The sequence below is a fragment of the Coenobita brevimanus genome, chromosome 31 (assembly GCF_032717465.1).
Source record: "Coenobita brevimanus isolate Jiangsu-jjx chromosome 31, ASM3271746v2, whole genome shotgun sequence".
In the NCBI taxonomy this organism is placed as follows: Eukaryota; Metazoa; Arthropoda; class Malacostraca; order Decapoda; family Coenobitidae; genus Coenobita; species Coenobita brevimanus.
The window spans coordinates 8,592,770-8,664,858 of NC_136984.1; positions in this window are offsets into that span (position 1 = coordinate 8,592,770).

Here is a 72,089-nt window from a genome sequence, read left to right on the forward strand (position 1 = left end):
AAATTCAGTTTCCCAAACTGAGCAATTGATCAATGGAATGCACTACCGGATGAAATAGTGTGTGCCAAAACAATTCACAAATTTAAGGATATGTACGATAAATATGGTTTAAGACACGGGACAGTACGAGCTTGACTCATTCCTGTAAAGATACAATTAAGTAAGAACAATTAGGTAAGAACACACACACACACACACACAGTTTAATATATCACCCTCCATTCGGCAAAAGCGACCATGCAGTACTAAATTGCAACTTCAGGATGGCATATGACATAGCTAACAGCAATGAAAGCTACAAAAAGAGTCTAAACTAGAAAAAGGGAAATTATCATGAACTAAAGAAGTGCTTCTTAGAAATTGATTGTGAAAAGGAGCTTAGAGGACAAGATTTAAACGCTGTATATAAAAAATTCTAAATTTTATGAAATAGGAGTCCAGAAGTACATCCCACAGCACAAAGAAGCAGAAAAGAAAAGAAACAAATGGTTAAATACAGAATGTAATAAATCAAAAGAAAGAAGAGATTTGTTGTGGAATAGATACAGAAGACACAATAGTGAAAGGGCATATAATAATTACAAACAGGCATGAAACAATTATACAAGAATAAGGAGGGAAGCCCAAAAACAGTTTGAGGAGGATATCATAAATAGAAGTAGTGATCAACCGAAGCTATTTTACAGCTACATCAGAAGCAAAACCAAAGTAAAAGATAAAATACAATCCATTACGGAGGAGGGAATCACCTATACACAAGAGAAGGATGTTTGTGAAGCACTAAATAAGAATTTCCAATCAGTTTTTACAGAAGAAAAAATTTTTGAGAAGGACTATGTGGAACATGCATGGCAACACATACTACTGGATTTACAAATATCAGAAAAAGTAATACAGGAGGAGTTAAGTAAATTAGACAGAGGAAAAGCAAATGGTCCTGATGAAATTTCATGTTGGGTGCTACGAGAATGTGCAAAGAAGTTAAGTAAACCATTATATTTAATTTTCAAGAAATCCTTGAGTCAAAGTAAACTACCTGATATTTGGAAGAAAGCAAACATTGTCCCCTTATTCAAGAAAGGGAATAGACAAAATCCACTCAACTACCGACCAGTATCACTGACCAGTGTTGTAAGGAAGGTATTAGAAAAGCTTACAAGAAAAGCTTGAGTAAATCATCTAGAAAAACAGAATATGATAACAGAAAGACAGTTTGGTTTCAGAAAAGGAAAATCATGTTTTACTAATCTGTTGAGCTACTATGACAGAGTAACACACACATTACAGGAAAGAGAAGGATGGGTGGACAGTATCTATTTAGATTTCAATAATGCATTTGACACAGTGCCACACCAAAGACTTTTATGGAGACTGTACCATTAAGGAGGAATTCGAGGCAAACTGTATTGTTGGATGCAAGATTTTCTCATAAGAAGAGAAATGAGAACAGTACTAATGGGGAAATTACTCATCATGGAAAGAAGGGACTAGTGGAGTACCACGGGCTCAGTGCTGGCACCAATCATGTTTTTAGTGTATATAAATGATATAGACAGTAACACTGGAAATGAAAGGTATCTAAATATGTTTGCAGATGATGCAAAAATACAAAGGAGAATTACTAACACAGAATCTTGTACAGAGCTACAAGAAGAATTAAATAAAATTCATGAATGGAGTAATACATGGCAAATGGAATTCAATGTGGACAAGTGTCATGTAATCAAGTGTGGTAAAAGTGGAGAAACACCTGATTTGGATTATACGTTACGAAATAAAACTCTACACACATCAGAAAGAGAGAAGGACCTAGGTGTGATTATCAATAACAGACTATATCCGGCGGACCACATCAGTGAGAAGGTACGGAACATGTACATGTATACACTGCTTGCAAATATGAGAATAGCATTCACATACATAAATGAAGACATGCTAAGAAAGATAATAACATCATTCATCAGACCAACCCTGGAGTATGCATCAGTAGTCTGGAGTCCTTATCTTAAAAAACACATAGACAAGATTGAAAAATTTCAAAGGTCCGCTACAAGATGGGTACCAAGCTTAAGGGATCTAAGCTACGAAAAAAGACTAAATAAACTGAATATACCAACACTACAGGAGAGAAGGAAATGAGGTGACATGATTATGCTATATAAATGCATATCAGGGAAGGAGAAAATATACGTAAATGATTACTTACCCTATGGGGAAGCATCAGCAAGAGGACACTGCAAAAAAATGCATAAGAAGAGAGGTGATAAAGACGTAATGAAATTTAGTTTCCCAAATAGAGCAATTGATCAGTGGAATAACTACCGAATGAAATAGTGTATGCGAAAACAATTCACAATTTTAAGGATAAGTACGATAAATATGGTTTAAGACACGGGCCAGTACGAGCTTGACTCATTCGTGTAAGGATACAATTAGATAAGAACAATTAGGTAAGAACACACACACACACACACACACACACACACACACACGCACGCACGCACGCACCATCCCACCCACCCAGACACACACACACACACACACACAATACAAAGGAGAATTACTAACACAGACTCTTGTAAAGAGCTACATGAAGAATTAAATAAACTTCATGAATGGAGTAATACATGGCAAATGGAATTCAATGTGGACAAGTGTCATGTAATCAAGTTTGGTAAAAGTGTAAAGAGACCTGATTGGGATTATACGTTAGGAAATAAAACCCTACACACATCAGAAAGAGAGAAGGACCTAGGTGTGATTATCAATAACAGACTGTCTCCGGCTGACCACATCAGGGAGAAGGTACGGAACATATATACACTGCTTGCAAATATGAGAATAGCATTCACATACATAAATGAAGACATGCTAAGAAGGATAATAACATCATTCATTAGACGAACCCTGGAATATGTATCAGTAGTCTGGAGTCCTCATCTCAAAAAACACATAGGTAAGATTGAAAAAGTTCAAAGGACCGCTACAAGATGGATACCAAGTTTAAGGGACCTAAGATACGAAGAAAGACTAAATAAACTGAATCTGCCAACACTACAGGAGAGAAGGAAAAGAGGTGACATGATAATGCTATATAAGTGCATATCAAGGAAGAAGAAAATAGACATAAATGATTACTTAACATATGGAGAAGCATCAGCAAGAGGACACTGCAAAAAACTGCATAAGAAGAGAGGTGATAAAGACGTAAGGAAATTCAGTTTCCCAAACTGAGCAATTGATCAATGGAATGCACTACCGAATGAAATAGTGTGTGCCAAAACAACTCACAAATTTAAGGATATGTACGATAAATATGGTTTAAGACACGGGACAGTACGAGCTTGACTCATTCCTGTAAAGATACAATTAAGTAAGAACAATTAGGTAAGAACACACACACACACACACACACACACACACACACACACACACACACACACACACACACACAGTTTAATATATCACCCTCCATTCGGCAAAAGCGACCATGCAGTACTAAATTGCAACTCCAGGATGGCATATGACATAGCTAACAGCAATCAAAGCTACAAAAAGAGTCTAAACTAGAAAAAGGGAAATTATCATGAACTAAAGAAGTGCTTCTTGGAAATTGATTGTGAAAAGGAGCTTAGAGGACAAGATTTAAACGCTGTATATAAAAACTTCTGTGAATTTTATGAAATAGGAGTCCAGAAGTACATCCCACAGCACAAAGAAGCAGAAAAGAAAATAAACAAATGGTTAAATACAGAATGTAATAAATCAAAAGAAAGAAGAGATTTGTTGTGAAATAGATACAGAAGACACAATAGTGAAAGGGCATATAATAATTACAAACAGGCATGAAACAATTATACAAGAATAAGGAGGGAAGCCCAAAAACAGTTTGAGGAGGATATCATAAATAGAAGTAGTGATCAACCGAAGCTATTTTACAGCTACATCAGAAGCAAAACCAAAGTAAAAGATAAAATACAATCCATTACGGAGGAGGGAATCACCTATACACAAGAGAAGGATGTTTGTGAAGCACTAAATAATAATTTCCAATCAGTTTTTACAGAAGAAAAAATTTTTGAGAAGGACTATGTGGAACATGCATGGCAACACATACTACTGGATTTACAAATATCAGAAAAAGTAATACAGGAGGAGTTAAGTAAATTAGACAGAGGAAAAGCAAATGGTCCTGATGAAATTTCATGTTGGGTGCTACGAGAATGTGCAAAGAAGTTAAGTAAACCATTATATTTAATTTTCAAGAAATCCTTGAGTTAAACTAAACTACCTGATATTTGGAAGAAAGCAAACATTGTCCCCTTATTCAAGAAAGGGAATAGACAAAATCCACTCAACTACCGACCAGTATCACTGACCAGTGTTGTAAGGAAGGTATTAGAAAAGCTTACAAGAAAAGCTTGAGTAAATCATCTAGAAAAACAGAATATGATAACAGAAAGACAGTTTGGTTTCAGAAAAGGAAAATCATGTTTTACTAATCTGTTGAGCTACTATGACAGAGTAACACACACATTACAGGAAAGAGAAGGATGGGTGGACAGTATCTATTTAGATTTCAATAATGCATTTGACACAGTGCCACACCAAAGACTTTTATGGAGACTGTACCATTAAGGAGGAATTCGAGGCAAACTGTATTGTTGGATGCAAGATTTTCTCATAAGAAGAGAAATGAGAACAGTACTAATGGGGAAATTACTCATCATGGAAAGAAGGGACTAGTGGAGTACCACGGGCTCAGTGCTGGCACCAATCATGTTTTTAGTGTATATAAATGATATAGACAGTAACACTGGAAATGAAAGGTATCTAAATATGTTTGCAGATGATGCAAAAATACAAAGGAGAATTACTAACACAGAATCTTGTACAGAGCTACAAGAAGAATTAAATAAAATTCATGAATGGAGTAATACATGGCAAATGGAATTCAATGTGGACAAGTGTCATGTAATCAAGTGTGGTAAAAGTGGAGAAACACCTGATTTGGATTATACGTTACGAAATAAAACTCTACACACATCAGAAAGAGAGAAGGACCTAGGTGTGATTATCAATAACAGACTATATCCGGCGGACCACATCAGTGAGAAGGTACGGAACATGTACATGTATACACTGCTTGCAAATATGAGAATAGCATTCACATACATAAATGAAGACATGCTAAGAAAGATAATAACATCATTCATCAGACCAACCCTGGAGTATGCATCAGTAGTCTGGAGTCCTCATCTTAAAAAACACATAGACAAGATTGAAAAATTTCAAAGGTCCGCTACAAGATGGGTACCAAGCTTAAGGGATCTAAGCTACGAAAAAAGACTAAATAAACTGAATATACCAACACTACAGGAGAGAAGGAAATGAGGTGACATGATTATGCTATATAAATGCATATCAGGGAAGGAGAAAATATACGTAAATGATTACTTACCCTATGGGGAAGCATCAGCAAGAGGACACTGCTATAAAATGCATAAGAAGAGAGGTGATAAAGACGTAATGAAATTTAGTTTCCCAAATAGAGCAATTGATCAGTGGAATAACTACCGAATGAAATAGTGTATGCGAAAACAATTCACAATTTTAAGGATAAGTACGATAAATATGGTTTAAGACACGGGCCAGTACGAGCTTGACTCATTCGTGTAAGGATACAATTAGATAAGAACAATTAGGTAAGAACACACACACACACACACACACACACGCACGCACGCACGCACCATCCCACCCACCCAGACACACACACACACACACACACAATACAAAGGAGAATTACTAACACAGACTCTTGTAAAGAGCTACATGAAGAATTAAATAAACTTCATGAATGGAGTAATACATGGCAAATGGAATTCAATGTGGACAAGTGTCATGTAATCAAGTTTGGTAAAAGTGTAAAGAGACCTGATTGGGATTATACGTTAGGAAATAAAACCCTACACACATCAGAAAGAGAGAAGGACCTAGGTGTGATTATCAATAACAGACTGTCTCCGGCTGACCACATCAGGGAGAAGGTACGGAACATATATACACTGCTTGCAAATATGAGAATAGCATTCACATACATAAATGAAGACATGCTAAGAAGGATAATAACATCATTCATTAGACGAACCCTGGAATATGTATCAGTAGTCTGGAGTCCTCATCTCAAAAAACACATAGATAAGATTGAAAAAGTTCAAAGGACCGCTACAAGATGGATACCAAGCTTAAGGGACCTAAGATACGAAGAAAGACTAAATAAACTGAATCTGCCAACACTACAGGAGAGAAGGAAAAGAGGTGACATGATAATGCTATATAAGTGCATATCAAGGAAGAAGAAAATAGACATAAATGATTACTTAACATATGGAGAAGCATCAGCAAGAGGACACTGCAAAAAACTGCATAAGAAGAGAGGTGATAAAGACGTAAGGAAATTCAGTTTCCCAAACTGAGCAATTGATCAATGGAATGCACTACCGAATGAAATAGTGTGTGCCAAAACAATTCACAAATTTAAGGATATGTACGATAAATATGGTTTAAGACACGGGACAGTACGAGCTTGACTCATTCCTGTAAAGATACAATTAAGTAAGAACAATTAGGTAAGAACACACACACACACACACACACACACACACACACACACACACAGTTTAATATATCACCCTCCATTCGGCAAAAGCGACCATGCAGTACTAAATTGCAACTCCAGGATGGCATATGACATAGCTAACAGCAATCAAAGCTACAAAAAGAGTCTAAACTAGAAAAAGGGAAATTATCATGAACTAAAGAAGTGCTTCTTAGAAATTGATTGTGAAAAGGAGCTTAGAGGACAAGATTTAAACGCTGTATATAAAAAATTCTGTGAATTTTATGAAATAGGAGTCCAGAAGTACATCCCACAGCACAAAGAAGCAGAAAAGAAAATAAACAAATGGTTAAATACAGAATGTAATAAATCAAAAGAAAGAAGAGATTTGTTGTGGAATAGATACAGAAGACACAATAGTGAAAGGGCATATAATAATTACAAACAGGCATGAAACAATTATACAAGAATAAGGAGGGAAGCCCAAAAACAGTTTGAGGAGGATATCATAAATAGAAGTAGTGATCAACCGAAGCTATTTTACAGCTACATCAGAAGCAAAACCAAAGTAAAAGATAAAATACAATCCATTACGGAGGAGGGAATCACATATACACAAGAGAAGGATGTTTGTGAAGCACTAAATAAGAATTTCCAATCAGTTTTTACAGAAGAAAAAAATTTTGAGAAGGACTATGTGGAACATGCATGCCAACACATACTACTGGATTTACAAATATCAGAAAAAGTAATACAGGAGGAGTTAAGTAAATTAGACAGAGGAAAAGCAAATGGTCCTGATGAAATTTTATGTTGGGTGCTAGGAGAATGTGCAAAGGAGTTAAGTAAACCATTATTTTTAATTTTCAAGAAATCCTTGAGTCAAGGTAAACTACCTGATATTTGGAAGAAAGCAAACATTGTCCCTTTATTCAAGAAAGGGAATAGACAAAATCTACTCAACTACCGACCAGTATCACTGACCAGTGTTGTAAGCAAGGTATTAAGAAAAGCTTATAAGAAAAGCTTGGGTAAATCATCTAGAAGAACACAATATGATAATAGGAAGACAGTTTGGTTTCAGAAAAGGAAAATCATGTTACTAATCTGTTGAGCTACTATGGCAGAGTAACAGACACAATACAGGAAAGGGAAGGATGGGTGGACAGTATCTATTTAGATTTCAAAAAAGCAATTGACACAGTACCACACCAAAGACATTTACGGAAACTGTACCAGCAAGGAGGAATTCGAGGCAAACTGTATTGTTAGATGCAAGATTTTCTCATAAAAAGAGAAATGAGAACAGTACTAAGGGGAAATTACTCATCATGGAAAGAAGTGACTAGTGGAGTACCACAGGGCTCAGTGGTGGCACCAATCATGTTTTTAGTGTATATAAATGATATAGACAGTAACACTGGAAATGAAAGCTATCTAAATATGTTTGCAGATGATACAAAAATACAAAGGAGAATTACAAACCCAGTCTCTTGTAAAGAGCTACAAGAAGAATTAAATAAACTTCATGAATGGAGTAATACATGGCAAATGGAATTCAATGTGGACAAGTGTCATGTAATCAAGTGTGGTAAAATTGGAAAAAGTCCTGCTTGGGATTATACGTTAGGAAATAAAACCCTACACACATCAGAAAGAGAGAAGGACCTAGGTGTGATTATCAATAACAGACTATCTCCAGCTGACCACATCAGTGAGAAGGTACGGAACATGTACACACTGCTTGCCAATATGAGAATAACATTCACATACATAAATGAAGACATACTAAGAAGGATAATAACACCATTCACCAGACCAACCCTGAAATATGCATCAGTAGTCTGGAGGCCTCATCTAAAAAAAAACATAGACAAGATTGAAAAAGTTCAAAGGTCCACTACAAGATGGGTACCAAACTTAAGGGATCTAAGCTACGAAGAAAGACTAAATAAACTGAATCTACCAACACTACAGGAGAGAAGGGAAAGATGTGACATGATAATGCTATATAAATGCATATCAGAGAAGGAAAAAATAGACATAAATGATTACTTAACGTATGTGGAAGCATCAGTAAGAGGACACTGCAAAAAACTGCATAAGAAGAGAGGTGATAAGGACTTAAGGAAATTCAGTTTCCCAAACAGAGCAATTAATCAGTGGAATGCACTACCGAATGATATAGTGTGTGCCAAAACAATTCACAAATTTAAGGATATATACGATAAATATGGTTTAAGACACGGGACAGTACGAGCTTGACTCATTCCTGTAAAGATACAATTAGGTAAGAACACACTCACGCACGCACGGACGCACTCATGCACGCACGCACGCACGTACGCACACATGCAAGCACGCGCGCGTAAGCCCACTAGGGTTATGACTAGAAAAAAAAAAAAACTAATTAGCACAAAGGAATTTATGAGCATTTTTGCATATAATACAAATGTATTAGTCATTTTGCTTAATTCCATCAAAAGATCTCCCACACTGTCAAACTGTTTTGCAAAAAACACAAAAATCGTAAAACGTAGAATGCACACTACATAATTACAGTGTATTTATTACCACAAACTTCACATCTAAACATGTCCTTCTTTCACTTTTCACTCAACTCCTCCATCAATTTCATTGCCCTTTCAGCAATGATGTTGGTTCGTGGTTTGCTCAGAGCAGATCTTTCCTTGCTCCACTGGGTTTCAAGGCACTTCAGCGTGCTAGGACACTTGAGTTCTTTATCACTGGTCAGTAGGTTTTCATAGGACATCTCTTTGAATTTCTGATCAGAAAATCACGCCTCTTGCCATGCATAGGCAATAAAGCGTGCTGGTATCTCCAATGTGCCTCTCCAGTTTGGAAACAGGAAAAATGCGATTAGGGTGTAAATTGCCCTTGAATTCCAGTGGGTGCTATGTAATGATGGTACTTTCCTTCATTTAATTTCTGGAAATGCCCTTTGTTCCCTTTAGAATTGGAATGCTTTTGCACAATTCATACAGGAATTGGAAGTTATCTCTCCTTCCTGGATTTTCACCCATTTCCATTTTCTTACCTGCTTCAAAGGAACTTTGTAGTTCCGCATACTTTTCAGACAGTTCCTCATCAAACTCGTAACTCAAATTTGGCTTAATGGAGACCTTTGTCAAAAAGGAGTCCAAAACATGCCTTATGATGCTGTCCAGTGTATAATGTGACATCTAATAATGTGGTTTGTCGAAAGCCTTTTCAGTCAGTTTCTTCTGTGTGATAACCACAACACCATTCATATGTCCTATGTTTACAGCCGTTGCATCACAAATGATCATTTTAATACTTGACCAGAGATCATGTTCATCTAGGACTTTCTAAAGGCCATTGAAAATATCCTGAGCTGATCCACTACAACATTTTATGATTCCGAAACAATTTTCCTAGTTTTGCTTTGAAGGCAGACTACCCTTTACTCTCTATCGGATTTTTTTTTTTTTTTTCATCAAAATGGAAACAATAATTTTTCTCTTCTTGTAGTAGCGATTTGATTTTTTCCAGCTGTTTTTCTCTAGTCCTGACAACGCCACATCAAACACCAGATTTTGTAGGTGTGGAGACAGGGATGCCTTCGTTACCGAGAGTTGAGCTAACACTAGATACTCCATGGACTGACAACGAATAACCTGTCACAAATTTCGTTGCATGGTATGTTGAAGATGGCATCCTCCTTGTACTTGGGGTTTCTTCATTGTTACTGTTCTCTGTATCACTTGTGGAGACACTTGAGGCAGTATCTTCATTTCCAATCTCATATGAAGTACCAACTTGCTGTGTCCTCTGAGCAAAGTCACTCCCCATCAACTTTGGTTATGTCAAAAAGATTTTTCAGATCGTTTTGAAACACTTCTTTTGGTCTTTTTTGGTAGCTTTCATATTCACTGATTAGTTTGTTCAGCAGTGCTTTAATCACTTGTTGACTCAGTGCAGGAAAACTCAACTTTTGCCATAAATGGATTAGTTTGCCATATAATTAGCTGAATTCTGTTTTTCTTCAATTTATCCTTTTCTAATAACACATGGTACCTTCCCAATATATCACATTTTAAAGGCATTCTGACAGTCATTCAAAATTCCTCTCCTGGGTAGATTACGCCACTTTGTATAATTAGACTTTGGCAGATTTGCACCCCATTTCTTCACATTCTTCATGACAAAATCACTAGATTTGAAGTATGCCATGGTATTGCCATCTTAATAAACACTAGGTACCCTGCAAACACAAATATAGTAGAAATATATCTATCTTGGCTGAACAGCACAAATTGTAAGTACTGCACAAATTTAGCCCAATGGAAAATGTTTGTGTGGTAAGACTTTTTTTAAAGCAAATGCAAAACCAACATCATACTTTTGATTTATACATTAACCTACCATGTCCCAATAACGTATGGGTACGTTGCAACGTTTTGTCAGGCTCAGTCCCGACAACATACCCATAAGTTTTGCAATTTGAGGTCTGTCATATGCACATTTTTCAGGTTTCGGGGGTGATTTTTGGTAGTCATATATGGGAGACTTTCCTCTACCCGCTGCCAGGTGGTGACACTGCCTGAGCCCACGTGACCCCCCACCCCCCCGACGCCATTTTCTCGGCAATTTACCTGTTAGCAGTGACCTGGCCTGTAAAAACATGTCGCACCACGGTCTCTCCTACAACGAAATTCTAGGCGAAAGTGATTCCCAATGTGAAGGACAAAGATTATGTGGCACCAGAGGAAGAAATGAGCAGAAGTGGTGAGGAGGTAACGTTGCCTAGGAAGGTGCGGTATGTTGCTGTGTCTGGTGAGTGAAACAACGTTTATATCGCCTATATTATTGTGTGAAAACCAATATATTCTTGTATTACATATAAATTGGTACCAAATGAACAAATACCTACCTGTTCTGAGTGTTTTGCAATAGTTACTGCTACCATAGGAAATGTGACAGCTGCAGCACGACTCCAGAGAACACGGTACTAGGTGTTTTAAGGGTCACCTGTATAGCCCACTTCTAAGTCAGGTGAGCACTTTCTGAATTTTCGATGTTTCTCATAAAATGCGGAGGTTTGACCCCCCGCCCCCCAAATCCCAAACTGGTCAGGACTGGGGGAGGTCAGTGGTAAAAAATAGGTTGGGACGCTTCGAGTTAAAGTTCATCACCCAGCATAGCAGGGTTTTTAAAATTATGGAAAATTATTTTTTGTCATAATCATAATGTGCACACACACACACACACACACACACACACACACACACACACACACACACACACACACATACACATTTCACTGGGGTTATTACATGGTATTCTCAATGTACTGTACATACACATTTTCATTACCTTCATAGCTAACAGTACCTTTTAAAATCAGCATCTTTGTTTGTATTCATAGTCAGATTCAGTAAAATTATTTCGTTCATTAATACAGTAAGTTTGGTGTTTGATTTCCCTGAACCTGCTCATAAGTATCACAAGAGACAGACAGACAGACACCCTAACCCCAGCTACCATGTGCCCTCTTCTAGAACATGATATATCTCTGTCCCCTCGACAAAGAGGAGCCGGGAAAGCAAGGGCTTACAACACTGTAGAATGAGCCATCAATGGTGGAAAAAAGGAAAGTAAGATAAAAGGAAACCCCATGAGAAAAAAATACTTTAACTATGCTGGTATGATAAAACCGAGTGCAGTGTGAATCAAATTCACCATAAAAAAATGACAATATATACAAATAGATCACATCCTCTGGCCTTGCTTCAGTCTCTGACTGTTGTGCGTTCGTGTGCAGTTGAGACTTTACTAAGTGTTGTTATCAACGTCATTCAAGCTTATCTCTAATAATTTAAAAGACACATATTTATCATTGAAGATATCATTGTTTTAATTTGTATCTGCATAATCCGGTATCTTATAAATGTGGGTTTTGATTGGAATACAAAGTCAATTTGGTGCACGTTCAAACACAATGGGAATTGACCAATCATTGCCCGAGAGCATCGCGTAGTGTTACCAGTTCCATCAGTCCTCAGCTGGCAAAAATCAGTGCCTCAGACTCCCTGAAACTGACTAAAGTTAATTTTTATTTATGTACACTTACTCGTCTGGCGATAGCCTTTTTGCCAATGAATTTTTATTACAAGGCAAATCAAAATTTACATCATAGTTACTTTGAGAGATAATGACGATATTAGGCTGAAAATTGCACCAATAAAATGCTAGGGCTACTGCAATGCTCCACTTCTGGGTTATTAAGCAAAACTTAGGTGCTTTTGCCGAGGTATTGGGCCTTCATTGGAAAAGAAGTATTCTAAAAATGTCTCAGTTTTTTCCAATCTTGTGTACCTATTTCCTATTAACTTGGAAAATCATACATTATCTGGATTTTCTTCCACGTCACCTACGGGACCAGCTGTTGCACTCTGCTCCTTCTTCAGTTATCAGCTTGTACTGTAGGATGCATGCAGGTTTAGCGGTCTGTATTGCATTTATCAAAAAATGTCTCTTTTCTAGTTATTTTCCTTAATCTTTATCTTAATTTCAAAAGCAAACTCATACTCATGAGGCTATCCCGATACGTGGTAATTAAACATAGTTTTGCAGGTTTCAACCCAGTCTAGGGTAAGATGTCTCCTTCAGGAAGCAGTTTGTACTCCAGCATACTGTTTTCCAGCAGCTGTGACTTTCTGAAGACTGCGTCTATCTTTTTATCTTAATTATTTATTAGTTTTTTATAAGCAACAGGGATCTTGTCACGTGCAGTTCCCTAGGGTGACGTGATGACACTGCCATGGCAACACCCGCAAACTTGCCTTTAGTTCGGACGTTTAAACGCTTTAGCCCGCCCAAGCTATTATTCCCGCCTGCCCGCCCACAGTCAGGATGCACTCTTATGGGAAAATATTTAAGATTCTTTGTAACTACTTCCCCAGATTCTAAGTAAACTCCATGGTGAGGTGGACGACCAGACATACAAAGCAGTGCCTGGCTATCATTCTGAATGCTCTGAGCAGTTGGACGCCCATATACATGTAGAGTACTTCCCTTCAACACTGGCTGGTAAGTTAGTTCTCTCTTCTACTAATCTCCCTCCCCCCCCCTCTCTCTCTCTCTCTCTCTCTTTTAACAGTAATAAAAACAAAATCCGTCATTCAGGAGAATGGGTTCATTAATACCAAAGCTTAACACCCTCCTCATAAATTCTCATGCAGGGTTGTCTAAATATAGCCCATCCATTTCTCGCCTGCTCCGGGGATGGCTTAGCCAGCAATACCATGCAGTGCTTAGCCAGTATCATTTTCTATTTCCTATTGCACTTTTTGTGACATATATTACCTTTTTCTTACATTCATGAAGTGTATCATTTTTAATAATTTGATAGGAGGATGCCGTAGCACGGACCGAACAGGGTAGTACTCCCGAGGGGAATGGGAATGCTGGTGATTGGGAGAGCTGAAGCTCCTGTTTCACTAGCTATCTAACCATCCCCCTTTGCTGACCTTTTCAGTGTGACAGTAACATGGAGAGTAGACCAGCATACTCTCCCAAACATTTCCTCTAACTATCTATGCACTACACCACATGCACTTTTTATTTCACACAACGTATCCCACTACGTTATAGGGGTTGGCACCAGCAAGGGCATGCGGCCAGAAAACTTTGCCCCTGCTACCTAGTGGCGGACTTCTCGGGGAAGGCATGGCGGGGGTTCTGCCGGCATAGATCGTAGGTCTAGGGCGAAATGGGGCTCGGGCCTGTGCTAGAGGGTACAGGGCATTGCGGTTCCTAGGCTGCCGCTTCCGCCCAATAGAGAGGGGCCCGAACCTGTGAGTAGCGCCCCAGGAGGCTGACCTATCAGTGGGTGTATAATGGCGGGATAGTTGCAATGCCAAGGCGCGCTTGGAGGGTGTCCCTGCAGCTGTCCTGGCAGGGTGCCCTAAGGCCACTACCACAGCCACTGGTAAGCTGGTGGGCTAGGGGTCCCAGATCCATTGACTGGGTCTGGGACTGTGCAGTGAGTGTGACCTGTGCTATGTCTGTCCCCCTTTATTAATACTGAAGATGACAAAACAAAATAAGTTTCAAAGCAAGCCTGAGGACAGTAAATCACCCATGGGGATGAGGGTGGGTTCATGGAATATGGGAAGTTTGAGGGGAAGAGCGGGGGAAGTCGTTGAGGCATTCAGTAGGAGGTGGGTGGATGTGGCGTGTTTGCAGGAAGTCCGGTACAAGGGTGGATCAGCCAGAAAGATTGTTGGGAAGGACTGTTGCTATAAGTTGTTTTGGCAGGGGGGGGCAGACGGATATGGAGGTGTTGGTGTGATGGTTGCGGAGAAGTGGGTGGAATATGTTATGAATGTTTTGAGAGTAAGCGATAAGATATTGGTAGTGAAAATTCTGTTGGGTAGAAAGATAGCTGCGATTATATCGGCATATGCTCCACAGCAGGATTGGATGAAGCAAAGAAAGGTAGATTTTGGGATGATTTAATACGTGTAGTGGGTGGAATGCGGGATGATGAGATAGTGATTTTGGGAGGGGACTTAATTGGCCATGTAGGTGAAGCAGCACAAGGTTATGAGGGAGTGCATGGGGGATGTGCGTATGGTATAAGGAATGCAGAAGGGGAAAGGATACTCGAGTTTGGGGAGGCAACGGACATGATTGTGTGCAACACATATTTTAGGAAAAGAGACAGTAGGTTAATTATGTATGAGTCTGGGGGAAATAGCAGTCAAATAGATTATTTTCTGGTTAGAAGGGCCGATAGGAGGTTAGTGAGGGATGTTAAAGTTATAGGACGTGAGGAGTGTGTGCTGCAGCACAAACTATTGATTTGTGATATGGTGCTTAAAGAACAAGTGATGCAAAAGAGGACTTATGTACCTAGGAGGAAAATATGGAAGCTGAAAAACCAAGTAGTAAGGGATACCTTCTATAGCGAGTTGAGGAGAGTGGTGGCTGAACAAGGAGCTGTAGACAAAGGCGTTAATGAACAGTACAGAGCCCTCAAGAACAAATTCTTGAGAGTTACTGATCTAACATGCGGCTGGACAAGAGGACCACCAAGACATAAAGTAACCTGGTGGTGAGATGACGGTGTAGAAGCCGCAGTTAAGGAGAAAAGAAGGCTTTTCCGGGAATGGAAGAAGGGTGGTAGCAAAGAGGAATATTCGGCTGCCAAGCGTAGGGCTAGAAGAGAGGTATACAGGGCAAAGTCTGAGTCACAGAGACTATTACTTGATAACCTAAATCATGGGGAAAGGAAAAATATGATATTTTAGGGTGGCAGGTCAAGTGAAGAGGGATAATCGGGATATTATAGGTGAGCAGTGCGTGAAGAATGATGAAGGAAGGGTAGTGGTGAACAGTGAGAATATTAAAGATGCATGGAGAGAGCATTATAACCGGTTGTTGAATGAGGAGTTTCACTGGGACAGGGAAGGTTTGGAGCCAGCAGATCCAGTATCTGGCCCTTGGCCTTTGATTGATACTGCTACTGTGAGTGAGGCAATAGGCAGGATGAGGGTGGGGAAGGCAGCAGGTGTGTCTGGGTTTGACTGCCGAAATGCTGAAGGCTTCAGGCGATATAGGGGTGAGTTTAGTCACTGACCTGATAAATAGGATTATTTATAAGTGTGTTGTCCCTGATGATTGGCTGAAGAGTGTAATTGTAAATGTGTATAAAGGGAAGGGTGATGCCCTGGAAAGAGCAAATTATAGAGGTATAAAGCTTTTAGATCAGATAATGAAGGTAATGTTGAGAGTTTTAGAAGGTATGATTAGAGAAAGAGTGAATATTGATGAGATGCAGTTTGGGTTTATGCCAGGTAGGGGGACCACTGATGCTATATTCATTGTTCGACAGCTTCGGGAAAAATATATTGGTAGGAGAAGGGATCTTGATTTTGTTTTTGTTGATTTGGAAAAGGCCTTTGACAGAGTCCCTAGAGAGGTGGTGAAGTGGGCAATGAGAAAGCTTGGCTTGGAGGAGTTGCTGGTTAGGGTGGTTATTGCTATGTATGTGGGTGCTCACACCCAGGTAAGAGTGAATGGAGATTTGAGTGATGAGTTTTCCATGAATGTTGGTGTGCATCAGGGGTCAGTCTTGAGTCCCATGTTGTTTATCATGGTATTTGAAGCCTTTTCACGTGACATTAGAAATGGACTCCCGTGGGAGTTGTTGTATGCTGATGATTTGGTGTTGATTGCAGAGAACGAAAGGGAGGCAGAGGAAAGGTTTAGGAAGTGGAGAGATGGTATGGGGCACAAGGGTTTAAGGGTAAATAGAGATAAAACAAAAGTGATGATATCTAGGGTTGGTGGTGGTACTGTCAAAGACGAGGGAGAGTGGCCATGTGCATTTGCCACAAGGGCATGGGATGTAATTCCATCTTGTGCGGTGTGTGTGATAAATGGGTGCATAAGAGATGTAGTAGTATCAGAGGTAGACTGCGAGATAATGCTGATTTTATGTGTATGGCGTGCCTGGGTGAGCAGGTGGAGATTGTCAGATGTGAAAGGATTGAATTTGCTGGTGAATCTCTTGAGTGTGTGGAAGAGTTTTGTTATCTGGGAAACATGTTGTGTACTGGAGGTGGGGCTGGAGCTAGCTCTGTGGCTAGGGTGACAAGTGGTTGGAAGAAGTTCAGGGAGCTCTTGCCTCTCCTGACATTGAGAGGACTCTCTCTACGTGCTAAGGGGTCTTTGTATGCAGCATGTGTTAGGAGTGTAATGCTGTATGGTAGTGAGGCCTGGGCAGTGAAGGAGGAAGATATTCGCCGGCTCAGACGTACAGAAATGACAATGAATAGGTGGATGTGCAGTGCGTCCCTGCGTCCAAGGCCTGGAGGGGCTGGGTTTACGATGAAAGACTTGAGAGGTAGGATGGGACTGGAGTGTATTGGTGTTGTGATGAGGAGAGGTAGATTGAGATGGTTTGGACATGTGGAGAGGATGGGGCATGATAACTGGGTGAGGAAGGTGAGAAGTGGTAATATTGGGGATGGGGTTATGAAGGGTAGACCGAGAAAGACATGGGACAAGGTCATTAAGTGTGACCTCAGGGTTAAGGGACTGAACAAGGAGGCTGCAATGGATCGTGCAGCATGGACAGCCGCCATTAGGTGACCAAGGCCGACACATGCAAGCATGTTGGAGCCTTTAAAAACGAAAAGAAAATGAACGAAACGAGAGGAACCAAAGTCACTCTTCCCCTCACCAGCTAACTGAGCCGTCACCACAACACGAGGATTATGATACAATATGTGGATCACTCTGTGTAGCCCCAAGACGAGACATAACATATTAATGTTATTTATTTTTACTACTATTACTATTATTGAAATACTGACCGTGGCAACTGAGCACCACAGGGACAGAACGACACCCCCCAGGAGGCGGCCACAGAGGGGCTCTGAGGGCGCGCACATTGCCAAGGCAGTATGGACTTATGTTCCCGACTACCTTGCACCCTTATTCTCTGGAATGGACCCAGCGTGTCACAGACCGCATACATTACCCTCCCACTGCACTAGCCCTCGACAGGTTCGGGGCGGGGCTGAGGGGTCAGTCCCGAGCAGCACCCCTGTGATGGTCTCTAGCCGCACAAAAAAGAAGACGGCCTCTACCTGCTCAGAACTAGTGACGGCCTCTAGCTGCACACAAAACGTGACGGCCTCTAACCATACAAAATAGAGACGGCCTCTAGTCACTCAGGTGTTGCTCAACCCCCTCCCCCTCTCCTACAGAAACCAGTGACGGCTTCCAGCCACACTCAGGAAGAGTGAGGTACGCCCCCTCTCCTTCTGCAGCTGCCTCCGGGAGTCGGACACTGGTGACGGCCTCTAGCCGCACCACCAGGCAGGTGAAAGCCTCCGCCTGCACCTCACCTGCATGACACTCCCCCCACAGGACACCGATGACGGCCTTCAGCCGCACCTGTGGTCAGATGACAGCCTCTGCCCGCACCTCACTCATGGTCCTGGTAGGAAGTTGGGCTCCTGTGACAACATCCAGCCACACTGACAGGGAAGGGACGGCATCTAGCTGCCCTCCCTCTGTTGCCTACGGGACCTCGGTGATGACCTCCAGCCATGCCAGGAAGAGGCATCACCACCAAAGCCTCTCACCCCCTAAGACTTCCCCAGCAGAGGACGACCCTTGCTCAGCTCACACCTCCTGTAGCCAAATGGGACGTTCCTCCGCTCCTCTCCACCAAGGCAACCCCCAGGAGGAGCCTTCCTGCCTGGAAGAAATGTGGAGAGGTTCCCTGCTGTCTCCGGGTGTGTGTGCCATCCAGCTGGCACCCATGGGAGACAACCAGCTGATGGACTCCTATGGGAGGTGACGCCGCAGTCCGACCCTGACAGAGCCCGTAGGGAGGGAGACCGCAGACGCTGGATTCCCTGCAGTGCCCCCGCAATCCCGGGGTGTGACCTCCCCAGCCCTAGATGACGGTGACCTTCCCCCCAGGGTGGGCGCAGACATGCGTGCCTACTTGAGCTGTTTGGCTGGATCCCCTAGGGCCAGACTACCCCACCAGGCTCCACAAGTAGAAGGCCTCCCACCACGCCCGACCACAGCTCCCAGATGATGACGACACCTTTGAGGGTCATCCCGTGGCCTTTGAAAGAAGGACACCAGACGGGATCCCTCCAACATCTGGCCGACACCTGGGGACCACTAGGCTCCTGGAGCCTAGCCAGAGTCCCCCAGCCTGCCGAGTGTAAAAGTGACTGCCCAGACATATCGTGACTATAGTGCTCGTGATATATACAGTGTCGAACTAATGCTCTAGTGACTACATAGTGTGCCTCTGTGTGTACTGTGTTTTACTAGTGCTCTTACCACTGTGTAATATACGATGAGACACTTATATTCAGACTGATACTAAAGCCCAAGTAACAAACTGTGTGAGATCTAACACCACTTGCTGTGCAGTGTCCGTTCAGTGTCCTTATGACTGGATAGTATCCTGTGTGATTCCAACCACAAACAAGCCAGTCAGGACCCTCTAGTCTGTCTTGCACAGTTGTTGTAAATAGTGTATCATTGTACGAAGGTTGTAATTTAGTTAATACACGTGTAAGGTTGTTGTCCAGAGTTTTTATGTCCTGCTCTTCTCGTGGTGTATTCTAGCTCCGGTCTTGAAAGAGGACCCCGGCTTTATAGGTGGTGTTTCTATGGCGAGAAGGCGGCCTAAAAACACCTAGCATAACAATTATTATTATTTTTAATATTATTATTATCATGACCATTATTAGTAACAGAGTTTGTATTAGTATTAGTATTATCATTACCATTATTATTATTATTATTATGATGATGATGATGATGATGATGATGATGATTATTATTGCTAATGCCACTACTACTACTACTACTACTACTACTACTACTGGTACTGGTACTACTGCTACTACTATTACTGCTGCTGTTGCTCCTACAATTATTACTACTACTACTATTACTGCTGCTGCTGAAGCAACTACTACTATTACTATTACTAATACTGTTGTTTCAAATATTGATTTCCACCTATCAACATAGGTGGAGATATTTGTGTCAATTATTATTATTATTATTATTATTATTATTTAGTGGTAGGTGGGGGCGCTCACCATCAACTGACTCGATGTAGTGCTGCTTTGGGTGTCTGCCCTTTCCTCTCTTCCTTCCTCTTCTGTCTTCCTTTCATTCTTTCCCCTTCCTTCTGCCTATGGGTGACTTTACACTCCCTCCTCTGTCTTTCTTTCCTTCACTCTTTCCTCTTCCTTCTGCTTATGGGTGACTCTACACTGAGTGACAAGCCAAATGGTTTCCTGTACACCAGAAAACCATTTACTATGCTGGGTGGTAACCATATAACCAGATTAGGGCACCTGGTGGTTTAGTGGGTATTTAAGGCGCTCCAATCGGATTCAGCCTGTGTACGTTTATATCCAAAGGTGGTTGGGGTTTATTGCTCACAGAATGTCACTGAGGGATGAGTGAGGCTGGTCACATTCATCTTATATGTCAGGACCAACTTGCCTAGCCCTGGGCTCCTACGCTCCTCATGGGGCGGCATAGGATTGGATGATGGATGGACGGATTATTATTATTATTATTATTATTATTATTATTATTATTATTCCAGCAATTTTCGTCTCCGATTTTCTTCAAACTCGTTGAGGATGTGCAGAACTGAGGATATTTCACTAACTCCCTTTCAGTGACCTTCACCAACTTTTCATGGTAACAGGTACAAAAATGTCCAAAAATAACAATATTTCAGCCTCATTTTACTCCACAACTAATATAGTTACATGAACATGGAGGGAAATCTCGTGATATAATTCTTTTCTAAACATTCATATGGGAAAAATCTGAAGGTCATTCATTCTTGACATTACCGGTACGATATTTTGTACACCCCACTTTTCAATACTATAAAATTGATCTTCCTTACAGGAAAAAACAACATATAAATGACGCACTTCTTGGCCCTGGAAGTTTTGTCTGGTGTTGGACGGGGTCTGTATATTTTTGGTGGCAGTCTGACCAACGGTTTTTGAGGAATTACAAAAATAGAAACTCCATCAATTTTCCCATTGGTGGACATCAGTAACTGTCTCTGACAGTTAAAGTCTCCTAGTTATTATTATTATTATTATTATTATCATTAATTTTATCATTATTATTATTATTATTATTATTATTATTATTATTATAGCACTTTCCACTCTGATTTCCATCATACTTACTGCGGATGTATAACACCACGACACTGTTACAGTTCAAAGTTTATGTGACCTTGACTGACTTTTCAAAGTCACAGGTTCAAAAATGTCCAAAAATCAAGAATTTTCAACCTCAGTTCAAAATAATGAATTTTCAACCACAGTTTACTCCAGAACTACTATAGATAGATGACAATGGAAGGAAATCCCGTGATAGAATCATTTTCAAAACGTTTGTGTGAAAAAAAAAGGATGGACATTCATGCGTGACATTACGATACTTCAAACACCCCAGTATTCAATTGCTCTTCCATACAGGAAAGAACAAAATATAATAAGTCACTTCTTGTCCCTACAGGATTTGTCTGATTCTTGATTAGGTCTGTTTACTTTCTGAATACAGTTTGCTCAACGGTTTTTGAGTTATTACACACACACACACACACACACACACACACACACACACACACACACACACACACACACACACACACACAAAACATATATGCCTCTCAACTATATTCTCATAGGTGGAGATCACTAAATGTTTCTGATATTTGCAGTCTTCCGTATTATTATTACTATTCCATCATTTTTCGTCTCCGAATTTCATCATAATAATTGAGGGTTTACAACACTATGACTACATTACACTGACTCATTTTCAGTGACCTTCACTAAGTTTCAATATCACTGGTCCAAAAATTTCAATAATCATTAATTTTCAACCTAAATTTACTCCAAAAACTATTATAGCTACATGAACATGGAAAGAAAACCTGTGATAAAATTATTTTTTCAGACATTTCAGTGTAATAGGAAACGTACATGGTAGGATACTAATTCACAGAGTTAAGGCAATAACAGAGGAATTAGTTGGGGAAATACAGGGAAGATTTAGGAAGGGAAGAGGTTGTGTAGATCAGATATTCATTCTTAGGTCTTTAGTGATAAAGTTCCTAGAGAAGGGAAAAAAAGTTGTTGCGGTCATCATGGGTCTGGAGAAAGCATATGACAGGGTGGATAGACAAGGAATGTGAAAAATATTAATAATATATGGTGTAAATGGGAAGTTGTTGACTGCCGTGAAGAGTATGTATGAGGGGGCTAAGACTGCAACACATGTGGTTAGTGAGCTGAATGATTTATTCGGTCTGATGTTGGACTGAAACATGGATGTGTCACGTCTCCACGGTTGTTCAATCTGTATATGAATGGGGTTATAAAAGAGTTACAAGGTAGGTCAGTGGATGCTGGAGCGGCCCCAGTGAGAGAGGGTAGTGTTTGGGAACTTTCAATACTGTTGTTGACAGATGATAATGTATTGTTACATGAAGACAAAAGGGAACTGCAAGGCTTGGTGAATGAGTTTGGGAGAGTGTGTAACAAAGGGAATCTAAATGTTAACGTAGGGATGAGTAAAATTGCTGTTTTCTTGAGAAATGAAGTCAGTGAATGTACAGTACTATGAGGTTGGGTGATGAGGAAATGGAAAATGTGATTACATTTAAGTACTTGGGTATTGTGCCGAGTAAGGATTGGAGTTTTGAGGGTGAAGCACTTAAAAGTGTACAACAAGAAAGAAAGGTTGTTGGTTCTTTAAAAGCAGTGAAAAGAAAAATGGAAGTCAGCATGGAAGTTAAAAAAAAAAGTCGCAGCATGATAGTAATGTGATACCAACTCTAAAGTAGGGAAGAGAAGCTTGGACCTTTCGAAGGAAACAAGTCAAGAGTGAGAGCAGTGGAAATGAGTTATTTGAGAGGATCATGGTGGAGTTACATGGAGAGACAGGCTGGCAAATAAGGAAGTGAAAGAGAACTGTGTTGTGGATGTGGATGTGAAAGATAGCGTTAGGAGAAATACAATGTAGTGGTTTGCCCATGTGGAGAGGATGGAGAGCAAGAGACTAACGAGGAGAGTGTATGTGAGTGAGATGAAGGGGGGAGAGGGAAGGGGAGGCCAAGGATGAGATGATGGGATGGAGAGGAGAGGTTTATGAGAGAAGGGGGTGTGAACTGGGAGCAGCGCAGCGAAATAGCGGGAGACAAGGAGACATGGAGGCGATTTTTGTGGCTACCCCTTACGGGGTTAAAGCGTCTGGCGATAGAGAGAAAGACATACATTTGATCAGAAAGTAACTGAAGGTGATTCATGCGTGGCAATACGATATTTCAGACACCACAGTTTTAAACTTTTTGTTTTCAATTTATCTTCCCCCCAAAAAAAAAATAATGATGCACTTCTTGGCCTAGGACGTTTTGTTTCGTCCTGGATCAGATATGTATACTTTTTGGTGGCAGTTTGGCCATCGTTTTGTGAGTCATAAAAAATAATGTTCAGCAATATTTTCATAGATGGACAGCAGTAACTGTCTTTGGCAGTTACAGTCTTCTATTTGGCCTTGATCTATTACCTTTGGTGGAGATCCTTTATCCTTCAGTATTTTTAATATTACTGTTCTCCACCTATTATTATGGATGGATATAATTGTACCTGTCATAATTATATTATCATTATTATTCCATCACTTTTCTCCACCGATTTTCATCATACCTATTGAGGACGTATAGCACCATGGCCCTGTTACACTGACCTAGTTTCAGTGATATATTAATTGATTATAAAAAAAAAAAAAAAAACTAGCGGCGCAACTGCCAGGTCCATATACCACAGGACAAAGAGGTAAAAGACGCCATGAAAACTAAAAATTTTCATACTAGAATAAAGTTGATATCCCCATGTAGTAATAAAATACTTAAAATGACAACAGAATAATTCGTTATATAATAATTGCAATATAAAAGTAGTAGGAAGCTCGCCCCGTAAAATAAACTAAAAACATTAGTGAAATAGCCCTTGTCTCCTCTAAGTTTCGAGGACAGGCAGTATGCACTATTCCTCCCCCTCCAACCCTAATACCTGTGGAGGAATTTCTGACGTAGGTCCCCCAGACAGCATGTGACGGACAACGAGGGGAACAAGGCTATCGTCACAATACGGCTGAGTCCCACCACACATCAGGATCCCATAAGTAAGCCGTGAGTGCCCACTGTGAAGCTGGGCAACAGACACACCCAATTGCTGAGGCATGGAGGTGAGCACCCTTGGCACAACTAGTCTGTGAAAAAATTCCTTCAACTTTTTATGAGGAACAGCATCCCACTGTCTCTGGCAACATGCACGTATCGCATACTTCAAGGAAGGCGTCATATCGGAAGCAGGAAGGAAGTAATTGATAGGGCACCGTCGAGAAGATACAGCTTTATCTAATGTACCCGCCCTCTCATTGTCCCCCATAATAGCATACGTGGGAACCCAACAAAACTGGACATGCCTCTGTATCAGAAAAAAAAAAAAAAAAAAGGATCTTAGAGAATCACTAAAATCGTAAAAGAAACTTTCTCATGTGTTCAATCAGCAGAAGAGCTAAAACAACAGCAGTCAGATCCGCAATGAATATAGAGGATCTAGAGAAAGACTTCCTCTCTTTACAAAATTTAGGAAAACCATCCAAAACCCGACACCAGTATCTAACATCGAGCCATCTGTATAAACAAGAACGGTGTCTCTGTGAACGGATTAATGACCTAACAACAGCTGATAGAGAGCTAAAGAAGCGATAGAAGACTTGGTACATTCAATATCTCTGCACACTTGCATCTATGAAATGAACCATGGAGTGATCCTTGGGAGGTGGACAGGAGAGACAGGCACTGCAGACAGACCTATATCTCCCATAATCTGCCTGACTCTATAGCTAAAGGGATGTGGAGTGCGAGGATGCAAAACATAATACTGAAAAAATGACTTTTGTGACACGGAAACAGTGGTGAGTGAGTGTGGCATAGGTCTCACAAGGTTGCAGCACTGAATTATTAATGACTTGCACTGTAGATCTAGGGGAGGCACGCCAGCCTCGACCATAAAGTAGGAATAGGGTATGATTGGAAATCATCAGGTGCAAGACGCAAACCGGGATTATGCAGAGGATCGAGAATATGAAGTCGCAACACAGTAGCAGAGGAGTACACCTTGCAACTGTAGTCATGTTTAGATCCCACTAAGGCTTGATAAAGGTGTACAAGTGTTTTCTGATCGTCACCTCACGAGATCTAAGATAGTACCCTCAACACTCTCATTGCTGGCAAACAAGATACCCTTAGAAATTTCAAATGCAAAACTCATTTAAGTCGACAGTCAAATGTTAAGCCAAGAAACTTGTGCTGTAGCTGGGGCCCACTTAGAAATAAAATACGGTCTGGGTGAACCCCCCTTATTCTATGAAAATGCATTGCCATAGTCTTACTCGAAGAAAACCGGAAACCTCTCTGTTTCGCTCAGTTGGCGACCCTATCCAATGCTAGATGCATTCTCCTCTCAACTTCACACATCCAGGATCCAGCAAACCATATCGTTAGGTCATCCACATAGAGGGAAGAAGACATCCCCTTAGGAGGGAACCTATTATGCTGTTTATGGCAACAGCAATGAAGGAACACTGAGTACACTTCCCTGTGGAACACCCCCATCCTGAACTCGGAGGACAGAGAAGTGCCCACAGACTTGAAACTTGCCATCAGACAAGAATTTCCTACCCCCTGGGAGTAGGTTTTTTTTTCAAGAATACTCCCCCAGTATCCCTGCTTGTCGTAAAAGGCGACTAAAAGGGTTGGCGGAGGGTTAGTGCCCCTCCCCGGAAAACAACCAAAAAAACAAACAATAAGCCTCGGACAAGGACTGACCAAACGATGACGACCAAGGACCAGACAAAGGACATGGTTATCGGAACGTGGAATGTAAAGAGACCGAATGATAAGGTGAAAAAGAGAGATTGTCCAGGTGCTTGAGGGTGCGAAAGTGGATGTATGTGGAATAACTGAAACAAAATGGAGAGGAGAAAGTGTGAGAGAATGGGAGTATGGATGGGGTATATGTGCAGGAGTAGGTGAGAATGAGAGGGCAAAGGAAAGAGTATGTATAGTTGTGAGTAAAAGATGGAAGAAGAGCATAAGACAGTATGGATCAGTTGGGTCATGGATTGTGTGAGTAAAGTTGAAAGTTGGAATATAAATGTGGGCGATTGTGTGTGTGTATGCGCCAACGCAAGATCGTGCTAGAAGAGTGAGAGAAGAGTTCTGGACAAATGTAGAAGTGTGCATAGAAAAGTTTGGAAGGAATGAGAGAGTGTTTTTGAGCGGTGATATGAATGGTAAAGTTGGAACTGTGAAGGTGGATGGAATAGTTGGTGAGTGGGGTGTGCCTGCTGAGATAGATGAGAATGGGAGTGCGTTAGTGGACATTTGTGCTGGGAGGGGGTTGGTGATAGCCAATACCCTCTTCAGGCATAAAAAGATCCACAGGTATACATGGCGAGTGATGAGAAGGGTTGGTGGTGATCTGAATGAAAGGAAGGCAATGATTGATTATGTGTGTGGATGAAAGGATGCGAAGATGTGTAATGGATGCAAGAGCTCATAGAGGTTGGGGGAGTGGACTTTCTGACCACTACTTGGTGGTGGCCAGAATTAGAATTCAAGTAAGATGGAGGAATAGAAGAAGGGAAAGAAGAGAGGAAGGGGTAGTTGCAAGGAGAGTGGAGGGGTTAAAAGTGGATGAGAAAAAGGCAGAGTATAAGAGAGAAGTGGAGGAACGATTGAGCAAATATGAACTGGAGCAGATGGGAGACGTGGAAGGTGTGTGTAGGATATTTACAGAAGAAATATGTGCAGCATGTGATGTGGTGTGTGGAAGGAAGAGAAGATGGAGGGGGGTGCAAGGAACAGCGTGGTGGACTAAAGAGGTGAGACAGGCTGTGGCACAAAAGAAGAAAGCATACAATGAATGGATGACAAATAGGGACGTGGAAGAAGCTGACAGGCAGAAGAGAGTTATATGTAGAATGAAATAGAGAGGTGAAAAGATTAGTAAGAGAGAGTACGAAGAGAGTGGATGAGGAATTTGAGTGTAAAGTGGAGGGACTGTAAGAAAATGTTCTGGAAAGAGGTGAAAAAAGTAAGACAGGGTGGAAGTGAAGTTAGCAGGGGAGTGAATGATAAAAATGGTAGATTACTAGTGAAGGGAGAAAAAGTGAGCAGATGAAGAGAACACTTTAAGGAATTGTTGAACATAGAGGATGGAAGTAATGCGAGTATAAGTGGCTGGGGAATGGCTGGGAGAAGGAGGGAGGTGAGAAGACAGGAAGAAATCAGTAGGATAGAAGTTGTGGAAGCAATGAAGAAAGTTAAATCGGGGAAAGCCCCAGGAATTGATGGAATGTGTGGTGAAATAATGAAGCATGGGGGAGAGATAGTAGTAGAATGGATGTAGAAGATGTGCAGATTGGTCTGGGAGGAAGGTAGAGTCCCGGAGGATTGGAAGTCAGGTATAATTATTCCCTTGTACAAAGGAAAAGGGGAAAAAGAAGTGTGTGGCAATCATAGGGGTATTTGTCTTCTTAGTATAATAGGAAAAGTGTATGGTAGGATACTTATTGACAGAGTTAGAGAAAGAACAGAGAAATTAGTTGGAGAAGAACAGGGAGGCTTTAGGAAGGGAAGAGGTTGTGTAGATCAGATATTCATTCTTAGATCTTTAGTGGAAAAGTTTCTAGAGAAGGGAAAGAAGTTGTATGTGGCTTTCATGGTTTTGGAGAAAGCATATGACAGGGTGGATAGACAAGGAAAGTGTTAAGAATATATGGAGTAGATGGGAAGTTGTTGAATGCTGTGAAGAGTATGTACGATGGTGCGAAGGCTGCAGTGCGTGTGGATGGTGAACTAAGTGAATTTTCCTCTTTGAAAGTTGGTTTGAAACAGGGATGTGTCATGTCTCCATGGTTGTCCAATCTGTACATGGATGGGGTAATAAAAGAGGTACAAGGTAGGGTAGTGGATGTTGGAGTGGCCCTGGTGAGAGAGGATAGTGTTTGGAAACTCCCTGTACTGTTGTTTGCAGTGGCCCTGGTGAGAGAGGATAGTGTTTGGAAACTCCCTGTACTGTTGTTTGCAGATGATACTGTGTTGTTGAGTGAAGACGAAGGGGAGCTGCAAGGCTTGGTGGATGAGTTTGGGAGAGTGTGTAAGAAATGGAATCTAAAGGTGAATGTAGGGAAGAGTAAAGTGATGGTCTTTGAGAGAGGTGAGGTCAGTGAATGTACAGCGAGGTTGGATGGTGAGGAATTGGAAAATGTGAGTACGTTTAAGTACTTGGGTAGTGTGATGAGTAAGGATGGAGGTTTGGAGGGTGAAGTGCTTGAAAGGGTACAGCAGGGAAGAAAGGTTGCTGGTTCTTTGAAAGCAGTGATAAGAAACAGGGAAGTGAGCATGGAAGTGAAAAAGTTACTACATGACAGTATTGTGATACCAACTCTAACGTACGGAAGTGAAGCTTGGACTTTGTTGGAAGGACACAAGTCAAGAGTGAGAGCAGTGGAAATGAGTTATTTAAGAGGAGCCTGTGGAGTCATATGGAGAGACAGGCTGACGAATGAGTATATAAAGGAGCGTTGTGGTGTGGATGTGGATGTGATAGGAAGCGTTATGAGGAACACACTGAGGTGGTTTGGCCATGTGGAGAGGATGGAGGGTGAAAGATTGACGAAGAAAGTGTATGTGAGTGAGGTGGAGGGAGGAAGAGGGAGGGGAAGGCCGAGGATGAGATGGAGGGACGGGGTGGAGAGGTATATGAGAGAGGGGTGTGTGAGTTGGGAGCAGGGCAGTGAAATGGCGGGGGACAGGGCGACTTGGAGGCGATTTTGGCCACCCCAAGTGGGATTGAGGCATCTGGCAATAGATAGACAGAGAGATAGATAATCTCAGAATTGTAAAGCTGACTCAGAATGCCATGGTTCCGTGCCATAGGATATAATTTTTTCCAGATCAAATAACACAGCCCCAAGATGTTGTCGAGATGTAGACGCCTCACATACTGCTGACTCTAAGTCTGATAAGGTTGTCTTATGTACACACAACAAAAATACTATCGTTACACCTTCTGTGCGATATAAAATGACACTAGGAATGAAGGTTTTTGATAACAGCCTCCTCCATTGGTATCCCTGCGTGTGTTTGTTGCATATTTATTATAAGCTATATTCATTTCTTCTCCCATGCATATTTCTACCTCGTCCTATTTGGCAACTCACCCACTGTCAGGCTTACCAACCCTAGCGAAACAGCCAGGTTGTTCAGTATGAAACACATCGGACCCCCCTGTAATGATAGTTTTTTTGTTGTGCGTACATCGCATTGTACAAAACGCACTTTGTGATGGAGAGAAAAAAAAAACAATTTTTCCTTAGATGCCAAACGAGCATTACACTAACCATCTTCTCAAACAGTCTGCACACACAAGATGTCAAACAAATTGCAAATTGGGTGATAATGACAGTAGAATGATTACTACCTGGCTTAGGAAATGGGAGGTAGGTGGGGGCACCCATCATCCACCCACTTAATGTAGCAGTACTCTGTTTTAGGGTAGCTCAACATTGATTGGCAAGCCAAATGACTTCCTGTAAACCAAAAAATTCATTTACAACTCTGGGTGGTAACTTTATAACCAACCAACACGTGTTCCCTACGTGACAAGAAATGGGTTGGTTTAGGGTTAGTGACCAGCCCTGGAAAATAACTAAAAATACAACGAACTCGGACGTGGACAGATCAACAGGTGACTATTAAGGACCGAACAAAGGACATTGTACGGTTTGCAACATGGAATGTAAGGAGTGGGGATGATGAGATGAGAGAGTGAAAGAAGAGTTCTGGACAAATGTGAAAGTGTGGATGGAAAAGTTTGAAAGGAATGAAAGTGTGTTTTTGACTGGAAATATGAAAGGAAATATAGGGAATGTGAAGGTAGTTATAAAGTAGGGTGTACCTGCAGAAGTGGAAGAGAATGGCAGTACTCTGGTGGACGTTTGCACAAGGATAGGGTTGGTGAGAGCCAATTCCCTCTTTAGACACAAAATGATCCACACGTATACATGGCGAGTGATGAGATGAGTGAGTATTGAAATGAATGAATGGAAGAGAATGATTGGTTATATAAGTGAGGATGATAGAATGAGAAGGTATGTAATGGATGCAAGAACATACAGAGGTTGGGGGAGTTGACTTTCTGACCACCAAATGGTGGTGGTGACAATCAAGGTTCAAATGAAATATATGGGCAGGAGAAGGGAAGGACAGGAGGAAGTAGTCCACACATGGAGGGTAGAAAGGTTGCCAGAGGATGGAAAAAAAAGGCAGATTATAGGACAGAAGTGGAGGTACGATTGGATAAATATGATTTGGAGCAGATGGGGGACGTGGAAGGTAAGTTTCAGATATTCACAGAAGTTTGTGCAGAATGTGAGGTGGTATGCGAGTTGAAGGGAAGAAGAAAGGGGGTGCAAGGAATAGCATGGTGGAATGAGGTGAGACAGGCTGTGATTCAAAGGAAGAAAGCATGCGGTGATTGGATGAGAAACAGGGGCATGGAGGAAGTTGAGAGATGGATGATAGAGAGAGCAAGAAGAGAGTGGATGAGGAATTTGGAAAGAATTTTAGTGTAAAGTGGAGTGAATGTAAGAAAATGTTCTGGAAAGAGGTAAAGAGAGTTAGACAGGGTGATAAAGAAGTAAGTCGGGGACTGCAAGATCAAAATGGTAGATTGCTAGTGGAAGGGAGAAAAAATGAGCAGATGGAGAGAACACAGTAAGGAATCGTTGAATTTGAGAGAATGAATCCATTGCGAGTGAAAGTGGCTGAGGAATGGCCGGGAGAAAGAGAGAGGTGAGAAGAAAGGAAGAATTCAGTAGAATGGAAGTAGTGCAAGCAATGAGAGCAGTCAAAATGGGGAAAATCCTTGGAACTGATGGAGTGTGTGGTTAAATGCTGAATCATGGAGGAGAGATAATACTAGAATTGATATGAAAAATGTGCAAATTAGCCTGGGAGGAAGGTAGGGTCCAGGAGGGCTGGAAGTAAAGCATAATTATTACCTTGAACAATGGAAAGGGGGAAAGAGAAGTGTGTGGTAGCCAAGAGGCATTTGTCTTCTTAGTGTAATAGGAAAAGTATATGGTTTGATACTTATTGGCAGAGTTAGGGAAATAACAAGAATTAGTTGAAGAGGACAGGGAGGTTTTTCAAAAGGGAAGAGGTTGTGTAGATCAGATATTCATTCTAAGGTCTTTAGTGTTTCTTGAGAAGGGGAAGATGTATGAGACCTTCATGGATTTCGAGAAAACATATGACAGGATGGATAGACAATGAATGTGGAAAGTATTAAGAATACATGGAGTAAATGGAAAGTTGTTCAATGCCGTGAAGAGTATGTAAGAGGGTGTTAAGGCTGCAGTGCATGTGGAATATGAACTGAGTGATATTTTCTATTTGAATATTGAACTGAAACAGGGATGTGTCATGTCCCCATGGTTGTTCAATCTGTATATGGATGGGGTTATAAAGGAGATACAAAGTAGAGCAATGGGCGGTGGAGCGACCCTGTTGCGAGACGACAGTGTTTGGCGACTTCCAGCACTGTTGTTTGCAGATGATACTGTATTGTTACATGAAGACGAAAGGGAGCTGCAAGGCTTGATGAATGAGTCTGGGAGAACGTGCAGGGAACGGAATATATCGGTGCATGTATGGAAGAGTAAAGTTATGGTCTTCGAGAGTAATAAAGCCACTGAATGCACAGTGAGGCTGGATGAGGAGGAAATGGAAAATGTGAGTGTGTTTAAGTACATGGGTAGTGTGATGAGTAAGGATGGAAGTTTAGAGGGTGAAGTGCTTGAAAAGGAACAACAGGGAAGAAAGGGTGCTGGTTCTTTGAATGCAGTGATATGGAACAGGAGAGTGAGCATGGATGTATAAAAGGTCGCTGCATGACAGTATTGTAATACCAACTCTAACGTATGGAAGTGAAGCTTGGACGTTGTTAGAAGGACACAAATCAAGAGTGAGAGCAGCGGGAATGAGTTATTTGAGAGCAGCATGTGGAGTTACGTGGAGAGACACTGACAAATGAGGAAGTGAAACAGCATTGTGGTGTGGATGTAAAAGGAAGCGTTAGGAGAAATACACTGAGGTGGTTTGGCCATGCTGAGAGGACAGAGAGGAAGATATTAACGAGGAGTGTGTATGTGAGTAAAGTGGTTTTGAGAGTGAGGAGGAGGCCAAGGCTGAGATGGAGGGATCGTGTGGAGAAGTATACGAGAGAGGAGGGGTGTAAGCTTGAAGCAGGGCAGTGAAATGCATTATACAGGGTGACATGGAGGCATTTTGTTTGTGGCCACCCCTTCCGGGATTGAAGCATCCTGTAATAGATTATGATCATTACCAGGCTTAGGAAATGGGAGGACATAACTATCTTCTGCTGTAATTACTGGAGATTATACCTTCCTCCCATATCCTGTAATAAAGATCTCGTTAAAATAGAGAATCGTATAGTAAATACTGAATAAGGAATGTCATCAGGTCCAAAAGCAGAGTCACTACACTGCTAGGGAGCAGCACACAGTTCACATAGAATGAATAAAGCATTATAAGGTTCTCCTCCAGTAGATAAAAAAAGAAATACTTAACATTTCCTGTTGATGGCAAGAGAAGCTAAATGGCATGGTGGGATCTGATTTGCAAATATTATAAAAGTGAGTGCCAGGGTTGAAGCTGCCTCGGAGATGTTGGATACAGAAGACCCCCGGAAGAGAAGATGAATACTTGCCCGTTATTTTCCTCACCTTTTTCCAGATCAGTGGTATAAGAGCCGACGAGGAGACACATGAAACATAGGGTCTCCATGAGGTGCGACGTGAGTTTTTCAAAACCCAGCGATAACGGGTACGAACTTTCTTAAACAGAATTTAAAAAAATCTTTATTTTTTCCGTTATCTCCTACTTGCAGCATTGTATACACTTTTGGTCAAAGCACACACCTCATTCCAATTAGACACAGGTCTCCTACAAAACTTTGCAGACGTTCGAACCGGAAAAACTAACCTGATGTACAGTAGACATAAAATACTATTCTGCATCATCAACACTCTGAAACTCAGAAACTCTTTAGCTAATATTACAGTGCTCTGCGAACTGCCCAGTCAGTCCTACCCAAACACCAGCGAGGGACAAGGTCCACCGGGACAGATTTGCATGACTTAATCACATTTGGGTAATGATACCTAGCGTGCAAATCAGGCAAAGTCTGAAAAGTCCAATGAACTATCAGGGAAGACCAAAATAAGGTTGATACAAGAAAAAGAACCATTTTGTACGTAAAAACGCTTTGGCTTGCCAGTAGTCAGAAGAACCAAGTCCAAATTCTGAACTGAAAATGCCAGATCACCACGGGAATTACACAGAGTATCACATCACAAAGCATGATGCCCCATTAGGTCACCAAGGAGAACAAGTGGCCAAGTAAGGTGACGTATAAGGTGATCAAGATCGGCACGTGACACAAGTACAGAGGGTGATAAGTAATGGCAACAGATTATGTAAGTCCTTTCCAGGTGTAACTGACAGGCTCCAACCTGTAGGGGGGAATGTACATAAAAGGAAGTGAGTGGAATATCTGTGTGGCACAGAACAGCAAAGACACCTCGACAAACACAGTCTACAAGATGTGGTGAGTAGAAAGCTGTATATCCTCTAGGAGAAGGAAAAGTCCTGTCTACAACCATAGTTTCCTGAAGGCAGAAACAGGAGGGGTGAAACTCGGAAGGCGCAGCTGAAAGTCCTCCCAAATGGCTCTAACCTCTGCAGTTCAACTGCAGAGCAATGCTTCCCGGATCAGGCATAGGTGATTACATTAATCCCTTAGAGGTGCAGGACTGCACAGCCCATGACAAGTGAATGGGTTTTGACTGATGCTTAGGAAGACCCTTCAAAAAGGACTGCCCAGCACCAGGAACACATACATTGTACCGACCATTTGAAAGCAAACCTGGGGACGAAGATGCAGGAAGTTTTCTGAGCAGGAAAAATCAATTACTTGGAAGGCGGCTTACAGGTCGGCGTAGGACAAGTAGAACAGCCAGCACCGCCACCAGAAGCTCAGAAGTAGAGGCAGAGCTCACAGAACCAAAATCCTGTGATGGTGATAGCCTATGTGGTGGAACTGAAGCACCAATAATCCATGCAACTCCATCCCCAAGTGGGAGCCAGACCATTGGCAAAACACTAACTACACGGTGTACGTGACTAGGCTCCAGAGACTCCATGATAGCAGGAACAGAAAAGAGGTCCTCACAAGGATCTACAACAGAGACCTTCGGTGGACAATCCTCAGATTCAAAAGACTCTGAATAACCACAGTGATGCTTATCAGGTACAGATGGAAATTCAGGCACGCCGGACAAGACCGGACAAAGACATACATCAGCATGGACATCTACCACCACCACGGAAGTGGGCAAACCCTCTGCCACCAGTGTGGGGACAGAAACAGTCTGAGAATAGGGTGAGCAAACACCAGTCTCACATCCAGTTCTGGTCTCAATGACAGCATTCTGCAAATCACCAGACGGAAAAGTGAGCAAATGAACGTGTCAAGGCAATTTCCGAGACACTGAATCGTGCACAGGTGCTCCAGAAAGGACAGAAGCATACGTAACCTCAGGCTGAAAGACGTGAGTCTGGGCCCTCCTCTTCGTTTCAGGAAATTATTCCATCTCGTGCATATGGATGGTCAAAATCTCCTTCTCCAGACACTGGCAAGGATAGATTCGAGAAGATACAGCACTGAAGGTGCCCTGTACAGTCATCAGTATGGCTTAGTTCACCACATGAGTCACAGACACCAGGAAAACAAGCCTATAAACGGCGACAAAAGCTGCTAACGTGTCCATACCCCTGACAGTGGAAACACCACTTTGAGATTGGCATGTATCGCTTCACAGGAAGTGACAGCCAAGCAAGTTTCACAGAACCAGGCATAACCTGCCAAATATCAGGAGCAAGGTCGAAGTTGGGGTCAGAATACCAACAATTTCTTCTGCAGGCACTGAACAGTCCTCATACAAGAAGACAACAGTTCCTCCAACGGCTGTGCCTCAGAGTATCAAGGGAGGTCACGGGAGAAAGTGACACCCTTATGTTGGTTAAAGGTGGCATAAGGAATGAATGAAACATTTGCACCTGTGTCTTGGCTTGTAGTAATTCCTCAGCTAGTCACTAATATATCAGCTTATTGGAACCCCACAGCTGATCACCAATTTATATATCAGCTTCGACGTGACTGCACTGTTCCAAGCAAGGTTATCAAGATATAACGTTCTGCCTGGTCGAAGTCACTTCTGGCTGACACACTCCACCAAATGTCTTCACACACTGGAGATGGTGGGAATCAGTGTAGATCCTGTTGAAGGAATTATAGAGGTAGCGTGTGCAGGTGAACTGAAAACTGAGCAGATTTCTCTCTCTTTATTGGTCACAGAAAGATACAACTGTGACACAGAGAGAGCCCAGAGTATATATGTCCCTCTCGTTTGAATGATAAGTGCGTTCTGCCCTAGCTGGACGGCTTCCCCTCTGGGAGTGGCGCTGAGTTCAACATATTCAGAGGTGCTAAACCCTACAGACAACTGTGATTTATACATGAATAGAAGCGTCACAACTTTACCATGCACATTATACACATCAATAAAGTAGTATTGATTACATTAAAGTATACCAACAGGGTAAATATTTCCCCCAAGACTTTAAACATATATACAATTCATATTTATCTATTGCCTTCCATTTACCCTTGTTGTTTATGATAGAAAATGCTGGGCTTTGCAAATCTAGTGCTCATCTCATTCCGAAACCACACTTATAGTAAGATGGTGTTTGGTTGATTATCATCACACTATATTACACAAGCGTTAATTATGTTTCAACACCTTTGTATGTAATATGTAAAAATAGTGTGAGACAACAACTGATCATGGAAACGATGTCCGGCACCAGAACACTGCTCGGCCACACGTTTTTGACATCCCCATCGACATTGTTGTCCTAACTACAGTGTAGCCTAACCAATGTGTAGGCAAGTCCACTTGCGATCCGCGAGTACAGACCCGTGGTTTTAGTGGGTTTCCCATTTGGCCTCGATAGTAGCCACAGACACAAACACAGGACATGACCACTAAGTAGAAGACCAATGCCAGGACCAAAATAGGAAGGAGAAAGGTATGAAGGGAGATAGGACAGTACACATGGTTCTAAATCAGTCTTGTTCAGGTGGTTGAAGAACTGTATCTCTTTGAGCACACGAGACAGCCTGTTCATATTCAAGGTAGAAACATTGAATGACGGTAAAAAGGGTCGTAACTGGGACGAGAAGTTCACCGACAAGGCTAGATGGTGCTTGTTAGGTAGAACTGCTATCTCTTTACTGTGCAACTCACAATAATTGGGTGCAACATAGTAATCCTTTACCGTAAGGAACTGGTTTTGTGAGCCACGTGTGAGTGTTACGTTCTCTGTCTCAGAAATGAAAGTACTGTTCGCATGTACTATTGCGGCCAGGAGTTCTTAGCCACCCTCGTCCAGCCAACCCGTGTATGTGGCAGCGTCGCATTCACGAGCACAGAAGTTGCCTTCGATGCATTTCTGTCGAAAAATATTCCTTCAGCTTTGGGCTTGTACTAATGGATAAAGCAATAGTAATATTTACACTGAAGGTTTGACTCTGATATCACGAATATATCATACTGATTATTTAATAACTTGTTTCTCCTATAGAGCCAAGCAAGTGATAAATATGTATATTTGGTTCCACTCCATGACGTCCTGTAGGTTTGAACCAGCGAACACAGAGTGAACAAGTTCGAAACATTTATTTGTTAACAGGAGAGAGAGAGAGAGAGAGAGAGAGAGAGAGAGAGAGAGAGAGAGTAGCGGGTGCCTGTGAATTTTAGAGGAATGAGGTGGAGAAATGAGGTGCTCAGCACAGTTAAACAGGGATTTTTTCTTTCGTTTCGGTTGGCTTTCTATGCCTAAATGACTAAATGAAGGGAAATTATGAAATATAATAACTGGATGACGAAGTGGTAATAGGGTCTGGGTAATGGTTGTTTGGTGCAAGGTGTGCAGTGGTAAGCCTAATTCCAGGCAACGGTCGCTGTTAAAAGTTGGATATTTTAGGTCCCACTTATTTTAAATATTCCATGTATGTTTACAGTACGTGTATGCCCCTATGGACCTATTTTCACCCCATGAATATTTTTAGCAATGGACATTTTCACCACTCGGAGCACAATCTTCCATGGATCTATTTTCCTTAATGACCTTTTTTTTTTTTTTCAAAGACGCCTACTTTTCTACGTAACCTATTTTCCCACGAACTAATTTTCCCCATTGATGTATTTTCTCCCCACGGACCAATTTTTCCGTCGACCTTGAATCTCTCCATGGATACAGGTTTCCTACATGGTCGTATACCCATGCATGTATTTTTCATAAATGAACCTATTTTCCCCATAAACCTGTTATCCGACGTGGTTATATCACCCACTGATGCGTGCAGTTGAAACAGACCTCTTAACCAACAGACGTATTGCACGATGGACCTGTTGTAACCCACTGGATATATATATACCTACTTCAGCATAATTCCAGAATAATATTCCCTGTGGACCAATTTTCCGGACACTAAACTCTTCCCAACTCGGACATTAACTCATATCACCTAGTCCAAGTGGCCTGTTTTCCCACAATCCGTCCATCCACCAACACACCCACCCATCAACGCACATACCCACAACCTTACTCAATACAGAATGTCTCAAAAGTAGGACGACACAAACCCGTCTCTTGCCTTGTCCTACTAGTAGCCCCACCACCCACCCCACTTAAACAATGCACGAACCCCACTCCACCCCACTTAACCAGTCCAACAACCCTTTCCCTCCCTCTCGCCCACCCACTCCACCTAATCCGCCTGTGAAACAACCAGCATACACTAACCAATTCACCCACCCAGTCACCAACCGACCAACCCGCATACCATGCTCCACAAGTCAGATGACTTTCAATTCAACACACACACACACACACACACACACACACACACACAGGCGGGGTGGATTTCCTTACACGAAAGATGAGTCTCACCGCTTAACTCATTCTGTCGGCAGAAAATAGTACCGGGTACTCTTTACAGGGAGTTTGCCAGGCCGTAGATAAGGGGCTTCATTCCGGCTACATACACATGATTTTATGCGATACGAGTAAATAAGGTGCTCGAGCTAAATAGGGAATTTTTCCTTTGGCTGATGAAGGAGTTTAATCCCAGGATAACGTCTCGTCGGACATAATGAAAGATGGGTTTTATTCTGGGTAACGCCAGTTGACTTTGTCAAATTATTAGGCAGGCCCGTAACTTCTGTTAAATGCCTTATGTTCGCATTTTTTTCTCTGTCTGGTGGTTGGTACCTGGAGATTTTTGGCAAACTCATGAGTATTTTTCTCATTAACTGGATATCTCTCTCTGGACAGAGAGGCAAATTACTTTCTTAAGCACAGTTTTTTGTTAAACCAACAGCATTCATCTCCTAATTCATTACTTCAACGAAAGCAATCCTAAAAAAAAATTATCACAAAACAATGCAAGTTCTAGTGACTGATGGAAGAAATAATCACACTGTGGCCTGTTTTCAGTGGATCACAGAAATCCAGGGTTTCTCATCCCTTGCATTTCCCTGTGCCAGTCTGCCTCCACCTCATTATTCCAAAATTTACAGGCGCCCACCATACACGCTCTCTCTCTCTCTCTCTCTCTCTCTCTCTCTCTCTCTCTCTCTCTCTCTCTCTCTCTCTCTCTCTCTCTCTCTCTCTCTCTCTCTCTCTCTCTTCTGTTAACAAATGAATGTTTCGAACTTGTTCACTCTGTGTTCGCTGGTTCAAATCTATAGGAAGTCTTGGAGTGGAACCAAATATATATATTTGTCACTTGCTTGACTCTATACGAGAAACAAGTTATTAAATAATCATTATGATATATTCGTATTATCAGAGTCAAACCTTCAAAGTAAATAGTACTATTGCTTTATCCATTAGTACAAGCCCAAAGCTTAAGGGATATTTTTCGACAGAAATGCATCGAAGGCAACTTCTGTGCTCGTGAATGCGACGCTGCCACATTCACGGGTTGGCTGGACGAGGGTGGCTAAGAACTCCTGGCCGCAATAGTACATGAGCATGGAAAACTGACTTCCATTGAATGGGTTGGAAAGTGCAATGCTGCAGTGCAGAGGAAGTGTTTGTGTCCAACAAGGCCATCTTACACTTCTCCACCCCTGACGGAATGAAGACAAAATGGAAAGCAGGACATACATGGAGATCAAGAGATGAGGCTTTACACTTCACAAATTCATCCACAGTCGTTTCTGCTATATACCCTTTGTCATCCGATACATCTAGCACCTCTGGTCCCTCATTCAGAATGACAAGTGTATTGTTAGTAGTAGCAAAAAGGAAAGGAATGAACCGCCATGCATGGTATGTTACAGCATACCTCATAAGTACCAATATCAGGATGCCATCATGGGTCAACTGTGTCTCTAACAATGGGTGATAATATTCCAGTTGACTCAGACCAAAAAGTGAAGTAAATCCATCCTTCACCACAGCTATTTCAAGAGCATTGATTAAATTGTGATTAGGATGGAATAAAGCATTAACCCTATTCAAACTTGCATCAGTTAAGCTGTTCACTATATTGACTGCATGCGACTTCAAAGCAGTGGTTGACTCGTCGAGAGCATGTAAGTACTCAGGGATTAACACTAAGTTAGTCAGGGTTGGTAAGTTGGTTTGGACGTTGTTCACAACTCCTACGAGATGGTTGGTAGTCTTAATTATCTCGTTAGCTTTGTTAGTGAACTCACCTAACTGTTCATACATGTGTACGATTATCCTGTTATTTGCCTTAGCTGCCAATTCCAAATCATGCATCTGTCTAACTAATTGCACCACGTCCATGTCTAGCGCTGTACGAAAAAGCTTTTGAGACAGGATACCTAGGAGATCCACAAGTCCTCTCTTAGTACGTGCATGGACATGCTTAGAAAGATCAGAGTTTGCATTAGGTAAAGCGACATGTATTTTAGTAAGCCTGTCTGTGAGCCGATCTATATGTCCAGTGTGAAGCTCGGTTATACCATGCAAGGTTTGTACCAAAGCTTCATTATCTGAGGTCGTCAACTGTGGGTTCCGGTTGAATAATTTGCCAACTTCCAACAGTTGCGTCTGAGGTGAAGCAGTCCCTTAGAGACCTCTTTATCAGTATCTGGAGCTTGGAGATATCCTTCCATTGGATAGTAGATGCATACTGCATCCTCTGCTACCACTACCTCTCCAAGTGGGCTCTTCAGTGCTCCTGGCATTAACGCAGTCATATCCGTGTCCGACGTCATTCCATAGGTCCACTCCAAGCAATGCGAAAGGAGTACAAGCCACAGCCAGCATATATTCTGCAAGAGAAGATACTCCCTTAATCGCTCTTGCTGTGGGATCGTAGCTTGCTGCGATACTCTTGGTTAGGGACAGGTACGGACGACAACATAGACTGCGACGAAGACAGACGTGACACCACATCAGATGATTGGTTAGTTAGGCTTAGCTCTTGACTTACTGGTTTGATCCTGTCAGCATGTACTGTCTCCTGAGTTTCATTCTCATCATCCCTTATTCGATAAATATGTCCACGCATGTGTTCCCCAATGGTATAAGGTCCGTGGAACTTAGGTCTGAGCTTGGAAGTTCTCTCAGGGTTGTTGATAATAACCTTCTGGCCAATCTCCAACATACTTTCTTGACTACCTTTGTGTTGTTTCACCATCATCCCCTCTCTTGAGGCTTTTAATCTTTTTCGTACTTCACTATGTATGCATTGGAACTTGCAAGCTGGACTTTGGTGTAATTCTCTTGATTATACACTGGGGTAGGAGGTCCTGCCAGCAAATCATAGGGTAACACCTCTCCATAAAGGATGTAATGAGGAGATTTCCCCGTTGACGAATTTTCTGAGAAGCTGATGGTCTCAAGACTTCCAGTATCTTCCTGTTTGTCCTTTCCACCAGGCTAGTGCTCTTGGGACTGTAAGGCGTGATAAAGACTTGCCTTACCCCATACGTACGACAGATTTCCTCTAACAGTTGGTTACAAAATTCACTGTCATTATCACTGAGCAATACCTTGGGTGTAGAGTATGGACAAATCACTGAGGTTACAAAAGCATGCGCCACCTCCTCTGCAGTTTTCGTCTGTAAAGGTGCTAAAACAGTGAATCGCAAAAAATGGTCCACTGCCATCAATACATAACTTGAGCCTTGATGATTCCTTGGCAACGCTAAGAGATCAATGGAGACTGTATCCCCCAGTTTTTCCGGTAGGGGATATTCCAAAATGGGAGTTGGAGGTCCTATCGTTCCTCATATTTCCGCGCACTTGACACATTGACTAACATGGGAGTCTATGTCCTTCCTCATGGTCGGTTAATAGTATTTCTTTCTTGCCTCATGTATGCATCTGTTGCGTCCAGGATGACCCACTTGAGGTACGTCATGAACCAACTGTAACATGGCTTGCTGTAGCGTAGCAGGAACAACCAACTGATACACAGTGTCCTTCCCTGGGGGCTGTTTATACAAAAGGCCCCATTGAAGATGGAAGTGAGTCATCGGTACCGGGAGTTCAGGTAGGCATGACTCGTCACCAGACTCCAAGGCATAGATGACTTGAGACCACATCGTATCCTTAAGTTGTTCCACTTCCACCGTGTCCAGGGAATTCCCAGAAAGAGGGATATCCTCAGACATGGCAGTAGCAATGTTTCCTCTCAGCATGTCGGCAATGACATTTTCTCAGCCTGGTAAATATCTGACCTCTGGGTCAAACTCCATTACCTTGCTGAACCAACATGCGGCCTTAATGTGCAAGTTTTTCCTCTTAAAAACAAGTTGTGTATGGGTGCATGATCAGTTAAGACAATTATCCATTACCCAAAGATGATATCCTGGAAATGTCCTAACGCCCACACGACTGCTAATGTCTCCAAATGCGTCGCCGAAAATTTTTTTTCTAGAGGTCTTAGTGCCCTACTGGCATAGGCAATGGTATGCATTTTGCCTTCCTCATCCTTTTGCTGTAATACCGCTCCCAGTCCCAAACCTGAGGCGTCCGTGCACAGGTAGAAAGGTTAGTATAATCAGGAAACGCTAACACGGGTGCCTCTGTCATGGCGTTCTTGAGGTCACTGAAGCTTTTCTCCTCCGATGGTCCCCATTGCCATGCAGCATCCTTCCAAAGTAGCGTCGTCAATGGTGATGCTATAGCAGCATAATTGTGGACAAAGCTCCTGTAGATACCAGTGAGCCCTAGGAATGAGCGAATGTCATCTTTGGACTTGGGTGTAGGGAATTTTACCATGGCTGTAACCTTATCTGGCAGAGCCTTGATGCCATCGCCATCAACTAAGTGCCCTAGAAATCTAACATTTGCCTTTAGAAAATCGCACTTCGATAGCTTGATTTTCAGACCCATGGATCTTAAGGTTTTCATCACTCGTTTTAACTTACTAAAATGAGAGTCCATGTCTTTTCTCACAATCATTAAGTCATCTAGATACGCCAGGACTTCCTGGTCAGTCATGTCACCAAACAACTGATTTATCATCCTCTGAAATGTCAAAGGAGCATTACTCAGTCCAAAACCCATGAGTGCTAAAGGCAGTAATGTGACACGACTCTTCGGTCAGCTCCACCTGCCAATACCCTGACGTTAGATCCAGGCAGGTGAACACAGTATTTCCTTTACCCAAAGACTGCAGTAAGTCTCTGAGATGCAGAATCGGGTAACGATCCAGTATGGTTACCTTGTTCACTTGCTGAAAATCTACAACAGGTCTCACACCACCGTCCTTTTTAGGCGCTGGAAAGAATGGTGCATTCCAAGGTGAGGAAGAAGGTTGAATGACTTCATCATGAAGCATCTTCTCAACTTCCTCTTCCACTGCTTTCCTTTGGCTGTGTGGTAGACGGTATGCGGGCACTATGTCGGGTTGATACCAGGGCACAACCCAATATGATGCTTCACCTTGTCCGTCCTACCCAGCGATTCTCCTGGAAGTGCCACTACATCAGAGAATTCTTTAAGAGATCCTAGCAACCTCGTTTTATGGGCAACATTATCTGCTACCTTCACGTATTGTTCTTGCAGCTTTCCTCTCCCAAGAAGTGTAGGTTCCGACTGAGTTGTTGTTTGTGATGTGACTACGGGAGAGATCACTGGTACATCGTTGACTTCCTTTACAGGGGCATCATAGGACATCAATTCACCTATATAACAACCATCTCTGAGCTTAACTGCACCACCACCCATATTTGTGATGAAGAGGGGCGTCTTCTGGTCTGGTCCGACACTACTCAGGGTGAACTCCAGCAACAATGCCTTGTGTTTTACGGTCCCTGGTAAACATGCCACATTAGTTCCGTCCAGCACATCAGGTACTCGGACAGGAATTTTGCAGACAGTTCGACTGGGTAAGTGGTGATTCCCACTCACTATAGCCCTGACCTGCTTCCAATCCATACCCTCTGTTTCATGTGCATCCAGGGACTCCCTTGACACTTCACTTGTCGGGGTCACAACTGGTTGAATGGCTCCTGAATGGATGCCAGTTCCAGCTTGTGTTGCTGAGGGATTAAGGCCTACGAACTCCTTTCCATTAAAGGAAATAGAATGTCTCTGAGGGTGTATAATCACGTTATACTCCTCCATAGATTCAAAGCCCATTAACCCATCAGCTGGCAGAGGGAAATCCTCAGCCACATAAAATGTAGCACGTAACACAGAAGATCGTTTATCTGCCCTCAGTGTCAACAGTACTTGGCTTACGATCTTCATTTTACTCCCTGTCACACCTGTCAAGATCACATCAGGTGCAGACAACGTCCAGTCAGCTCAAGGCATTTCATAATTCAGCCTCTCTAGCACTTTACTAGAAATAATATTTGCACTTGCCCCATGTCCACTAACAAAGACACCTGGCCTTTCCCTATGATCCAAGGTATCAAGAGCAAATTCTCCTTTATAATAGCTGCCACTCATGCATCGGTGGATTGTACGATTTTATTTACTTCTGCGTGTGGCCCTGAACTTCCCCTGGACTAGCTTGGTTACCTAGTTTTTCCCGATTGGCAAGAACAATTGGGCAATAGTTCGAAGATTGAGGACACTGCCCATGGATGACACACCATCTTTGCACTTTTGGCTTTACTGCCTTGGTCTTGCTGTGGAGATCTAGTACTGGGTTGTTTGTTGTCTTCCTGCTTTACAGTACTAGGTCCAGACGTGGTGGGCAGGTTGGCCTTGGCTGCCTGACGAACTGCCTTTTTAACATGCCAACACTTTTTATCTGTGTGACCAGCCTTGTTACACACAGAATTTGCCAGCAGGGCTTTTCTCTGTGTGCACAGCTAAGACACTGCTGCCCTCTCCTTCTGCCTTTGCTTTAAGTTTAACCCGCCCCGTCCCTGGGATGTGAATTCATGTCCTCACATGATGTGCACTCATATCCTGGAGACGTAAATTAATGCGGCAACATTGCAAGGTCCCTAATTTGCACAATTTTCAATTTTTGCGAGTGATTTCGCGAGTGACTTTTGGCACATATACATGGAACACCTTCCTCTATTCCTCTACAAGATGCCAAGCAGGGACAATGCCTTACACTGCATAACCTCTCCCCCCCCCCTGCACGCCATTGTCTCGGCAATTCACCTGTTACCAGTGACCTGGCCAATAAAGACATTCAGGGCCAGAGTGATTCCCCAATCGATGACAATGTGGAGGACAAAGTTTACATAGCATTAGAGGAAGAAACAGTCAGAAATGATGATCAGGTAATGTGGGAAAAAAAGATCATGAATGGTGATGAGTTAGTGAGTGAAATAATGCTTATAATGCCTATATTACTGTTTGAAAACCAATATACTCTTGTACTACATATAAATTCGTACCAAGTAAATACATAAATACTGTTTATGAGTGGATAAATTGTTACCCTTCCATAGAACTCGTTTTCTTTGGTGGCAGCCTGTTAGAAAACCCAGTCAGGTAAGGAGGTACTCGTACCTGTATCGAGTATTTTAAACCTCAGGTGAGCGATTTCTCTATGAATTTTCGATGTTTCTCACCAAAAGTGAATGCTTGAGCCTAAAAAAAAAAAGGTCCAAAAATGTTGGGACTGGGGCGTACCACTGCCCAGAAAACGTCAGGATGGGGCGGGTTAAAGCTCATGTCTGGCAAGGCTATTTCAGGAGGTCTTTTGGTCTGCCTAAGTACCTGAAGTTGCCTAGGAAGGGTCAAACAAGACAAAAACTAAATATTCTAACAATCTAGCTACCCACTCAAAAGTCACTCCCCAAGCTGTGTCTCCCCAGCCCGAACTTTGCAAGGCTTTGCTAGCTTCTGCATAGCATATGCTTGCCTTTACCAAAGTCTGGCTTTCAGTACAGTTTGGATGCTGCTGTGCTCTATTTATGAACCTAAACACCTAAGCATCCAACACGTAGCAGTCACTTGCAAAAGTGTTAATTAGGTCTCCCTTAAACTTTTCATATTCATGAGCAGTAAGCCCAGTTTGAAATAATGAGGCCTCTAGCATTTTGGCTGCTGGGGAATTTGGCTTAATATTTGCTTTAATATGCCAAATCTTTTCGCCATCACTAGCAAGCTGCAGCCTATGTATCTGGGCCTCGAAGTCTCGTAGGAATCTGTGGATGTCGTAGTAATCTTCCCCAGTAAACTGTAAACTCAGTTGGGCTGTAGGTAGCACCTTTATACAATCTGGGCTCGAAGATGCCTGAGTAACAAACGGTCCTTGGGACTGTCTAACTGGCGCTACAGGAGGTAAAGTTGAAGGAACGCTAGCAGTAGCCAGATTAGTGGTCCCCATGTTAGGTACTTGCCATAAGGGAGGAAGATTCATCTGAGTTTGCATGGCAATACTGTTAGTATTCATGCCCCATGGATTAACAGAAGGATCCTGGGTTTGCATGCCCATACTGTACTGTTAGTATTCATGCCCCATGGATTAGCATAAGGAACATTAGCAAATAAATGGTCATATCCTTGCTGTCCAAAGGTTAATGGTGTATTGAACATGGCTGACATGTAAGTGGGTGTGTGAGTGGTTGCATAGCTAGCAGAGATTATTGGACCTTGAGTATCCTGAGTGACCAAGGGTGTTGTTGCAGCCTGTTCAACGTCCACAGTCTCTTCACTAGGAGTACCCTCACTAGCAAGACTAGTGGCCATTTTGGGCCTAACTGAGCTTTCAGGAACTGTAGAATAAGAACGACCAGAATGCAAATGTAAAGTGTTGAAGTCCCCACTATCCAGTTCCTCAGAAGTGTCCTGACTATCTTTAGCCCCAATATGTCCTTCATTACGTTATGTTTGGATGCCCTTGTCTAGAGTTTCAGTCCACTCACACAGTTCTGAGTCTGATTCACTTTCCGTCGTGATTGGTATGTCTGAATCTCCCCTTAATTTTCGTCCCCACTTCTTCACTGTATCCATATAACCTTGTCAGAATTTATTCCCTTCCCAGTCACAGGAAAAATTTAATTGACACAAACAGATTAGTTATGGCTTTTAGCAATAGAGAATGAGACACAGACAAGACATTAAGAAAATGTATCTATTTAGGAGAAACTGAGAAACCTTTATTTTTACACACGTTACCTAACTAATATGTGCTGCTTAACCAGCCCCGTCCCGTCGACGTATGGGTACGTTGCAACGATTAGCATTTGCCAGTCCCGGCGACGTACCGGTACGTCGTGCAATTGCAAGGTCCCTAATTTGCACAATTTTCAATTTTCGTGAGTGATTTATCATATGTATACACGGGACACCTTCCTCTATTCCTTTACAAGATGCCAAGCAGGGACAATGCCTTACACCACATAACCTCCCCCTCCCCCCCTCACGCCATTGTCTCAGCAATTCACCTGTTACCAGTGACCTGGCCAGTAAAGATATTCAGAGCCAGAGTGATTCCCCAATCGATGACAATGTGGAGGACAATGTTTACATAGCATTAGAAGAAGAAACAGTCAGAAATAATGATCAGGTAATGTGGCAAAAAAAGGTCAGGTATGGTGATTAGTTAGTGAATGAAACAATGCTTATAATGCCTTTATTACTGCTTGAAAACCAATATACTCTCATGCTACATATAAATTCGTACCAAGTAAATAAATAAATACCATTTATGAGTGGATAAAATAGTTACCCTCCCATAGAACTCGTTTTCTTTGGTGCCAGCATGTTAGAAAACCCAGTCAGGTAAGGAGGAACTCCTACCTGGATTGAGTATTTTAAACCTCAGGTGAGCGATTTCTCTATGAATTTTCGATGTTTCTCACCAAAAGTGGAGGTTTTAGCTGAAAAAAAAAAAAAAATCGAAAATACCTCGGGATTGGGGGATGTCGGAGGTGCGTAAAACCTCGGGACAGGACGGGTTAAAAAGTTTGTCTGAAGGTTCACTGTGCATGTACACTACCTAGGTGTCATATAATGCTGAAGTTCCTGGTAGATTCGTACTGCAAGTCCACACATTCCGCCAGGCTTCTTCTCCAACCACAAGACGATCTTCTCCCCACACTAGTTCTCAGGTGACTGCGGTACGCTGCACAACACACAGCCACACACAGCCCACACCAGACACTTGCCCTGCCTCACTCCAGCCATTGCACCAAGAGTTGCCAGATGTGTCTAGACGATACCACCCTTCACCGCACTGGCCTCAGTGAGCCCATATCTCACACACCAGAGTGAGATAACTGTCAGTTCGCACTTGAAGGTAGATATATCTCACTCAAGCAGAGATAGAGAGAACAAGATTACTCTGATATATCTGCTCCACTTACTCACCCCACAATTAGTCCTTTTGCAACAGGAGAGTAAGCTTTTCTGTTTCACCTGAAGGATCACAAGTGGTTGCAAGGGTTTTCACTGCACAAATCCCTTTAGCACCTTTTCATATCCCACCGCTGCCACCAATATTATGTGTCGGCTTGTAGTAATTCCTCAACTAGTCACTAATATATCAGCTTATTGGAACCCCACAGCTGATCACCAATTTATTTATCAGCTTAGATGTGACAGCACTGTTCCAAGCAAGGTTATCAAGATATAACGTTCTGCCTGGTCGAAGTCACTTCTGGCTGACACTCTCCACCAAATGTCTTCACACACTGGAGATGGTGGGAATCAGTGTAGATCCTGTTGAAGGAATTATAGAGGTACCGTGTGCAGGTGAAATGAAAACTGAGCAGATTTCTCTCTCTTTATTGACCACAGAGAGATACAACTGCGGCACAGAGAGAGCCCAGAGTATATATGTCCCTCTCGTTTGAATGATAAGTGCGTTCTGCCCTAGCTGGCTGGCTTCCCCTGTGGGAGTGGCGCTGAGGTCAACATATTCAGAGGTGCCAAACCCCACGGACAGCTGGGACTCATACATGAATAGAAGCTTCACAACTTTACCATGCACATTATACACCTCAATAAAGTAGTATTTATTATAATAAAGTATACTAACAGGTAAATATTACCCCAAAGACTTTAAACGTATATACAATTCATATTTCTCTATCGCCTTCCCTTTACCCTCGTTATTTATGATAGAAAATGCTGGGCTCTGCAAGTCTAATGCTCATCTCATTCCCACACCACACTTATAGTATGATGGTGTTTGGTTGATTATCATCAAACTATATTACACACGCATTAATTATGCTTAAACACCTTTGTATGTAATATGTAAAAAAGTGTGAGACTACAACTCATCATGGAAACAATGTCGGCTCAAGAACACCAGAACCAGAGGTTTTAGCCAATAATCACGAGCTTTCATCTGGGGAGGACACCTCAATAAGGATGCATCCATTCCCCTGGGAAGAGATTTTAGGTTCCCAGCCACAAGCTGAAACAGTGGCACAGTGTAAATAAAAAATATCAGTATCCAAGACAGATCAACCCACAGATGATTTCAGCATTAGACATTTTGTGTATGGCTCCACCACCGTTTCTTCTGGGTATAACCCCAATAGCTAAACCAACCCAATGTGAACGCCTCCCATTCCCAATTCAATGCTGGGAAAAAAGAAGATAATCACCATTGGCCTTATAAGGCTCCAGAGTGGCAATATGGGATGGAATTTATGAATAGCCAGGGATAGACGCAAGGGCGTCAGCATCAACACTATATATTAAAGACATATACAGCAAATGACACTACTTTTCCACACCCCTCCACCCACCACAGATTCCAGCAATGGGAGGTCACATGTCAGGGATAACACTGCAGGCAGCCGCAGCGGTAATGAGGAAGTAGATGTAAGTAATTATCAATGTGTCTGCACAACGGTGACTTTATGACGATAGGAACCACCAGCCCGCCACTGCCCACTTGACCCTAGCCAACAAGTGACCAGCTGAATGACCTGCTCCTCTAAACCACGCCGCATGTCTAATCAGAATAGGGGACAAAGAGGTGTGTTGCTAGCTGCGGGATACATTCTGTGGCATGGCTCAACACCCAGGACTCCCTTTTCCCAGCATTATGGGACTCCACACATGGCAAATGCTTGGGGAAGCAAAAACTACACCCAAGATGTAATATGGGCAGGGACAAGCAACATCACCAGCTGGCCTTCTCTACCAGTGATGCAGGGGAAGGGGGGGTGCTTGGTCCATGTGGCTGATAGATCCCAAACATTACAAAGGTTGGCACACCTCCAGAATAGGGGGCACTGCCAGCCATGCGTCAAGCCTCACCACCAAGTCAAGGCAACCCCCCTCAGCAGGACAGTTTCAGTGACTTTGACCAACTTTTCAAGGTTTCAAGTCCAAAAATGTCCCTAAGTGATGAATGTTCAACTTCATTATATTCTCAAACTATTATAGATATACGAATGTCCAAGGAAATCCAGTGACAATATTTTTTGCAAATACAATATTTTGGCTATCCTACTTCTCAACTGCATTTCCATACAGGAAAAACCAAAACATCTATCAAATAGTTCTTCGCCCTGAAAGGTTTATTTGGTTCTGGGTCAGGTCTGTGTTCTTTTTCGTGGCAGTTTGACCAACTGTTTTTGAATTATACCAAAAAACAGTATTCTCATGGGTGGAGGTCAATAACTGTCTCTGACAAGTACAATTTTCTAATTATTGTTATTATTACTGTTTCGTCACTGTTATTCTCTAATTTTCGTCATACTTATTGGGGATATACAGTACAATGACTATATTGCAAAGACTCAGTACCAAAGACCTTACAGTGTTTTGCAAAGTTGCAGTGCCAAAAATTTCCAGAATCATGAATTTTCAACCTAATATTATTCCAAAACTATCATAGTTTGGTGAGCATGGAAGAAAATCCTATGTTGGATCTCTTTTCCTAATATTTGTATGGAAAAAAAATTGAAGGTTGTTCATGAGTGACATTATGAAATTTGTGATACCCCACTTGTCATCAATTGTTTTTTTTTTTTTTCCATACAAGAAAAATAAAATTAAGCGAGGTACTTCTTTGCCATTAGAAGTTTGGTCGAGGACCAGGTCTATTTACTCTATGGTGGCAGTCTGACGAAGGGTTTTTTAGTTATTACAAAAAACGGAATTTTCATAGGTGGACACAAGTAACTGTCTCTGACAGTTACGGCCTAGTAGTTATTATTATTATTATTATTATTATGATGATGATGATGATTATGACTATTATTATTGTTGTTGTTGTTGTTGTTATAATTATTATTATTACATTATTATTATTATTATTATTATTATTATTATTGCTGTTGTTGTTGTTGACGAATGCCACTACCCACTTCACCACCACTACCATCTACACTCCACGTCAATCACCACCGAATCCTCCACATGACCCCCACCAAATACGCAATCACCACCACTCAGTACAAGCAAATCTCCACCACATCTTTCACAGTTTCCCAACAATCCCTTCTCCCCTACCCCTTACACCACCAACACTCCTCCATTCACAACCCCAGTCTCCCCTTGCATCATTATCACTATTACCATCTCGCTCTCCTTCACTGTCACCACCACGTTCTCCTTTCCACCCTGCACCATTATCCCCCTTCCTTTCACCACCACCATCTCCCCCTACATCACTCACCAAAACCATCTTCCCCTCTATCTCTACCGCCATAACCATCTCCCTTTCCATCACTCTCATCAACATCATCTCTCTCTCCCTCATTTTCACCACCCCTTCATCACTCACCACCACCATCTCCTCCTCCATCACTGTCACCACCACCTTCCCCACACGACCTTCCCTAAAAAGTCTAAGACTCACTACCCACCATTCCACCACCAACTTCCACTAACTCTAGCTTCCACCATCTCTAACTTCCACTACCACTAACTCCCACCACCACTAACTCCCATCACCACAAACTTCAACCACCTCTAACTTCAACTACCTCTTACTTCCACTACCTCTAACCTCCACCGCCACCAGCTAACACCACATCTAACTTCCACCACCACTCATTTCCACCACCACTCACTTCCACGACTCCAAACAAATCCACTACCACCACCTCTACCTCTCATGACCATTGCTAACTTTCACCACCACCAATAGCCATCACCTCAAAGGCTTTCGATCGAGTCTGGCATAAATCTTAAATTTCCAAACAGCCCTCTTACGGTTTCTATCCTTCTATCTCGACCTTCATTAACAGCTTCCTTTCTCGTCGTTCTATAGCCGCTGTTGTAGACGGCCATCGTTCTTCTAGATCTATCAACAGTGGTATTCCTCAGGGTTCTGTCCTATCACCAACTCTCTTCCCTTTGTTCATCAATGATCTTCTGAGCTGTTCATTTAATCCTATCCACTCGTACGCTAATGATTCCACCCTTCACCTTTCTATTCAGTTCCCGCAACGTCCATCCCAGCAGTTACTTCAACAAACAAGGGACGAGGCTATGGCACACCTAATGTCTGACTTGGTTCGTATCTCTGACTGGGGTAAAAATAATCTTGTTGTTTTTAATGCATTCAAAGACTAACTTTCTACACCTATCAACCCGACAAAATATTCCACAGGAGTACCCATTAATGTTTAATAATATCCAGCTCAAGCTTGCATCATCCTTGAACATGCTTAGGGTTTCATTCACTCGGGATTTATCTTGGATAGATAATATTACATCTCTTGTAAAATCAGCTTCCAAGAGATTAGGTGTCCTAAGCCGACTCCATACCTTCTTTACCCCAGCACAGTTGTTGACTTTATACACGGGTTTCATTCGCCCCTTTATAGAGTACAAGTCTCATGTGTGGGGAGGCTTCCTACATACAGCTCTTCCCAATTGGGTCGAGTCAAAGGCTTTTTGTCTCATTAACTCTCCTCCTCTTACTGGCTCCCTTCTACCTTTGTCTCTTCGCTGCACGGTTGCCTCTTTATCTCTTTTCTATCGGTACTTCAATGGCCACTGCTCCTCTGAATTGTCTGCTTGCATCCCTCCACATCTACGACGGGCGTCTAGCACCCGTCTAGCAACAAACTCTCATCCCTTTTCTGTCCACATCTCTAATGCAAGAGTTAACCGTTACTCCCAGTCCTTCATTTATGTAACGGGTCAACTCTGGAACTGTCTCACTCTGTCTGTATTTCCTACTTCCTATTATCTCCAGTCTTTCAAACGCAGTGTGTCAAGGCATCTCGAAATGAACAGATCTTGAATTTGGCTCACTTTTGTATTGTTTTTGTTTATTTTTTTCTTGAAAGGAATTGTTTGCGGCCTCCTGGCCTTTGGTTCCGTCTTATTTGCATTAAAAAAAAAACCGCTACCACCACCACCATCACAACCACCACCATCCACCACCACCACTATCCACCACAACCACCACCACAATCTCCCTTCACAATCCTCCACAACTTCTTAGGTCTCGGTAAATATTTCCTTTAATGCCATTTCCTATTTTATTTTGTTGTTGTTCCATTTGATAATTTCTTAATTCATCTGAGTGTTTTGAGGCCTCATTCATTGTGCAAATGAATAATAACCATAATATGACTATGGCAGACGAGGAGAATGTATGTGAGTGAGGTGGAGGAGGGGAGAGGGAGGGGAAGGCCAAGGATGAGATGGAGGGATGAAGTGGAGAGATACATGAGAAAGGGGAGGGGGGGTGAGCTTGGAGCAGGGCAATGAAATGGAGGGGGACAGGGCGATAAACAGGCGATTTGTTTGCGGCCACCCCTTACGGGATTAAGGTGTCTAGCAATAGTTAGATGGACAGACAATCTGTTAGGAAATATTAGTAATGGTGGAAGGGACTGAGCTAATCTAAGTGTTTAACTAAACCTAACCTAGCGTAGCTTAGCTGTACCTAATAATTTAGTGTATCGTAACCTAACCTAACCCAACCCAGCTTACTCTAACCTAACCCATCTTGGTAATATTCATTTGCACACAAAAACACATACAGGCATACTATAGGATTGCACAAATCCACTGGGTATGATAAGATTGCCCGCTAAAGGAGAGGTAATAAAAGAAATTAATACCCAGGCGTCTTCAAAGTCCAGGCAGATAATATTCTGTAATATTCCTTACCCAGAATACCAGGAACGCTGCTGGAGTCTGACCGAGAAAGCCAATATGGGCTTTACCGTGACGAACAACTTTCTTCTGTACAGATGCCTTGCCTACAAACTAGACCAGGTAATACCTCTTGTTTCTGTCCGTCTCTGGTGGATTGTCGCTTTGTATTCAGCATCATATCTCCTAGATTATTATTGTGTCTTTTTTGTTTTACCCCATGAATATTTATTCACTCATGGCTATTTTATTGTTTCACTCATGACTACATTTTTTTTTTTTTACCCATGACTGCATTTTTTATCCCATGCCTATATTATCTTTTTACGCCATAACTCCATAACTATATATTTACTCAGTGACTATTTTTTACCCCATGACTCTTTCTTTACATTATGACTATTATTTTGCCCAGATACTTTTTTTTATCCCAAAATTGTTATCTTTAATCCCTTGACAGTTTTTTACCCTATAACTTTCAGTTTTCATCTAAAGATTTTTTTTCAGTTGAGGAAACAGTTCTGTCACCATCAAACTAGTTAGAGTTATTTAAGTTAGCTCTACCTGTATAATTGTTTTATACTTTTCTGCAGTACTGTAATGTACGCTAATAATCCCGTCTCTTTAATTCTATTTCCTAAACTGAATCAAATTTTGTTTAGGTATACAAAAATTAAAAAAAAAATGTCATCGTACTGGAGAAAGTCTCATCAGATTCACCGCAGAGTATTTTAACTCCGTCAGTAAAAAAAAAAAAAAAAAAAAAAAAATCTGCCAGGTATTGTACCTCAGTGCTCTTTTTACATTAGCATGACCGAAAATTACCATCTCTTCAGTTTGAGTATTGACTTCCAAAAATCGATTATCACCAGAATATGATGGTAGCCATGAAGACGTGCTATGGAAAGGATGCCTAGCTATGGCACTGTTTTTTTCTGCCACTGCACTACATGAAATAAGTTGCAAAAGAACCAAAATCTCAGCCAGGTTAAGATGGAAAAGCTATAGTAGTGACTGAGTTACTGAAGGCTGTATCTAACACACTTTTGTTCGAAAGTCCTCCCAATCTGCAAAATATTGTCTAAATACAAGGAAAACAAACTTTGCTGAGACATTTATAGTAGCCAAGATATTATTGGCGATGTCTTAAGAACCAGACACGAAATATATGCAGCCAAAGATACTGACCTAATCACTTCAGTCTAATAACGTATATTACATATTCTTCTTCCCAGGTCTAGACTCTAGACGGCTTTATTAACCCTAGAATGGATTTTTCGAACACCAATGTTTCAGACGTGGGATTTATACATCACTATGGCATTTATTTGGTTGTATTTTCATTTATTCTCATTTCCCGAACGGTTGAGTATTGGACCCAAGCTGGAAAAGCGTTTTATTGCTTAAAAAAATGTAACACTCTTCATCGTAGCTCATAACGGGTGAGAATTGCGTCCGCGTTGATGCAGCATTATTTCTCAAAATTAGCCCAAAAAATTAAGTGCAATCTCCTCCCCCCCCTTCCTGTAGCTGTATTGTATTGCTGAAAATTGCCAAACCCATCTACCAGCGGAGTCCAACATACAATTCCATTAGTCTCTGAGTCACTCTTTGTACCACGAGAGAACTGGGCCAGACTGGAGCCCACAAGGCGGCTTCAACAGTCTTCCTTGTGTCTAACTGGATGCTAAGCGATGTGTTCTGCGTGTCTGAATCATACTTAGATAGGTTTTTCAGTTAAGATTGCATTTATGAATCACTTAAGATTCTCTGAGAATACGAAGTCAAATTCTTGAAACAATCTCCATATGATCGTCTTAAGCCACTCTTGTTCCTTTCAAGGCCAAGAGCCCCGAAGGGTGAGACAATACACCACTTGGCTTTTCTAGTTAGAGGGATGAGATAAACAGCCACAGTGTAAGTTTCGTCATTAACCACTGTATTTGTGAAATGGAGGACACGTATAAACAGGTTCATGGAATATTTTTTCTTTTGTTCTCCTTCCCCTATTGTATTATAATAAAATGAAAAGTATACTGTACATTTGTTATCAATATTTTTCCAGGATCAGATGGATCGTTTCACAGCCTGCATCAATGGACTGGAATAATTAAAGACAAAAGTAACACCTTCAGTCCGATGAAGTATATTGGTGTGAATTCTCGTTGCCTTCAGACGATTTTCTTCAGCTGAGGTTGACTTAGGTTGTGACGGGGTTTATGAAGTATATGTTTAACCCTGACATAAGTGATGGTTTATTTTGAGTTGAGGTGGTTGTTTGAAGGTGGGAAGCTTTATTTTGAGTTGAGGTGGTTGTTTGAAGGTGGCAAGGATACACACACAGACACACACACACACACACACACACACACACACACACACACACACACACACACACACACACACACACACACACACACACACACACACACAGTACGTCCGGACACAGGGTGTTGAAAACTGTCTCTCCCTGGATGACCTTTGACTGGATTCAGCATAATCCCCTGCACATCCACCCCTGCCCCTTCACTACCACTAGGTCATATTTTATTCTTGACACCCCGGGAAGATTTTACTTAATTTGGGAAGGACGTGTCTTATAGAAGGAAATAGACAAAGCTATGATCTAACTCTCATTCCGTTTGAACAGTTCTTCCAAAAATTATATGAAATTGTGTGGAGAGAGCCAGAGGATGGCCTATTCTTTTGTGAAGTGGGTACGGTAATAGGATACTTGTTAGGTATATACAATTCTTTAATATTATGGTATATACAATTCTTAAATATTATAACCAATGTTTTTTTTTTTTCATTTTTTGCTTCTCAATAAGCATATTGGTAATTTTCTTACTTGCGTGTTTCCTCTTTGCTTACATCTAGATCCTAAGCCACCCATTCCTTACTTTGGAAGAAAAGAGTTAGGGTGACGATGATGATGATGATGATGATGATGATGATGATGATGATAAAGAGGAGGAGGATAAGGATGAAGAATCCACTGCACACACTACACAATTCTGTTAATTTCTTCACCTGCTCCTCTGTGTTACTTCTCAGCCAGAACTGACCTATCACGTACCTCAGTCTAATGACGTTCCATTTTTTGCGATTTATTTTTGAAACCGTTATTCAATTTTCTTCAGCATTGGGCGAGAAATAAGATTGGGAAGGGGTTGAGAAGACTGAATAAAATCCATTCACTAGGAATGGTTTCTCCTTAGTTAACAAAATTGCTTAGATGTTAACAGGAACCAAGTACAAAGATTGGAGCTGTTATTGAAGGGTAAATGAACTAAATCTGTGATAAATTTATGGCGAAGGACACAGAGAATACAAAATGTAATGGTCTCTGGATTATCACCTTGAATCTGTGAGCGTGGCTGCCGTATTGTTAGGTTTCTTTGTTTGGAGGGTCCCTATGTGCTTTATCAAATATAATATTACCAAAAAGTTCATGTGCGTATTATTTCCCTCATTGACTTAAGCTCTTATAAAGATTATTGAGAGTGCACGCGTGCGCGCCCGCAGGTGTGTGTGTGTGTGTGTGTGTGTGTGTGTGTGTGTGTGTGTGTGTGTGTGTGTGTGTGTGTGTGTGTGTGTGTGTGTGTGTGTCTGTGTGTAATAAGATAAAACTCACGAAGATAATTTATACTGAATAATCAAGGCACGTACTTCAGAAATGAACAAGAAGACTTAGATACAAGGGAGCCATGTCTCGTACTGGTGATGACACTGTGGACAAGTCTTCAGTTTTGGACTTTTTAATGCATACATTAATGTTACAGTGTGTAACCATTCTGTGTTGTTCCTGAAAGCACTCTGTACTGTGCAATGCAGGTTAATTGCATCCTGCAGTTACAGTGTTCCAGTAATAGCTGTCAGTGACTGGAAATTTGTTTGAATCTTCGCAAACAGTATTAAGCCCTCAGAACCGAGTGACTTATTTTTTGGCTATTCTTCCTGCTACGAGACTTTACTTACATTCATATGGGTTTCTCATACTGAAGCGCTTCATTAAGGTTATATTTAGGTTTTCCTGTTCAAAAATGTCATCTTAAACTGAATAAAATCTTCGGGAAATGTCAAGAATATACCGAGAAATACATCTCCTGCCTCATGTGTTAACGATATGGCCGTGAATGTCCTTGGGAATGTTATGGTCAAATGGCTACAGGTATACAATGCTGAGTGTAAGATTTATTTGATATAGATGTCATGTTTTCAGGACTCGCCAGTGCTCAGTGATCCCTTTGTATCAGTACGCATAAGACACGATAGAGGAAGGCCCGGCATGATGCTTCATCTAACCAAAATAACATGACCTGACCTAACCTATCCTGACCTGCCTAAAATTAACCTAACCAAGCCTATAATAACCTAATCTAAACTAACTAAAACTACTACTACTACTACTACTACCACTACTACTACCACTACTACCACTACTACTACTACTACTGCTACCGCTACTACTACTACTACTACTACTACTACTACTACTACAACTACTACTACTACTACTACTGCTACTGTTGCCACATTTTTTTTTTTAAATAAAATCACCTCCATCCATTGATGAATTATATTGTGAAGATCAAAACCAACCTTCCTACTGTTGCCACTACTACTACTACTAATACTGCTGCTGCTACTACTGTTGCCACTACTACTACTACCACTACTACTACTACTACTATTACTGCTACTACTGTTTCCACTACTACTACTACTATTGTGCAGAGAGCACCTAAGACTGCAACAATATACACGGAGAAAGGCCAAATGCAGAGTACAGGACCCAGTTTATTTCAACGTTTCGCCCACCAGAGCTTCTTCAGTAATATCATAGTGGACGACACTCCACTCTTTAAGTAGCCTTCCAGCCTGGCTGGTGATCTAAACACAATAAGTAAACAATCTTACAGTACCTGGGTAACCTGACTGACTGCTCGTTAAGAGGTATGCCAATGGCTTCGCTGACACAAAGAATCCATTATTGTGGTTGATATTACATGCATTTGCAATGAAGGCGGACTCATAGTATTTTCATTTCATGGTACTACCTACATATTTAATAATTTTAGAATTTATTCAGTTGGCATTATGGCGTGTGTCAAACCAATGTTTTCTATCTATCTATATCTATATACCTAGACTGCTTCCCCCAAGTAATAGGAGGTAGCCGAGACAGGACGACACACTCCCAATTTAGTCATCCACTCTTACACATTCATTCGCATTTTAGCCCCAAAGGGGAGAAGGGACAGATCCTCACCGCACCACACAGCACGGGGTCAACTACGCAGTGCAATCAGTAACATTAGTAGCAGGGCCCGACAGCAGAGCTGGTTTACCCCTGCCACATTATAATAAACCCATTCCCTTACTCGCACCTGACCTGAGCAGCTGATCAGACAAATGCAGGAGAATATCCCCTCAGGGCTGCGTCATCATTTATTCATTCACAATTTCTCTCCATTCATTTGTATCACTCACAGCCACTCTTCCTTGCTCAACAGACATCCCTCTCACATGCAACGCTCTCTTCACACTGTCCATCCATCCTATTCGTGGTCTTCCTCTCAGCCTTACACCTCTCACATCAGATCTAGTTATCTTTCATTATCCATTCTCTCCATATGCCCAAACTATCACAACACCCTCTGCTCAGCTTGATCAGCCATCTCCCGGACAGCTCCAGTTCTCCTTCGCACTTCATCATTTCTCACTCGATCCATACGCATCACTCCACACATACTCCTCAGACACCTCATCTCCATTAAATTCAAACGTTTCCTCTCTGCTACAACCATATTCCATGTTTCAGCCCCATATAATGCAGTCGGTACCGCAACACCCTCTTACAGCCTTCTCTTACATCCATTCCATGCAAACGACATCTAAACACTTTTTTCATTCCTTCCAGCACCTTTTCTTCTTCATTCATTCTAAACTTCACTTCTGCATCTATTCTTCCATCCACAGCAATATGTGGCCCTAAATACTTAAAACACTCTACCTCCTCAAGCAACTCACCATTCAAATCTATATTCATCCTCCTACCATCTACCTACCACGTACTTTTCATCAATTTACTCTTATTCTCATTTACTTTCAATTTCCTCCTTTCACACACCCTTCCAAACTCCTCTACCAACTGTTTCAATCTCTCCTCTGTCTCCTCTGAATCAGCCACTAGTGCAATATCATCTGCAAACAGCAGCTGCTTCAGATTCCACTCTCTACCATCAACATTCACCAGACTCAGACCTCCACCTAACACTCTTGGATTCACCAATGTCTTACAATCTCATTATTCATACTGAGACACTTCGTCATATTTGTGTTCCATTACTCGTTTCTCTAAACCTCGAAATGTTTCTCCAACATATTCTTTATTACATCATAAACAAGGTAGACTGTAAACTCCTGCTGGGCGTACATCCTGTCCACTCTTTACCAGTAAATTGCCCACTGTTACAGAACCTGTTCTCACAACACTTATACCAACCCTATTTAGCAGTGGGGAAACATGGCTAGCTACTGAGGTATTAGGCAACACGATCCTCTTTTCACATGTCTCATTTCTCTCTTACCCTGTATGGATATTTTCAGCCTTCTTCCTAGCCTTCATGATAAAGTAGGGGAGGACTTTCAGTTCAGTGATAGCATTAAAAATATTCATATATTCCTCCTCTAGATATTTTGTTCACACATATCCTCATGGCTCGAAAGTAAAATCCAGTGACAATGCCTAGTTATGCTTTTCGTAGCAGAATAAAAATTTACATAATCATCTCAGAGGTCGTAGTTGGGAACGCTCACCATCTACTCACTCGATGTAGTGCTGCTTTGGGTGTCTGAGCTTTCCTCCCTTCCTTCCTTCCTCTTCTGTCTTTCTTTCCTTCATTCGTTTCTTTTCCTTCAGCCTACGAGTGACTTAACACTCCCTCTTCTGTCATTCCTTCCTTCATTTTTCCTCTTCCTTCTGCCTATGGATGACTCTACACTGAGTGGCAAGTCAATGATTTCCTGTACACCATGAAACCATTTACTACGCTTGGTGGTAACCATATTATAACCAAAGAATTCCGCCTGGTGGTCTAGTGGGTAATTAAGGCGCTCCTATGTAGATTTACATCCAAGGAATGGTTGCTCATGTAATGCCACTCAAGGATGAGTTAGGCTGGCCATTCTCCTCTTAAATGTCAGGACCAACTTGCCTAGCCTCGGGCTCCTACGCTCCTCGTGAGGTAACACAGGACTGGATGATGGATGGATGGATCATTCTTAAAAGTATTTTTCCTAAAGACTTTAAACTTCAACCTGTTTTCATCTAGTAATAAAAGTTCATCCAGGGAAAGCAACCTATTGTCATTCTCATACTCTACTGTAAATTATATACTATTATCAACTCTACAGGTATATACCTAAGCTAAAAGCCAGCCCAAATCTAACCCACGAAGAGCTATCACAAGTACATTGTCTACGTACCTAATCCAAAACTACCTCTCTAGGATCTTTGTCATTAAAACCAGTATTTTCTAAATGTTCTAATGATAAATTAGCTATAACCGGGCTGAGGGGGGACACTATTGCCACCCCTGCTCTTTGTCTATAATACTATTCATTAAATGTGAAACAACAGTTAGAAGCACAGAGGTCAACTAAACTAATAATAACGTTCACCGGCAGAGGTAGATCATCATTTTCAGATAGAACATTACTCATTACATTTATGGCCTTATCAGCTGGTGCAGTCATGAGCACAAATAAGGGAACAATGTAGTCTGCTACAAGAGGGCAGGTAAATCGCACAGGTCCACCCCCAAACTCACCCTCCTTACCCCCACAAAACCACCGATTTGTTGGGCGTCTCTCACGTCTTGCCGCATGTAATATTAGTATACTCATAATTTATTTTACCATGAGGTGGGTTATTACGCAGATACATCCACCTTCAGTTCAGTTAGCAGTAATTATATTGAGGTTTAAGCAGATTTCACAAGAATGACTCCGCTGTATTATTTCCAAATATTTATTCACATATTTTAAATGATGTACGTGTACTAAAGTCTAAGTAACAGTGACAAGTTACATGACAACGAGCTCTAAATATCCCACTACTGTCCTGTCATTTGGGAAGCCATATAATCACTAGAGTAGAGTGAAAATGGGGGTAAAAAATCATATCACGGATTTATCGGATGTAATACCTACCTAAAGTTGCCAGTACTATTACCCATAAATGATATATAATATTATTGAAAAGGACTAAATTTTCTGCCTTTTACCATTTGTATTTTACCAACCTGTAACACAAATAACACAAATCCTTGGCACTCATTGTATTATACAGTATAATATACAATTATTCATTATAATATGCAATGTACAAATGTACATGACCCAATATGTGCAGCTTAAGCCAGGAAGCACAACACTTACATCAAATCTAAGAAGTTACTGTGTGGTGCGATATTCACTCTAGTGTTAAATGTTGGCAGGATAGTTCGAGCATGTATTCTTGCACGAATAAAGCCATCCTTTGCTTCTTGTCCAAAAACAGCTATTGATGCCTCTGTGACTGCCTTAACACACCTTTCCACTGCTTGTGGATGACATGGAAAACGTGGAATTTCAGTGGCAAGAGCTGTTTCTTTACCAACCACACTTTCCAGGTCAGCATTGGAGAGTGATTTTGTGATTGGAGGTTCAGTCAAGACACACTTCTGCCAGTCAATCAAATCAAAGTACTCCTCGGCATTGACACTGAGAGATGGCACTTGAAAACATCTGATACCACGTTGACGTGTCTTGGAGGCTCGATTCGTCAAACGCCCAGCTCCCTATTATGTTGTTGCTCGTCGGTTACCAAGGTGAGCAAAATGTTCTCAGGGTGGCTAAAGTAGCCAGTTCGCTGAATCACTGGATCAACTACAGCTTTCAGATCTTGCGACAGGTAGCATGACCTCTTAACCTGCTGCATCCTGGCAGATTTTTCACCACTGACCCCTCTCCCCAAACCCGGCAGATTTTCGAAAAGTTTGTTTTTTGACTAAAATCTCCGCTTTTTATGAGAAACATTGGAAAATGCCCATAAAAGTGCTCAGCTGGGCTTGGAATTGCGTTATACAGGTGTCCCTCTGAATACATGTACCGTTTTCTGTGGGCTGTGCTAAGGAGAAAACGTTTTCTATGGGAGGAGTAACCATTCCAAACCACTCATAAATGGTTAGATATTTATTTATTTGGTACGAATTTATATGCAGTACAAGAGTATATTGGTTTCCAGACAATAATATAGGCGATATAAGCATTGTTTAACTCACAAAACACATCAATTATACCTAACCTTCCTTTACGATGTTACCGCCTCATCACCTCTGCTTGTTTTTTCCTCTGGCTTCTTTCTTCCTTTGTCCTCCATCTTGGGAATAACCTTCGCCTTGAATTTCGGCATTGGAGAGACTGTGGCACGACATGTCTCTACTAGCCAGGTCCCTGCTAACAGGTGAGTTGCCGAGAAAATGGCGTGGGGGGGGGTTCAGATGGGGCCAGGCAGTATCCCTGCCTGACGAGGGGTAGAGGAAGGTCTCCCACATATGCCTACCAAAAATCACCCACGAAACTTGAAAAATGTGCAAATGACTGACCTCGCAATTGCAAAACATATGGACAAACCGTGACAAAATGTGGGAACGTATCCATACGTCGTCGGGACGCCTTGGGTTAATCTGCATCCACAGGTGCTTAGAGCCATCCATGCACGAAGGTTTGGACCTGATCGTGAACCAGACTGGAGAGCAAACCTTCAGAATGAATTCAGCAGTTGTTTTAAGATTATTCCAACACTTTTCTGTCACAACATACAAATGCAGAACTCGATTGACCAGTGTGACCCAGCGGGATGTAGTAAGTTTTCGTGGCTGGCAGTGTGACAAAGAGACAGAGCAATTGCCAGTGATTACTGCTTGGCAAAAATATCCAGTAAATACCGCTGATCCAAATTTAGATAATCAACTTTGACATCCGGAAATTCGCATGTTATTGGCTCAAAAACAACAGTAGATATTTACTCACAGTTTGCTAATAAAAAACTGATTTACCCTGAGAAACTCCTTGGTCTTGTCGTGCAACCATCCAGTTGTTCGAACAAATGAGGAAGAGGAAGTTCATTTGCATGGCGAAGGTAAAAAAAAATGCAGAGGACTTTTGACATGTTTTTCAAGGAGTCTTAAAACACCGCCATTCTTTCCTGTGTTCACTGCAATGCCATCACATCCAATTGCTACCAGCTTCTGAACGTCTGTGCTATTTTCACCAAGAATATGGATGATGGCCAGCTTTATGCTTGCAGAACTGCCACTTTCTGTTTTAATGTGTCCGAGATAGTTGAAGCCAGGCTCCTTTACCAGTCATATATGTTCCTCTACAGTCACTCTCCAGTGAGCTGTGCCATCAACTGTTTCGAGTCAGTGTTTTATCCTTTCTGCCATCAATATATAGGTCCTGTACTTCAGCAGTAAGACTTGCAGTTTCAGCAAGGATGGTTTCACGATACTTCTGCTGTTCTTGTCTTTGCTTCGGTCGATGACGTTACTGCAGTCCGCAGATGTTACTATGCCATAGTCTACCAAGACTACCAATGCAATCTCTGCCACTGCTGTATTTGGAGCCGCATGTTGCTGCGAAGCCCTTGCAGTATTCTCTAGCCGACGTCTCTGCTGTGATGCTGCTTGAGAAGTACATGCAGCAGTAAAGGGGTGTAATGCTTGCGAAGCCCATGCAACAGTAGCAGATAATATTTCAATGTCACTATCTGTGCTTTCACCAGGTTCATCTGCTGCAGAACTGCTAAAGCTGCTTTCATTTTTCTTTGATGTCGATTTACTGACACTATCTTCAAGGTGATACTGGGCTAGCCTGTCTTGTTCCTTCGACTTTCTTCTCAGACCTCTGTATCCTTTTTGTAGCTATTCTGTCAAGTTGCTCTATCATCATCTTGCGTCTGGTTCGTTGATCATGAAGAAAAGACAGTTCAAAAATTGGAACCTTGCAAGACTTTCCACACGAACATGAGAATGTTTAGCACATTTGCATGCTGCAGTGTCGAAAATTTTCCTGCCTTGCTCCTTGAATTCAGTGACTTTCTGTTCATACTGTTTATTTCTATTTGACACTGGGTATCTCACAAGTTTGAGATATTTATCGTGGTGATTTCGTATCAGCTGTATTATGCTGGTTGATGTTGCAGTAGGTCTTGATGTTCAGGTCCAAATTTCTTTAATTTTGACACCAGAACATCAGACACTTTTGCAACAGTTTGTTTCGTTTTTTGAATTACTCTTTAATTTCAGTCTGACTCACTGAGAGTTCATAAGCATGTCTTCAGTGGCTGGCAATCTGTGCAAGTTCATTCAATGAGGATTACCGAAAATTTGGCATGCAGGAGGTTTTCCTGGATGATGCTCAACCATGTTGTCACCGTGCTCCAACACTCAAACTGTATAAGTAATGCAACAGAACAAGTGGGCTTGACAAACTAGAAGTATTATATGCATTATATAATATGTACTCTTAGGTACTCATAAAGCACTTGAAAACCATGTATCTGAAACCTTATTTGCCTTGCCCTCTAACGTACATCCTGGCATATAAAAGTAGCAATTTTGGTAGAATTAGCAATTTTGGTAGAGGGCAGAAATGTTGGCTTTAGAATGCCAAATTTTACATGCAAGGAATGTGGGACAAATGACAACTATTAGGGGGTATTGCATGTCGTGATTAAATTTTTCATTTTTTCACTCCACCCTAATAAGCACCCATCCACTCATCCACCTGCTCACTCAACCCATCCAACACTTACCCTTCTCAGCCACCTGTGCGACCTTCCAAGCTCACCGATCATGGCCATCCACCCTGCCCATCCACGAATGGCACCCATGAAATTCATATAACAATGCCACTCAACACATCTACCCATTCACCTACCCATCCTGAACCCACCCATCCACCAATAAACCAACCCAACCACCCATGCAGAGCATCCCAGCCACACAGACTTCTCAGCCACCCTGGCGACCCACTGTGCCCAAACACCCTGGCAACCTACACATTCCAATGCCCCATCTTGCCCACCAACTGCAGTCACCCACCCTCCCCACCCTCGAATGCAACCCACCCTGCTCACCCAACAATGCCATCCATTAAGTCAACCCACCCAATCCTCCCATTGCACCCACCCATCTCTCCCTGAGTACTCACCCACCCTGACCACCCTTCCTACCAAGGGAACCAACCCATCCTCTCCAACCACTCTTCTCACCGACCCACCCTCATATTCACGTGCTTAACCTGCCGTGTCCCGTTGACGTGTGGATATGCCATCATGTTTTGTCATGGTTACACCTGTTGACATATCCTTCCATTTTGCAATTGCAAGGTCCGTCATTTGCACATTTTTCAAATTTTGCACATGATTTTTGGTACGTATATGCGGGACACCTTCCTCTATCTGCCACCAGGTGGGGACAATGTCTATCCCAAGTGACCTCCTCCCTCCACACATCATTGTCTCAGCAACTCACCTGCTACCAGTGACTTGGCCAGTAAAGACATGTCACGCCACTGTATGAAGTTCAAGACTAGAGTGATTCCCTAACCGATGACAATGTGGAGGACAAAGTTTATGAGTCGCCAGAGGAAGAAATAAGCAGAAGTGGTGAGGGGGTAACATTGCGAAGGAAGGTGCGGTATGTTGATGTGTTTGGTGCATAAAACAACACTTATATCACCTATATCATTGTGTGAATGTCAGTATACTCTTATGTTACATATAAATTCATACCAAATAAATTAATATCTACCTATTCTGAGTATTTTGGAATGGTTTCCCATAGAAAACATCTCTGAAGCGTGCCTCCAGAGAAGACTGTACCAGGTGAGGGGAAGGTCACCTGTTCAGGGCACTTCTAAGCACAGGTGAGCACTTTCTCTCTGAATTTTCGATGTTCTTCATAAAAAGCAGAGGATATAGCAAAAAAAAAAAAAAAACTTTTTGAAAAGCTGCCAGGATTGGGGGGGTCATTGGTGAAATATCTGCTGGGACGCGGTGAGTTAACCACCCTTCTCACCCAAACCCATTCACCCTGCAATCCCATCCACCCATTCGAATCCCACTCATCCACTAAACTCATCCCATTCAAACCTAAATTACCAATCCCTCTACGACCACCCACCGATCTAACCACTCACCCAGCCAACTCAATCAGTCACCAACCTATTTACTCCTACAACCAATCCCAAGCCACTCCACACATCCCACCCAACCAATCAGCTCCACCCAATCAACCATCCTTTCCATCCACCCTGGCGATGCACCGAACCGCAAATCCCTCCAATGAATCCTCATCCAAACCAACCACCCACCTATCTGATTCCAACAACCCCTCTCCTCCCCTCCACACACAGAAAGACAGACAGCCAGACAGACAGAGAGACATTCATTAAACTACACGGTTTTGCAGGCAGACACACGGACACACAGCCACGCAAACACACAGGCACGCACACACACAGGTTTATGCACACCCACAGATATAAGCACACACACAGACACAGACTCACGAACACACACACACACAGACATGCATACACACAGTCATTCACACACACACACACACACACACACACACACACACACGGACAGACATCTGCACACATCGAGCAAAGGTGTCCTCACCGACAATACTGAGAATTCTACATCATAAAGGGTGATCGGTGTGTGACATGTAAGACTGCTGGGCCCCAAGCAAAAAATTATTTAGTCTATGCTGAAAGTTGGAAATATATAAGTAAAATTCACTTTTAAAACATTGACTATGTATGGCATACATGAGAGGCCATAAATTAACATAATTACCAATGACTGATTGCATACAACACTATTGCTTCCCTATGGAAGGCAGGAATGGAAACATGATAGTATTTAAAGCGTGTGAAGACATTCAGTAGCACCATGTTCTGCGGGAAGAGTTCAGACAAAGAGATGTTGCAGGCAAGAGCAAGGAGTGTGGTGAGAAAGGAGGGAAGGAGTAGTCGGCAGGCCAAGACCCTCAAAAAAGCTTTTGATGGCATTTCTTGTTCAAAGCTGTCAACCATGCTAGAAAGTATCACTAAGCTATAAGATTTTAGAAACACAGTTGTCAAAATGGCATTTGACCATTAAGGTCAAATTTGAAGGTCAAATAGTCAAATAAGGTCAAATTTTATGTTTTCCCTCGTTTGTCATGTACTTCCAAATATTGTAAGGTTTGGCAAGAAACACTGAAGATTTAATGAGATACAAGGGTTTTAAGTTGCAAGATAATAGGTAATTGTGAAGGAACTTAGAATTTAAAATGCTCGTTACTCCATTACAGATCGAATTACACACAAAGTAAAGATCCGTTCCTTTAACGTCACTTCTTCCTGATAATAAATCAGTTTCTTCATCAAGAAGGCACTACATTGGTTGAATATCATTTTCCCTGTGTCCTATTACCTTTGACAATTAATGTTACTGTTGAAATCCTTAAGATTTATCCAGACCATGTCCACTGCCTGTGATATTAAGGCATCTCTCTACATCACAACCGCATGCAGGTATACATGGTTGCCCCATCCGATGACAAACTCAAGCTTGTGTGCGGCACTTGGTTTTGCATCCACAAGTAACCAACTCTAAACAGCTGCTTAGAACAGATGGCTTCCACAACCACACTACTTCTAACCGTTTGTCCAGTACCTGCCAACCTCCTGTCTCCTGAGGGCTTGGGATAACGACGTTAGGTTTTTCTGCCTGGAGCCACACTTTGGGCTGGTGGTTGGCACGTGAGAGATGTAACACTCGTTGGTGGCAACATTTCAATCGCTTTTTTTTCCTTGCTGGAACAGGTCATGTTTGCCCCTATCAACATCTGAAGTAGAGCACGGAGCATTGTACAACATACATACGAACTCTTCAACTTTGCCTAGCGGACCATCCCTACCAACACCTTGCAACAGCTCTGGATGTTGTAAATGCATACTCCAACACGATTTCTTCCCATGCCCAGCAAAGGACGAGACAGTATCGCAGCCAGTTATGGTATGGAAGCCAAGCACATTCTCCACTACCACTCGAGGGAGATTCTCGTTGATGACATGCACTGGAAAACATTCCTGTTCCCTGGAGGCGCCACTCATCATCCACACTGGGCATGGTTTGTCCCTGGTAAAGGGAATGAGCAAGAGGAGGACGTCCGTATCACGTCACTTCGAGATTATGCTTTCAAATCCAGCATTAATGGCTGCAAGGGCATAGAGGACGATCCTTGTGTCCGCCTCTTCGTGGTTTGCCTCTAGTGTTGGGATAACTCCCCATGTTGTCGAATATCCGTATGGTTTGCTGCCACCAACAACTATCTCCTTGTCTCTGTCATCGTGCTTGGCAGGTCTGCCACTCAGAAACATGGCAAGGTCTTCCCTGTTTTCATCTAAAGCGATGAAGTTCTTGCATGCATGGGGAAGTGGAAGATCCTCCCGGTCGATCACCTTTCGGGATATCCCCAGCTCTTTTGGTCCTCGTAGCTGACTTTGATAGATAAAGGCCTGTACTGGTCAAACACAACGTCAGTCCTGGAAACCATGCCACTTTGGTGGCTTCTCTAGGGACTGAATCAATGCATGGCAACTGATTATGATGCATGTTTTTCCTGTTGTATCCGGTGTTCCAAAAAGAGTTGTGTTGTGGTCTTGACAAGAAATTTGGGCCAAGATTGGTCTGGAGCCCTCACGTCAGTATCAGTAAAGATAGGGTATCCCAACTTCCTGAAAAAACAATGCATTAATGAGAATTTGAAATTTTATATTCAAAGATATCTTCACATTTGCGTGTTATTATGGAATTTAAACCTTTGTATCTCATTATTTCCTCGGTATTTCATACCAGACCTAACATTATTTGAAAGTACAACATAAAAGTGGGAAACACAAAATTTTACCTCCAAATTTGACCTTAAAGGTCAAGTGCCATTTGGGTAACCGGGTGATTCTAAATGCCTGGACCACAGTGATACTTTCTAGCACGGTTGCTAGCGCTGAGAAAAAAAATGCCATCAAAAGCTTTTTTTAGGCATATTTCCTGGGGTTGGCCTGCCGACTAGAGAAGGGACAGGAGTTAGGGACGGTGAAGTGGAAGGATGAGAGGTGTAAGTGTCGGATATTGCTCTATTTGCATACTTCACAATTACTGACTCTCGCCTCTTCGACTTACACCCTTTATTGGAGCTGTGTTATGGGAGTATTTCCATTTAATTCCATGATATGTTATACAATAGACAATAGTATTAATAAACGAATAATTTGGTAAAATAAGAAGTATCATAACTATACTAGTTTCATTGTTGCTTGCTGTCCATACTGTTCAGTAATTACACAGTCAAGCATCAAATAGTAATTCGTAAAATTTGGGCCCAATATTCCTCGGGGAAAATCATGCATAGAGGATGACAGGTGGGTGAAGTTGTGAACTACTGTCTCTCTCTCTCTCTCTCTCTTCCTGCGTGCATGCATGTCTCTCTTACACTGTCTATCTGTTTCTCTCACGGCCCTGTGTGTGTGTGTGTGTGTGTGTGTGTGTGTGTGTGTGTGTGTGTGTGTGTGTGTGTGTTTATAACCATCCTGGTTCATGCTGGTGCTGTTGGTACTGGTATATATAGCACTGGATACGTGGGTTGGTGATGAGTGGTTGGGTAAGGTGATAACAGGTTCACCAGTTAATAGGCCTACCGAGAATATACCGAAGGTCCTCGGTGGGAATCAGTAAGTCAACCCTTGTAGAGCAGTAGGTCCATCATGGCAACATTTAAATCCTATCAGTGGAGCAACATAACTCCATGCTGAATGGCCAAGGCCATTCGAAGGGTTAGTGCTTCCACAGGGGAATAGGCATATTCCCCTTGAGGATTATACTCTTGTATATATAGATGATGCGGGAATAGGTATGTCATCCCCCTCCATAATAGTTAAATAGGTCCATGGGGAAACAAATCTCTCACTTAACGGGGAATAGACCCAGGAAGAAAAGGTTAGTTCACCCCATATGGGGAAACAGGGCAATAAAGGCTACAGAAGATGCCTCCTTATAATTGTAAGTATGTCCAATAGGAATGGGTAACTCCCCTAATATGGGAAAAATTAAATCCTTGTTTTTTTTTTGTTTTTTGTTTTTTAATGCGAGGAAGAAGGATCAGCAAACCTCATCTTAATTCGATAAAGTTGCCTAACGTCTCTACTGTAACCAGAGAGAGAGAGAGAGAGAGAGAGAGAGAGAGAGAGATGCACTGGAAATTAAACGAAACATTAAGAAAACAAAGACACCTGAACCGGACATATTCCAGTTTTTTATGACATTCGGTATTTTTACATTCTGGTTTTGATAGAACTCCTAATTATTTTGAAAACTGGCAAAAGATTCACAATTTGAAGACAAGAAATCCTCCTCCTCCTCCTCATCATCATCATCATCATCATCATCATCATATTCAGCAGCAGCAGCAGCATTATCACCATCGTCATCACCATTATCATACTAATCATCATCATCTTCATCACTTCATTTCTTCTGTCACACATCAGGTAGGGATGATCCAGGAGGAAGAAAGAGGAAAAGAACGATGAAAGCTCACACAAGATCATCACCATCATCATCACCATCCTTCCTGTATTATCTCTGTCATAAATGAGGTAGGTATGATCCACGAGGAAAGTAAAGAAAAATATAAATACGAAGAACGCCTATCAACTACACGGGTGTCATAGAGGCAGATAATTCACTTAATGGAAGTCCTAATCTGCCTCACAAAATCGACGCAACAATCGAAGTCACATCCACGTCCCTAAAAACACTGACAGAATGAACACTGTCAAGGGGAAACAAACATTATGCAAGAATCTGACCAGCCAAAGAAGCAAACTCAGGTTGGTCCAGTTTCCGTCTAGATGTGCTAACCAATACACACCCGGCTGCCCTAAACTAGAGACAGAAAGGCAGGGTAAGCCATATATAACGCT